The 72089-nt window shown below is 36.7% G+C and overlaps 1 pseudogene; it reads right to left on the minus strand.

Moving 5' to 3' along the window:
• Window positions 1-25780: 25780 nt before the first annotated feature.
• LOC101333786 (elongin-B pseudogene) lies at window positions 25781-26114 on the minus strand (annotated as a pseudogene).
• Between the last annotated feature and the right edge of the window lie 45975 nt (window positions 26115-72089).

Raw genomic sequence — 72089 nt, forward strand, 5'->3', positions numbered from 1 at the left:
ACTATAGCTCAACTTAAAAAAAACCCCACCAGCATTCATTCTAAAAAAAAAAAAAATTACCAATGACTAACAATGAATGTTACTATTGGTACAGAGACATTATGATTCTTCCTTTCTCTAAAAAGTGCTTTATAATTTTCTTTTCAAACTTCGGAACTTCACTGGTGGCACAGTGGTTAAGAGTCCGCCTGCCAATTCAGGGGACACAGGTTCGAGCCCTGGTCTGGGAAGATCCCACATGTCGCAGAGCAGCTAAGCCCATGCACCACAACTACTGAACCTGCGCTCTAGAGCCCACGAGCCACAACTGCTGAGCCTGCGTGCCACAACTACAGAAGCCCGTGTGCCTAGAGCCCATGCTCCACAATAAGAGAAGCCACCACAATGAGAAGCCTGAGCACCGCAACGAAGAGTAACCCCTGCTCACTGCAACTAGAGAAAGCCCACGCGTAGCAACAGATAGAAAATAGACAAAAATAAATAAATTTTAAGAATAAATAAAAATATTTTAAAAAAACTTCTGATACCTAATAAGGTGATATATCACACATTCCTCCTGTCTCTTTTCCCATATCATAAATGATATAACAACATATCTAAGTGACAAACAAAGGAAGAATTGACATCTAAGCCCTCATTCTGACCAAACTGAAAATGTTCCCTTCTCTCATCCACGTACCACACTTGCTTTAGTTCAAACGATACAGACTCCCATAACTCCCATTCTCTCCCCTTCATCCATCTCCCCTCACACATCTTTCAGGAACAATGCTTCGGCTTTGGCTCCAGGGTTTCTTGATGGGCTACAGGACACCCATAGACACACAGTGATGCTCTAGCTAATTGTTCTGGATGTCACTGTATGATTATATTCTTTTTCAACTACTTTCCCTGAGAAGATTGTTCCTTGGTCTTTTTCTTCCTCATGCTTTGTGACTTTGGGCTCTGGTCAACATAACCATTGATCCTTTGCAATGAATTCATCATATGAAAGGAATAATTGATACAGAGCCTGGATACCAGAGTTTCATCATGGAGTGGACGTTGATTGTTTACGTATCAGCATCTATTCCATTGATCTCTGGCAGCCATGCTCATCTGGATGGGGCTGCATCCCTAGGTCCAGTGGATAACATATAATCGAATTCCTTCATGTTACAAGTCACCAAGTCTCAATTCCTGGACTTTTATTTTGAGGAAATGGAAGGGAGTGCTCTCTTTTCTGCAAGCCATAAATCTGAAAGCATATTGAGCTGAAAGAGCTACAGTCATTTTTTTTAACGATGAGGGAAGAATCTGAGAAAATAAGAAGCCAACATAGCATAACGTGGATCCAAGAGATGGAGGGAGAGAAACAGGGTCCTCTGATATAGTCTGATCAAGTGGTACTAGGAACTAGTTACCTTCAAATTTTCAATTACAGGAGCCAATAATTTTTTTTTCCCTTTAGGATGTTTGGGTGAGTTTTGTACAATTTGCAACTGAAAGTTTTCTTTGAAACATACCACTTACTCTACTGTCACATATCTTTATGTCTGTATGGTCTTCAGCTGCTCTTAGGTTGCATCATCTTCAAAATAAAGGGGATAGCCTACTGCCTAGATGATTTCTAGTTACCTTACAGCTGTAATTTTCCATTACCCCTCAGTGGCTAGAAGCAGAATTAATGGCTTTTGACTTTCAAATCTGGGCTCAGACATTGTAGCCAATGATCCCAAGTTGGGTCCCAACAAGAGTCCTCCTGCCCGTGTCATTAGAGCTGAAATGCTTTATTCTTTGATCAAGGATGGGAGCTCATGCTTTAGATCAAGCCAGTACTGGTCCATGGCCTGTTAGGAACCAGGCTGCACGGCAGGAGACAAGCGACAGGCGAGCGAGCGAAGCTTCATCTGTATTTATAGCCACTCCCTATCACTCGCGTTACTGCCTGAGATCCACCTCCTGTCAGATCAGCGGTGGCCTTAGATTCTCATAGGAGCGCGGACCCTACTATGAACTGCGCATGTGTGATCTAGGCTGTGCGCCCCTTATGAGAATCTAATGCCTGATGATCTGAGGTGGAGCTGAGGCAGCAGCTGCAAATACAGATTATCATTAGCAGAGAGGTTTGACTGCACACAGACCATAATAAATTAATTGCTTGTAGACATATCAAAACCCTATCGGTGAGTGGCAAGTGACAAGCTGTATCTGGTGGCAGGCTTTATAGTGGCAAGTGAGTTGATGTACATCAGTTGCACAGCTGCATCTGGTGGCAGGCTTTAAGTCAGAATCCGACGCTTGTTTTAGTCCGCGTGTGGCCCGCCCATTATTTTATTTACCACTTCCATCCACGCCGCTTTCCCGCACTGCACACTTGTCTCAGTCACAGTTTTGTTAAGCCCACAAGCTAACCCTAGCCAAAATGAGTAAAAAACACACGTTGCCGAAGAGCTTCTTTGAAAAGGCGGAAAGACCCAATGATGAGACAGCAGAAGACTCTAAGACTGCCAACAAAAAGAAAGCTGCATTTAAAAGAAAATACCAAGAGTCCTACTTAAATTACAGGTTCATTGCCACAGGTGACTGACATTCTCCAAGCCCGCTTTGTATAATATGTGGTAACCGGCTATCCGGAGAAGCCATGAAACCTTCAAAACTGCTCCGCCACATGGAGACCAAGCACCCTGCATTAAAAAGACAAGACTTTGGAGTTTTTCAAAAGAAGAAAGCGTGAACATGAAGAACAGAAGCAGTTACTGAAGGCCACCACTTCATCAAATATGTCTGTACTGAGAGCCACATTCTTAGTGGCTAACCGCATTGCTAAAGCTAAGAAGCCCTTTACTGTTGATGAAGAGTTGATCTTGCCTGCTGCTAAGAACATTTGTCATGAACTTTCAGGAGAGGTTGCAGTCCAAAAGGTGGCACGTGTTCTTCTTTCAGCTAGCACCATAACTAGACGAATTGATTGTTAGGATTAATGAGTCACCGTGGTACACGATCCAGGCTGACCAGTCTACCGATGTTGACAACAAGGCAACAATGCTTGTTTTTGTGCAATATATTTTTCAGGAGGATGTGCGTGAGGATATGTTATGTGTACTTTTTTTGCCAACCAACACCACAGCTGCAGAACTATTCAAGTCTTTGAATGATTACATATCAGGAAAACTGAATTGATCATTTTGTGTAGGTATATGCATGGACGGAGTGGCTGCCATGACGGGACAACTTTCTGGTTCCACTACTCGGGTCAAAGAGGTCGCTTCTGAATGGGAGTCTACACACGGTGTCATCCATAGAGAAATGCTGGCTAGCCGAAAAGTGTCACCTGAACTTAACAACATTTTGCAGGATGTGATTAAAATTATCAACCACAGGGCTTCCCTGGTGGTGCAGTGGTTGAGAATCCGCCTGCCGATGCAGGGGACACGGGTTCATGCCCTGGTCCGGGAAGATCCCACATGCCGCGGAGCGACTAGGCCTGTAAGCCATGGGCACTGAGCCTGCGCGTCTGGAGCCTGTGCTCCGTAACGGGAGAGGCCACAACAGTGAGAGGCCCGCGTACCGAAAAAAAAAAAAAAAAAAAAAAAGTTATCAACCACATAAAAGTATATGCCCTTAACTCACGTCTGTTCGTGCAGCTCTGTGAGGAGAAGGACGCAGAGCACACAGGTCTTCTCTTACACACAGAAGTGAGATGGCTTTCTAGAGGTAGATCACTGGCCAGAGTTTCTGAGTTACGAGAGCGGCTCCAGAGATTTCTTTTAGAAAAACACTCACCACTGGCAGCACATTTCAATGACATAGAATGGGTCACAAAACTTGCTTACTTGTGTGGCACATTCAACCTGCTCAACAAACTCAATCTGTCACTTCAGGGGAGAACGACAACTGTGTTCAAGTCGGCAGATAAAGTGGCAGCATTCAAAGCCAAACTGGAATTATGGGGGTGACGAGTGAACATTGAGATTTTTGACATGTTTCATACATTAGCAGAGATTTTGAGAGACTGAGCCAGGGCCTTCTTTCTCCCAGCTGGTGCACGATCATCTATCCCAGCTTTCAAAAGAGTTTGTGCATTACTTCCCAACCACAAAAGACCCCCGAACTGGGAAGGAATGGATCCGCGACCCATTTGTGAATAAGCCAGGTGAATCGACTTTGTCCGTGCTAGAAGAGGATCAACTGCTTGAGATCGCAAATGACAGTGGCCTTAAAAGTATGTTTGAGACAACTTCATATCTCCATACGCTCTGGATTAAAGTCAAGGTGGAATATCCTGAGATTGCCACAAAAGCACTGAAAAGCCTGCTTGCATTTCCAGCATCCTATCTTTGTGAAGCAGGGTTTTCTGCAGTGACAGCAACCAAAGCGAGATCATGGAGTAGACTGGACATAAGCAACACACTTCGGGTGTCACTGTCTCCCATCACCCCAGGTGGGACCACCTAGTTGCAGGAGAACAAGCTCAGGGCTCCCACTGATTCTGCACTATGGTGAGTTGTGTAAGTATTTCATTATATATTACAATGTAATAATAATAGAATTAAAGTGCACAATAAATGTAATGTGCTTGAAGCATCCCGAAGCCACCACCCTCCCCTGCCCCGGTCCATGGAAGCATTGTCTTCCACGAAACCGGCCCCTGGTGCCAAAACGGTTGGGAACTGCTGCTGTACAGCACACACTCTCTCCGCGACAGACTGGGGGTGGGGCTGCTTTGTAGGGCTCTGAACAGCAGAAGGGGGCGAGGTTCTCCCCTGGCTAGCACAGCTGTGCCTCTTTCGCTCCAGGTTGCAGTAGGGGTGCAGCCTCTCTAAACATGGCCCGCCGCTGCCATCTTGAATTGCAGAGTCGTGCGTGGCGCTTCTGCACTTGGTCACCGTCCCTGAGCTGAAGGGTCCAGTGCAGCCGTTTCACGCTAGGAACTCCACTCTGGTCTGAGGTGCCGGCACTCTGGCCGCAGTACCCTGTGAACAAGAGAACCCAAAGTAAGCACAAAAGTTAAAAAAAAAAAAAAAAGGTTAGAGGGGCTTCCCTGGTGGCGCAGTGGTTGAGAGTCCGCCTGCCGACGCAGGTGACACGGGTTCGTGCCCCGGTCCGGGAAGATCCCACATGCCACGGAGCGGCTGGGCCCGTGAGCCATGGCCGCTGGGCCTGCACGTCCGGAGCCTGTGCTCCGCAAACGGGAGAGGCCACAACAGCGAGAGGTCCGCGTAACGCAAAAAAAAAAAAAAAAAAAAAAAAAGGTTAGACTTTATTCTATTTTTATTTCCTGGGAATTGTTAATGGGCTTGACCGGTAACTAAATGTATTCCGTAAAAATCCTTTTTGTTGTCCTAAGAGGTATGGAGGACTTTTACTTGACAATGTTTCCACAGTTCTATTCATTGACACTCAGGTCAAAGAACTAGGATTAATAAACTTTAATTTTTGTATCAGAAAACAATTTAGTTTTTTATGAACACACGATTTTAGGGTTGCTTAGCCAGATCTCAGTCCTGTACGAAACTTGAGAAAATAAGAAGCCAAGAAAATTAGTTCTTTTTAATAATGTTTGGTATATATTCTGATTTTCAGACACCATTTGATTCACTTAAAGTAAACATATCCATGTTTTAACATCCACCCTGACAGCAGAAACAAAACACAATAAAGCAAAACAATAAATTCTTGGCAAGTAAGATGATTCCCTCCCTCTCTCCCTCCATTCTTTCCTTCCTTCCATTTCATTTAGGGTTGTAAGCACTTTGCAAGTTATCAAAGAAACAACAGTGCAAAACAATTAAAGATACTTCAATGGAAACTTGCAGTCTAGTGAGGGAAACAGACATAAATAACCTAATGAACGATTATTATGCATAACATGTTCTTTGAAGGAAATGTGCAGGGTGCTATGTAAGTGTGAAACAGGGGCAATGCATATGGTGGAGAAAAAAGACTGCCCTAAAGGAGTGCTGTTTGAGCTAAGATCCAGAGCAAAATTTGCAAGTAAATGGTGAAGGGGATACAGGTGCTAATGTAGTAGGCAGAGACAGGTAGGAGCATAGGACGCTTAAAGGATTAACACAGAACAGTCCAATGTGGTTGGAGTATAGACAGGAAGAGAAAGAGGCCAAAGCTGACGCTAGAGAGAGTCAGGGGCCATGGGTCATGCAGGACTGTGCAGGCTACGTTCGAGCTTTAGGTCTTTATCCTAAGGGCAATGAGAAGACATTAAAGTTGGAGACCAGCAGGGCCACAATCAAACTGGCATTATAAATGACCACTTTGTGGTGTAAGAATGACTTCAGAGAATGTACTGAGAGTGGAATGTATTGAGATCAATGAGAACCTTCCAGCAGTAGTTCAGGATGGAGGTAATGGGGGTTTGTACCTGGGGACTGTAGGGTGGGTGGGAAGGGAATTAATTAAGCTATGCTGAGGAGGTAAATGAAGAGATTTTCTTGAGGTTTTATACCTGATTTACCTTTGAACCCTAAAAATCTAATCTAATGCCTAATTTCAAACAATGACAATAAATAATTATTGAATTAAATTTAGCAATGACGCATGCACTATTTAAGGGCAGCTGACTCAAGAGATAATTATTTAAATGAATATCGACATATTCAACCCAATCATTCTCCTTCCTTTAGGAAATTTTAGTATAGGCCCAGTAAAACATAGAACTGAGTCATTATCATTTGAAAACAGCCAATGTGGCTCATTTAGACCCAAATCCCTACAGTCAGACTATGTGGACAGTCACTGGCTGTGGTTTTCAGTTTAAGTACTCAGAGTTCCTTGCTTAGATGATGACTCTTCTGGAAGCTATTCTAAATTCATTTACTTTAAACATAAGGAAACATTTCCAGGAAATAACAGTCTTTTTGGCAGGAATTTTTATCACCAGAAGCTCTGACATTTTACAGAATGCAACAAATAAGTAGTGTAAATATTGCATACTCAAAGGGAATTTCAATTTTAATTAAAGCCCACCCTCCATTTTAAAACAAACCTTGTTAAAAAATATCTCCTCCCCTTAAGATGGTTGTAATTTTAGGGTAATGTCCTCTAACAAAAGGCAGTTATCTGTGATCCAGTGTAAATGTAACATCTTAAGTGCAAAAGTACAGCAAGATTCAATGAGCTGAAAATTATCTGAAACATTTTAGTGAATAGATTTATTATATTTTTTTCTCTGCTATTTATTGAAAAGGAGTCTCTTTTCTGATATTCATGGGGTTTATTTTTAACAATGGACAATATTTAACAGAAAGTTATATTAAGGTGTTAAATTTACTCTAAAGGTGAAATACCAAGCCATACATGCATATATCAGGAAAACTAAGAATTTCAGGTCACCATTAGTTTATAAACCCTTTCCTCTCACTACAATCATCGGGTGCATCCTTTCTTTTCCAGGATGTTATGTAAAACTTAGTCATAAAATATACTGATTTTCATTGATTCCCAAATACATACTGAATGTGCCCTTATTGGGTTAAAAAGCTTCCCCAAGGCTACGTATTTGCACACTGGATATCCAAGAAAACCCCCCTGATCCATCCTCAAAGACCTATTATTTCTGCTCTTGTAGGCTCTGTTTTCTAGATGGAAGTCATGTCACCTCTTCCCATGTCACTTCCCAAGGATCTACATTTCACAATGCACGCTGGGATTGTTAATTTTTGAATCAACTTGGCTGCTGTAAGAGATGCCCAGATAGCTGGTAAAACAAATCTGAGTATGTCTGTGAGGGCGTTTCTGGAAGAGATTAGCATGTGACTGAGTTGACCGAGTAAGGAGACTAGAATCATCCAATCCATTGAGGGACCTAAAGAAGCCAAAAGGGGGAGGAAGGGGGAATTCTCTCTCTTTTCTTGAGCTGGGCTGTCCATTTTCTCCTGCCCTCAGACATAGGAGCTCCTGCTTTCTCAGGCCTTCAGTCTCACACTGGGCTTGCATGGTTTTGGGGCATTTGGGCGCAGATGAAATTATACCATCAACTTTCCTGGGTCTCCAGTTTGCAGGGACAGCTGTGGGACTTCTCAGCCTCCATAATCATGTGAGCCAATTCTCATAATAAATCTTCTCATATATCTATATACATCCTATTCGTTCGATTTCTCTGGAGAACCTGACTAATACCCCTTAGCCTCAACTGTGAGTGACTGAAGGTAATGTCATCAAGGCAGCCCATTTGGATGTCATTTCATGCAGCTTAAGATCTAATGCCAGTTCCTGCCAAGCCCCACCTTGTTTCCTCTTATCCTCTCTTTTTTTTTCCTCTTATCCTCTTTGATAACTATCCTCATAGTTCTCCAACTTTGCCAGCTGGCAAGGTTGTTTGCATTCTCTTCTCTCAACATTTTCCCCCAATGTATCTATAGGATTTATAAATGTCAGTAACTCCCAAAATGCATGGCACTTTTTTCTTTTGATATAGTTTATTCCTAAAACTTGATACATATTCTAATTGAATCTCCTCATTTCTTTTATTTTAACAAGGAAATTTAGACACAAAAATGTAGATGACTCACTCAAGGTCACAAAATAAATTAGTCGCAGGACCAGGACTGCAACACATATTTCTATGTTCTGTAAAAGTTTACTCTCTGCGTAGATAAATGAGGAAAGATTTTAAAGGCATAGTGTTAAGGAAAAAAGTAAAGAAACAGATTGATACACATAATATAACACTTACATAAAGTAAAAGTTCAGGCATTAATGTGGCAATACACATTAAATGTTAGGATATTTTCCTTCAGGGTGAAGGAAAGGAAATGGGAATAGAACATGGGGAAAAAGTATAATAAATAACTAAAAACATGAGAGATTTTGCATGGATCAAATATGATAATGAGCCATGAAGTGAGTATAATTTTTTATTGATTCCTTCCTTGGGTTGGTTTTTTATTGCCAAGAATAGAGCTGTCTTTCTGTCACTTGTAACCCATGCAATCTGACAAAACATAACTTGTTTCTAAAACTTTTACACAAGTAAGAAAATCAGTTGGCCATCTGAACCAAATGAAGCATGCAGACCTCAACTTGGCAGCATAGGAAAAGGAAAGAAGGGTGCCAAGGAGTATGGAGAGAAGGGGAAATACTACCATCATTTATAGCAGAAAATCATAATATTTTTGCCAGTTGGTGTAGTCATGACAAATGAACACAAAATCTAATTGTGGCTTAGAATTGTATCTCCCTTAAAATATCATACCACGGACCAATGTAGTCAAAAATAAGTTGTGTGTGTTTTGCCAAAAGAAAAAAATATTATTAATTTAATCAAAGGCAAAAAGATTAATTATATTTGAAGATATACTTCTGAAGAGCCTTTAAACTGTTTTATATTTTGTTCAGCATATGACAAATTGCTTTACTTCTTCTTATTTGGAAAACAAAGAAATAAATATGAGAAATATATGTTTAAACAACTGACAAAAATAAATAGATAAATAGATTAAAAGACTTTAAGTAGCATTGATTTTTTTTTTTTTACCAAAAGGACTTACATTCATTTCCCACACTCAGTGTTTAAAAGTATGCATTTAAAAGATACTTTATTAATAATGTACCTCAATAATACTATTTCTACTATACAGTTGATGAAATCAACAGAGAAGACGATTGACATATCTGAGGTTACACAGAGAATATAGCTGCAAGTCTCAAAAGTAGTTCCAAAATATCACCTAGATGTCTATGATATGATAGGAAATTAGTTCCCTATTGAAAAGAAAAGAAGTTTCTAGCTCCTCTCAGATATTTCATGGCCAGTTAATCCTTTCTGTGTGCTTTAAGATAATTTATAAATCATATGATTGAAATTATAGATGCCATATCAAAAGACTCACTATTACAGAGTTTTCAAAATAGTTTCTCTCTCTCTCTCTCTCTCTGTCTCTCTCTCGCCTTTCAAACACATTTCCACCACTGAGCCCATTATCTCTACTCAAAGGAACACTTTTCCCTGGAAAATGCTGCCTCTAAATTTTAAACTATTCTTGTTTACTTTTAAATTAACCAGATAAGCTAGCATTTAAAATCTGCTTCCAGAAAGATAAAACACTCCAGTCTTCCAAGACATCTCCTTAAATATGTGTATTTTATGACGTTTAGTAAATTTCTGGCACCAGCAAATGTCCTTTGGAAAAAGAAACATCTGAGACAAAAATTTTATTTATCACTGTTGGTTGAAATACAGTAAGAAAAAAAAAACCCCACAAGTTTCAATGGCAACAAAGACAAAAATGCTGGAGGTTCCATTTTGCCATAGAAACCAGCCCTATACTGTAAGTTATATTTAATTAAGAGCCCTTTATGTCATCATGCGTGCATGTTGTTTCTTTTACTTATGGTAGTTCCCTTGAGGCCCCTGAGAACTTTTAGGTTCCCTTCAGGCCTAACGTGCTTTATTTTTTTTTGAAGTAGGATTGTACCAAATCCTCTAGCAGACTCACATATTCCCTAATCACCCTGTTACGTATTATTAAAATTTTCATATATTATATGATATGGTAATATGAAACAGGAAAGCGGCCAAAGGATATTTTTGTTAGAGAATGTGGAGACTTAGGCATGTTTTTATATTCCCAAATGCTATTTATTTGTTTAGAGATTATTATCTTTAAAGGTTTGTAGGGCAAGTCTGTGGAATTCCATTGGATTTTCTATTTAAATCCACTAGTTTCAATTTGAAAAATGGTACATGAGAACATTCTCCTTAGTCTATTTTTTATATTCAGTAACCTAGGGCAAATCACTTAGCACCTCTAAACCTCAGTTAAGTTACCTCATTTGCCAACTGAGGCAAATCTCCCTAATGGGCATATGAGAAAATTGTGATGCTGATATGCTAATAATGAAAGTATTTTACACACACACACACACACACACACAAAACCAGATGATTTCAAGAATATATGATTCAATAAGAACCTTTCTTGTTAAGCTATGAGGGGCTGATTACCTCACCTTTATGTGGAATTATTCTATAGTATTTTATGAAAGCGTGTTTTCAATTGTGTCTGACACAATAAATCAAAACTGCTCACTAAAACGTGAAGTAAATAAATGTCACCTTGAGCTTTGTACAACTCTGATCCGAAACCCATAAACGAGTTAGAATTTATGAATACTATAATTTTGTCTTATACTGGATTTCCATTCCTAAATAAAATGTAATCTCCATAGAATTATTAAAAGTCATATGGATTTGTGCTGTTTCTGCCTTTACGGTGGAGAAACAAAGATATGTTTGGCAACAAGTCTTAGTTCACATAATTTATTTTTTTTTTTTTAGTATGCGGGCCTCTCGCTGCTGTGGCCTCCCCCATTGCGGAGCACAGGCTCCGGACGCGCAGGCTCAGCGGCCATGGCTCACGGGCCCAGCCGCACATAATTTATTACAAATTAAACTCAGGTTTCTTTTATTACCTGGGCAAATTCCAAATAGTTTACTCTTCACTTTTGTTCAGTCATCAAAATGATTAACTTGAGAAACAGAGTGGGCTGTTCTGGAAGAATTCTGGAACTATCTCTTTACATTAAGCAGACCCAGCAAAAGGTCCAGGAAAACCTAGTTGAGATGCCACAGGTAATGCTCATAAGTAAACCTGATTGTAGGAATTCTTAGTGACAACCAAGTTGGAGGGGAGCAAAAAACGAATCATAAAGAAGTGACCACTGTGTTCTTTTTGTTATATGTTATGCTCTTCTCTTGCTTAGACATTTTTTTGTGGTAGGCTATTTAAGCACACACAGTTTTTTGTTATTTTGTTTTTTTGTTTGTTTTTTTTTTTTAGCACACACAGTTTTTACTGAAGCTATTCTGTCACCCTACATATGGAGAGAAAAGGGGAAGGGGTACAGCTGGCACCATGTCTGCTTTTCAGATTGTGGAAGAGGTCCTCTCCTTGCTGCAGGGCCTTTGCACCCCCTCATTGGTCTGTTTGCAATAACCCTGTGCCCACACTTTTCACTTTGCTAAGTAGTCAACATAATAAAAAGTTCAGGTTTCAGTTTGAATGTCATGTCTTCAGGTAAGCTTTCCCTAACTCTACAGTAAAAACTACATCCTTCCGGTCAGACAGTCTCAGTGTGCCCATCTCTATTGTTTCAGAGCAACTGCATGTTTATTTGTTTAATATCTAGTTCCTCGACTATACTTTGAAATGTGCAAGGACACATCTTCTCCTATTGTCATTGTTTTATATCCAGCATGTCAAGCAGCACCTGGATTATAGGGTTTAATCAATATTTGTTGAATAAATAAATAAACTGAAAATAATAATATAGTGTGATATAATACAATAAATATAATATAATATATTTAATGATCAAAGAGGTTAAAACTGCCATGAGAGGATCAAGGAGGGAGAGTTTTAAAGAGTAATATTAAGAAGTCAGGATTGTTTTTTCATCATTTGAGATTAGAGTAGCTATTGATTCTATATTTCACTTATAGTGATTTCAGGTCCATGAACTGAATTTCTGTTTTCCTCTCATTTGTTTTTATCTCATTTTTAATATCTTGAAAACTTCCATAGCAATGTACTTTCCTTTGCCCCAAATATGTGTAACAGAGCACTAAGACCAAATTATTTTTTTTCTTTAGGCTTGTTAACAGTAGCTACTATTGGATAGGCTTTAGCCACAGTCCAGATAGTACTGAATCCGTTTTTCTTAGGATTTCTTCAGTCTGTCTGGAAGATAGCTCACCCGGTTCCAAATGTAAGGCTATTCTTAACCTTTAAAAATCTTAAATCCTAAAACCTAAAATCTAAACATAAAAATCTAAATCTTAAAATCTTCAATCCTTAAACTTAAAATCTAAACCTAAAACCTTAAAAATCAGGGCTGACTATAAGAGGTGACATGGTGAAAGCATGTAAAGGTCGTAAAATGAAACTAGGACCTACAGGAGTGTGGAGGTTCACATCTCAGGGAGCTCAGCCCAGATGGGCCTGCTTGGACTATGTGCCCACCAGGCCTATTAGTCTGACTGCGATTAGAGATAAAGGCAGATTTCTGAAAAGGAAGGACAGTCATTTGACTTCCAGGTGTGCAGAAGTGGAAGATGTCATTAGATTCAATGTAAAAACATGGTACAGGGCTTCCCTGGTGGCGCAGTGGTTGAGAGTCCGCCTGCCGATGCAGGGGACACGGGTTTGTGCCCTGGTCTGGGAAGATCCCACACGCTGCGGAGCGGCTGGGCCCGTGAGCCATGGACGCTGAGCCTGTGCGTCCGGAGCCTGTGCTCCGCAACGGGAGAGGCCACAACAGTGAGAGGCCCGCGTACAAAAAAAAAAAAAAAAAAAGGTACAGTCAGGGCTCTCTGGCCAATCACAATAATAGTGATAATAATAATTTTAGTGTGTCTTATTTGTTAAGCTCTTACTATATGCCATGTACCATGCTACATGCTTTACATATATCATTATTTTTCATCTTTGCAACAACACAATTTCTTTAGTGAGGAGCTGAGAGTAGAGGCTTGGGTGACATGCTTGGGTCACACCACTGTGTTAGCAGAGCTGGTCACTGAAACCAGGCATTCTGACTCTAGAGCCATGCTCTTAGCTTGCTTAACCACTGTATGATACATGTTGATTTTTCCTGTTTCTAAAGACACTTGGGATTTCCACATCACATCTCTAATTTGTATCCTGTTAATGCCAAATGCTGTCCATTTAGATCCATGGACTGTTTATTGGCAGCTATAGCTTCCTACAGCTGTGATACACATGAGTGGCCCTGAGCATGATAAATACACTGTTTTGTGTTGTGAAGTTGGACGGAGGCAGAAGGGATACAGGGTTACTTGTGCCAGAGGTTGTCAGGTAGTGATGAAAAGAACACTTTGGTCAAGGGAGTCTGGTACTCCATACAGCAGGACTAAGATAAAGGATGATGCTTGTTACTCTGAAGCTAGTCTGTAATATGTTCTCCCAAACAATTAAATTACGCTCAATCTCTAATATCTTCCAATGATAGTTAGAATTTTAGTGTGGAAGCCCTTTAGTTTCAAAGATAAATTGATTTAAAGTTGAAGCCAGCAAAATTATTAATCACTTACAACTACGGTTTCCTTGGTTGAGTAAAATTTTGTTCCTTGGGAAATTTGACTTATGTTCACCTCTAATATGAAGAACAGGATGTATAGGTTATTAAAATAAATTTTCATAATGAATAGCAGTCAGTCTTCAAAAGTCATCAGAAGTAAGGCACAAACACATCACAAACACATCACAAGGTTGGGATTTATGATGTCACTTTTTATATTGATCCAAGTCAGCCTCACTGGCTCCACAGCTCCTTTTCAGAACTTCAGAGAATGCCTTCTCTTTCTTCTCCATGATGGCAACATTCTTAGTTCTCATCCCTAAGTCTTTCCTTGTGTTACTTAGTCAAGCAGAACATTTCAGGTTATTCTCTCTTACCCCACCCTCAGACCACATTTTATTCTCTCTCTCATATTTTTTGAACCGATCCTTTCTTTTTCATCCCTGTCATCACTATATAATTTCATCTTTTTCTTTTTTGCCTGAATTATTGGAAGTGTTTCCTAATTCATTTTCCTGTCTCTCTTATATCCCTCAAATCAACCCTTAAACTTCCTGTCAGAATGATTTTTCTAAAGGGCAAATTATTTCATATCACTTCCTTTTTCAAAACCCAGCAATGACAATTGCCTTTAGGAAAGCACAACCTCCTCCGCATTGCATGTAAGATCCCCGATGATCTGGCCTCTGCCTACCATCTCTCTTCTCCTCTCTGAGAAGTTTATGTTCTGGGGAATTTTGAGGTACTTGAAAGTGCAGTGCCCTCTCTCACTTCAATGCCTTTTTCATTGTTCTTCCCTTTGCTTGGAATGTGCTTCCTCACTTTTTCCTAAAAAATTCCTCTTCCTGGGCTTCCCTGGTGGCGCAGTGGGTGGGAGTCCGCCTGCCGATGCAGGGGACACGGGTTTGTGCCCCGGTCCGGGAGGATCCCACGTGCCACGGAGCGGCTGGGCCCGTGAGCCATGGCTGCTGAGCCTGCGCGTCCGGAGCCTGTGCTCCGCAGCGGGAGAGGCCACAACAGTGAGAGGTCCGCGTACCATAAAAAAAAAAAAAAAAAAAAGAAAAAGAAAATTCCTCTTCCTTCTTCAGAGGCTCAGAGGTCTCTCTACATCCATAAAGCCAAGCCATCTCATTTTTGTTCCCCTTGGAGACAGTTATTCTCTCCTTTTTCTTTGTTTGCAAATATTGAACGCATGACATGGTATTTAAATGGTGTCATAAAGATCTTTCTCTATGTACGGTACTTGACATGACATGGCATGAAATTCTCATTTTCGTTGGATGTTCTTTAAGAGTGCATGCTCCAGAAAGAGACTGTGTCAGCTCAAATCCTGCTCTGCCATTTACTACCCCTTTGATCCTAGATGATGTGCTTTATCTCTCCATACCTCCATTTCCTGACCTAAAAATGGGGATATTAATAATAATGTATTATACTTCAGGCTCCAGATTATTAAATGAGATAATGCATATAAAGAGCATAAAACAGTACTTGGCACTTACTGAGTGCTCAGTAATTTATTACTTATTAACTACTTTATTATTGTTATAATTTTCATTTTAAAATGTGATCCTAATAACTGGCCAGAGCTATTAATAATAATAAATACTATGATTATTGTTGTTAGCACTATTATATATTCTGCCAGAATCTGAAAGAGAAGTAGGCTAAAAGGACCCTTCACGGTACATGAAAATCTGAAAAAGACATTTATGAATAATAAATAATTAATAATAATAATTAGCATTAATATTATATAAGATTAATATACTGTATAATAATATAATAAACCATAGATCATAAAGTTAAATATTTTTCATTCATTATCACATGGCACTAATTGTCATATTCATATTAAACTTACATGTATTCTCACTCCGCATATCAAGAAACAGCTATTCACCTATATATAAACAGCAGGAGGAAGAATGAGAGACTTAAAGGGTCAAAATAGGTCAAAGATGGTAAAAATAAAGTCTTGGATAATTGAGTATTATTACTTTTTTCAATAGACTGCTGTCTCTTCAATGTCTATCTCTGGAAAGCCAGAACATTTGTTATAATGTATGTATAGTCATTTAAAAATGATTTTCTCTGTTTCCAGAGAAGAGTTTGAAGCAATCATTTTCTTATGGCTCATGACTGACCAAGAATGGTGACTCATATGCAGAGTGCTGGCCATTTTCTTCTTTATTTTGATACAACAGGGAGATTGCAACTCTGTAAAACAGTTAACTCTTGTAATCATTTAAAAATACATTTTTATCTCATCTGCTCTGATTGCTAAAGTACCCATGTAAATTTTGTTAAAACTCATATAAAGTCAAAAAACATAGTTACTGCCAAACCGACAAAACACCAAGAAACTGATCAGTTTTGTGAAAGTTTTTCAAAATTATTAAGCTATAAAAGCAAGTGGCAATTTACAGGTCTTGGATAGTCTGTTGCTATGCAAGCTAGAGTCTAACATGTCAGTGGGACCAATGTGCTAAGATATGGTATATGGACAGACTCTACTGCTGTTGATTTGTTGTTGTATTGATGATACTTCAATGTGTGGGACTGTTGTCTGTCTCTAGAAGCAATTTTGTCCCTGGTATATATGCATGCTGTGGTTTTGCACTGTATAGGTAATAGTGTCCCTTAAAACTTTAGTTTAAAATAACTGGGGAAGTCTTCATGTTAGAAAGAAATGGAGAGCTGCATTTTCCCCAAACTAATAGTGATCAGCTAAATTATAATCATAAAATTTTATAATTTGACATTTTTCAAAAGTAAAATTAATGAATTAGAATTAAAGATTCACATAGATTAAAAAAAAAACTTCCATTGGGGTTAACCATTGGTGACATTAATAAGAGTAATTTTAGTGGCACGGTAGAGGTGGAATTCAATTACAAGTGAGTTGAAGAAGAAAGAATGGGCAATAACTAAATGAAGGTGAATGTCAAGACTTTTGTTACAACCTTGACTGTGAATAGAAGAATGATTTAAGGAGATGCCTTAAGAGGGAGGGAGGCTGTATGAAGTGAGACAAACTCAGGAGAGGAGGAAGAGAAGTATAATGATAGCCTTAGACAGCAGGGTCACATCTCTCTCAGATCAGAGGAAAAAAGGTAAAACTTGTAAGGTTAAATGTGTATGTTGTGGTGAAACTATGAGGAGGGGAAATTGAGTGCATTAATGCCTGAAGACCACTCTTTTTCTAAGCAGAAAATGCTAAAAGTGAAGGTGATCTGAGTAGGACAGGTACTTAGGGGAGGCTCTGCGTTTCTGCCCCTTCAGTTCCCTGATCTATCAACTCCATATATCTCTTAGTATTTCTACTTACTTGTTGTACCTGCATATTTACATATGTGATAGCTGCTGGTATGGTGTACTTTATTCTGTTTCACTTTCCCCAAATTGTTTTATTAATTTTTTATTTTTAATTTTATTACGGGATCTATAAAGAAATAAAAAAGAAGTAAAATGAAAACATAATCTCAGTTATATCTAGTTTATCTGAGATAGTTAAAGAATACCTTTCCCTATGAATATATTTTCCATATAACTGAAACATAACCCAAACTAGAAAATTAGAACTAGAAAAATAGAAAATAATCATTCTTGATGGGAAACTTTTTAAAGTGTTTGATAACATTAGCCTCATGTGTCAGTAATTTGGGGAATATACTTTCCTATCTGAGTTCTTTCACTTTTACCCTAGTTTCCCAATAAAAGGTGCTGTCAAATGCTAGGTGTGTAGCCATGTTAGGACTTGTACGAAGCTGACATATGAAAGTAACAAGATAGAAACACCATATCTGATTTATAAATACAATTAAACCATCTATTTATAGTAAATGTCAATATATAGCTAGTAAATGGCTCTAGTATGAAATATACATATGGCAAAATGTATGTTCCCCAAACCTTACAAATCACTGTTATTTGCATTAGAGTATCTTTATATAGCATAAGAGAGTATCGCTCTTAGATATCTGCTCACTGACTACCTGCCAAAACTCTCCCTGTCATCTTTCCAAAAAGATTCCTGATAGAACTTAGAAGAGTGGTTTTTAAAAGTTAATGTGCTTAAGAATCATTTGAAAATCTTGTTAACAATTAGGATGGATGGGTCTTGCTCCAGAAGTTCCACTATCAGAAAACTGCTCTTGTTAGCAAATTCTCCTGGTAATTAGGCTACATGTAGTTCTTGGAACACACATCTAGATGGCTAATATTTTCTATTTATCTCTATCAACTTAGCTGGAAGCAGGCTATATTCCTTGTAGTTTTCATCAGTAGCCAAAGATTTTTTAAGATAATTGATAATCTTCCTCACAGACAACTTTGAAATTACCTTCTGTTAAGACCTAGTCCCTGCCCCAGGGCTGTTCTGTTATACAACATTAAGCATTCTACACTTATTTGTATTATTTATTCATACACACACTATAATATCTTATGCATAGCATTTGTGCAATCGTCTCTATATGATACAAAATTCACATTAAATTCAAGTTGATTAAAACTATGTTCTACACGTCCTTATCCTTTCAAACAAAATAAACTCACCATAAATTAAATGATTCCTAATAGCACCCATTGTTACACTGTTAGGCAATACAATTTTTGTCTTCTTTTACATTTTTCTGTGCCATTCCCTATGGGTGTCTTGCCCATAGTAGGTACTCAGTAAATATTTGTGGAATAATCAAGTTAATTGTATAGTAAATAAGAATCCAAAAGCTATGAATTGGGGCCTAGAATTAAAGTATAGGTCTTCAGTGCAGATTGATGACATTCCTTTAGCATGATAAAACTATGTTTTAGTTTCCCAGTTTCAGAAATTTAGGGCTGATGGAAAACTAATTATTTAAAGTGTTGTAGTTCTATTTTTTGTTATTAAAAATAAATTCTCCATGTTCACACATTTTTATATAAATACTTTATGAATCAATTACCTTCCAGTTCTTTGTTTAAAAATAAAAATTACTTATTTGTAATCTATTATTTGAGTAGGTAAACAAACAGAGCATGTTTTTAAAATATAGCCTTTTTGTATAAAGATATGTAAAAACAGACCTTTATATCTTCTTAGTAATTTCTTATCATGTTGCGGAAAATAGCCTATCATTACTGCATAATATAATAATTTTTCTTTTTGTGAAAAGCACTTTTTAATCCTGCAACTTGTATGATAAAATATCACTTGTATTTACTAATTTAGGGTTCTAGAATATATCTTACATTTATATATTACTTGTTACAAAAACTCACATTTAGATTACACTTTAGATGTTATCTTTAACACGCTACCTTAATTGAGGACATCAGCATTCCTACATGATGAACTTGATATTAAAATATGAATATTTTATGCTGTAATTTGAAATTCTCTGAGCCATCAATTCATAGGAATTTGTTTATATGCATTAATGTGGGTCAGTGATCTGTGTCTCTCCCTGGCTATTTGTTTATTGGAAGAGAAGAAGGACGATGGAAGATAAATAACTTTTTTTTTTCCACATATGTTTCCTCACAAATATTTAGTCATAAATTCAACTGTAAAGCAATTCAGTCAGTTCCCTAAATCAGAAATGAATGGTTGCTTTTGGTATAAAGTTATACTCAGATAATTTAATGACTTGCTCATATATGCTGCTCATTTCTTGTGTAGGAATAAAATCAAGTTGGAAAAAGGAAATAAAATGTCACAATATTGACTATAGTACATGTTGCTTCTTTTTGAAGTCCATAGTCTTCTTTAGCACATTTTTATTAATTTTAGAGGTAGAAATAATTGATAAATTTTTTATTCAATTCAAATGAATAGTCATTGGGATTAATACTGAAGTCTCTGCATCTCTTGATATGCTTTAGGTAAGCATAAACCTTATAATTTCTCTTTTTTCTTGAGTGGGTACACAGAAGCTGCTATAATTATGTAGAACCACACCCTTCATATAAAACACACATTCTACAGTCCTTAAACAGAGGTTGTTTAAAGCACATAGCACAAATTTGATTTAGACAAGGTAAGGCATTCTCGAGTTATCCAGTAGTTTGGGACGACCATGATAAAAACCTGAACTAGATTTATGCACCTAAAATCTGCCTCTGCCTGTCCTTTGCTATTATCACAGGGGATTAGGGATGGGTGAACCCAGCCGTGTTTTGGGTTCATCAAACATCTTGAACTACTTTTCCAATGTTCTGGGTTAGGCAAAACCCAAAATGTGTTTGCCAAGCACATTTTCTCTTAATTCTTAAACCCAGGAGTATTTTAAGGTAAATTTAATCCATATGCTTCTGATTCATGTACACTAAAATCATCAAAATGTTCTATCTTAAGAGCTATCTAATGTGCAAGAAGCTTTTTGAATATTTTATAAGCCTTTTAAAGTCAAATTCATTGGACTTTTACATTCAGATGGACCAAGAGCAAGTGAACTCAGACCCCAAAACAATCAAGTTTGGTTGCAAAGTCTAAAACATCAAGGTTTGTGATGGTCCTAAACTTGGCTGTGCATAGCTCAATCCTTGGTAAAAATATATATTAACATTATTTTTGTACAATGTAGACTGTGTAACACAATGAATAGTGAATAAAATGCAAAATAAGGCATGGAAATATAAAGAAGCCAAGTGACAAATAATTCAAAGCAGACTGAATGTCTGTTCTTTAGCAAGAACCATGCACGAGCTAACATAATGGAGGATGACACTGCATCTGTTTTCATTTTTCTTTCTTTTGGGAAGACTTTCTTCTTTTTGTACTGTATTTGGACTTTTCTACAGTTCTCTTCCATTTCTATCTTTTGGACAGTCACAGAACTTACAGCTAGCATTGTAGCACTAACATTAAATAAAAGAAAATTATGTTTAATATCATAAAAAGGGGCTCGTTTTTGTCATGAAAAAGCTAAAATGGATTACTAACTTTATTTCTTAAGATATTATAAATTTTAGGTTTGCAAAATAACGAACAGGTTGAGATTCATTATGAATTTCACAAATCAAATTCACTATCAAAGCCCCAACTCTTGTAAATTTAGGCTGGATAATACTTACTAAAATTTGTAATAAATAAGAATCCCATTTGATTATATATTGGTAAATTCATTTTGCTCTCTTTTGATTATTTCTATATGATTTAGAAGACCAGACTATATTTAAGATTTGTACATATGGTAGTTAGGGGCTTAGCTACGTTCATGAGAAAACTAAGCAGTGAAGTAGAATAAGAGAAAGTAGAATAAAAAATTGGCATGGAGAAATAGTTTATTACATGCTAAAATCTTGTTCCTACTTTTCAGTTATGAACATTTCTAAAAACTAGACCCAGACATTGAATAAAGTTAGATAAAAATCAATAATAATTTTAGCATAAGCTTTGCACATAAGAAAAGTTTGTTTTTCCTACTGTTGTCATCTCAAAAAGCATTTTAGTGGCTTTCCAAATATCTGTTGTAATAAGACACAAATGATAATAAATATCTTTATAATCAGTATCTCAAGCATCCTATATTCCCTTTCAGCACTTTCTCAGAAATGTTGAGGAGTGACATAAATGAACACATCAATGGAGAGCAGAAGGTAGGAACAAGTATATTGCAGTGAGATTGAAATTCTTTACTAAAATGACACACTTGAACATTTTTTTCCCTTTCTCTATATGCCATATTTTTGTTTAATAACGCCATACTCAGATAATACTTTTTAAGAGTTAGGGCTTTGGCAGTAGTATATTTTAGTGTTCAACCCTCACCAGCTGGTTAACTTTGAAAATTTTTAAATCATTTTTTAACCTCAATTTTCTCCTCTGTAGAATGAGGACAAAAAGCGGGATTCTTAAAATTATGACAATATACATGAAAAGCTTAATATCAAATGAACTTAAGACCATGTGATAAGTGCCAAATAAATAGTACCTGTAAGATGGACAATCTACTTTTTTTTTTTTTTAACTCTCAGGGATGGATTATCTACTACCAAAAAAGGTAATGCCTATTCCAATTATGCAAGACTTCTTGCTGTGTCAGCTTGGCTAGGTTACAGTCCCCCTTTATTCAACCAAAAACTAACCTAGATGTTTCTAGGAAGGTATTTTCTAGATGTGATTAAGGTCCATAATCAGTTAGTTGCATTTAGGTAAGAGAAATTATCCTACATAACCTGAGTGGGTCTGATTCAATCAGTTGAAATGCCTGAAGAGCAGAGCTGACGCTTCCCTGATGAAAAAGAAATTCTGCCTATGGACAGTAGTATTTGACCCTGACCAAAAGTTCCAGCCTGCCTTTCCCGATAGCCTGCCCCGTGGATTTTGGAGGTGCCCAGCCAGTCCCCACAACTGCATAAGCCAATTCCTTGCAACAAATCTCTTAAAACAGATCTCCTGTTTCTGCTTCTCTGCTTGAAAGCTGGCTGTTGCATGAATTTATTCAGCAAACACTTACTAAGGGTTTTCTATGTCTCAAATCAAGTATTATTCTAGAAACCAAGGACTCTGTACAGAACAAATTAAATATTTCCCCTGTCATCACTGAACCAACAGAGGATATTTCCTGAGATAAATTATATATAAATAAATATTTAAATTAAAATAATAAAAAGTGCTTTGAAGTAGAAGAGATAGAACATTATTTTAATATTAGCCTTTTTAGTTTCCATATGGAACCATTTAAAATTTTTTCTAGTGAATTTAAATCATACTTATATCTTAATTCAGTGAGTGTTTTATTTCTGTGAATCTAGAGTTTCTATTATTTAAATGCAAATGTAGATTTTCTTCTAAGTGGAAAAAGTGTAAAATTTTAAACTTTCTGAGTTTAATGTATTCAGTGAACAAACATTGATACATTGATTGAGTGCTTCTAGGTATATGAAATTGAGGTGAACAAGGCAGGGAAGGGCCATTTTACCTGCATTAGGATCTAATGTGTTACCCAAGTGATTGTCATTGTCATTTTTTTTATTGTATTGTCGTGTAGCTAATATGATGTGCTCATTCATGTGACTACAACATAAAAAACTCATACTTTCAGTGGGAAATACTTAATCATTAAGTGTCTTTATCAGAATAATTAGAAGATCCTTTAACAAGTAAAAAGAATTTTCATCATTGAACATTGAAAATAAGGATTAAAATTTTGAGATTTGGTATGTGTTTCTTATTTAAATCTTGAAGGAATAAACAAACATATCATCAGTAAGCAAATTTGAAGGGGATCCAACCCTTCAAATAGAAAGTGGTACAAATAATTTTTCTATTAAAAACATTATTTTCAATTTCTTCTACATTATTCCAATATCACAGGCAAGTTAGCCTTTAAATCATGTGTGCTTAAATTCACAAAAGTTTATTACAGTTTCTCATTTATAATTTCACAAAATTTTCCAGAAATCAGCAATTTGATTGGAAAAAAATGAAATGTTTTCCCTTTTCTTTGATTGTCTGTGAACACACAGCTCCTGCCCCCGTGAGCAATCAAGAGGACCATTTTACATGCCTGCTTAAATTTCAAACTGCCAAGCCCTTTAGTGGCCGAGCCCTAGCCTAGAATTTGATCAGATATTAATCAGACTTAAAAATAAGAGCTGGGGACTTCCCTGGTGGCGCAGTGGTTGAGAGTCCACCTGCCGATGCAGGGGACACGTGTTCGTGCCCCGGTCCGGGAAGATCCCACATGCCGCGGAGCAGCTGGGCCCGTGAGCCATGGCCGCTGAGCCTGCGCGTCCGGAGCCTGTGCTCCGCAACGGGAGAGGCCACAACAGTGAGAGGCCCCTGTACCGCAAAAAAAAAAAAAAAATTGTAACTATTCGTAAACATGTTTTTTAACGTTTCGTAAACATGTTTTTCCTGAACAGAAAGGAAATGTAATATGGAAATCTCCAATTTCTCAGACTTTAGTAATTTCGAAGGTTAAAACAGTTGCTATATTGTGAATTTTTTTTTTTTTTTAAAGAAAAAGACATTTGCTATACAATCAGCAAATGTCAACAGCTTTCTAGGAAGAACATTAAAGGAACAAACTTTTCTACATTAAAGGAACAAATCTTTTCGAGGATTATTCACGTATAATGAAACAATTTAACTATCATAGAAATTGGAGCCAATACAATTGGTAATTGATGTCATTAAACTATTGCTTATTGCAGATTTTACCCATAATTGTCATGAATGGGCTGTTGGTGTACCAAGAAATCTTAAAGTTGTTTTTACTTTTACAACTAGTTTTATATTACAGCCATTCAAATATTTATAAAAATTCAAACATTTGTAATTATATATGATAAATTATGAATTAATCTTATCCCTCATATAGACATTCTTAGCTCTTCTTTACTCCACTCTACCCTACAATTAGCTCATTTTCTATTTAAGTCATGACGGAACCTATTGCTTTATTGTGTGAACCCTCTGAGCCAAAACACTCTTCTCTAATTAGCCTAGTTTTATAGTCTTTTGAAAATGCAAGTACCCACAAATTAATAATGCAGAACTCCTTAGTAATTCTCATGAAAAGGATTTTATGTAAAATTAAGGAAATATAAAAAAGACCAAAGCTCCCAAAGCACCTCACTTAAATGCTATGTAGTTTGCAAAGAGCAATGAAAGTGATTCTACACCTTACTTTCCTTCAGTTTTTCTTCTTTGTAAACATGTCCGAGTAAAACAAATGTTTACACACAACCAAGCAATAGATCAATATGGAGTGAAGTAAGGAAGAAAATATTGAAGGAAAATCTGTAAGCAGTTAGAAGACATGGAATTTTGAACCTTAAGCACCAAGGTCCATAATGAACAAATCATGCCAGACCATGATGATAGGCCTGTTTGATAGAGTTGCAAAACTAATTGGATGAAGAGAATGGAACTGATGTCATGTATTTGGGCTTCAGTGAAGCATTTGAAACAGTGGATCATTAACTTTTAGTTGCAAATAATTATAATTGTTTTGGATGAGAACAGAGTCACATGGATTGGGAACTGGCTGAAAGATCATAAACAAAAATAATAAATGGCAATGAATCCAGCTGACGATAACTGCAGCAGGTTTTCATAATGGTCAAAGTTCTGTAAATCTCTATTTATTTGTTGCTAAAGACTATTTTTCCTCAATAATTTCGAAGTAGAAGTGTTTTCAGAGGTACCCAATATAGTACCCAAAGTAAACAATCAGATCAAAATATGAGTTCATATGAATCAATATCTAATTTAGAATTTATGTTTGACTTAGGTTGACTTCTGAAAATGTTATATAAAAAAGTAGGAGTGCATAATATTCAGGCAATAACTAGTATCAATGGAACAGAATATTTTAAATATTTTACGTGTTATTAACTATGTCTTACCCCCTTAGTAAAGTAAGTTCAGTAGCATCTCTATTAGAAATGTATCAAAGAAAAAAACTAATCTTTTAATTTTTATAAATAATGCCTGTGATTTCTCTATACTTGTTTAAATTAAATGGATTTTTATAGTAATAGGAGAACAGCATAACATATTTAAAACATAATATACACAATTCAGATTAGTTTTTTTTAACAATTCACAATACAAATTTTTAAAACTGCTAGGAGACTATCAGAAAATAACACTGAAAGTTAGATTCTTTTATGAAAGAAGAAGGAAATTATATATATATATATATATATATATATATATATATATATTTTTTTTTTTTTAAACACCCAAATCGCTTTTATTGGAGGGAGATGGGGGGAACAGGAGTGGGGGAAGGGTCTCCAACTACACAGCTTGTTGATTGGCGCTGCTTCCTGAGTCCTGCGGCTTCATCACACAGAGCAGGCAGCTCAGGTGGGCTGGAGAAAGGCTCAATGCACAGGGCTTCAAATGCTTCATCTGCCTGGAAGGCTAGCTCCACAGTGGCTGCGGCCTGTGGCCTTGCTCTCCGGCTGGTGAAGCTACACTCACCCAATGTCCTCCCGTCGTCCAGAAGTTGGTCGTCCTTGTACAGCTGCTACTCTTCCAGCAGCCACTTGAGTTCGATCATGTTGCTCTGCTCCTTGACATCCGTGAAGATGGTGGTCTTGTGGCAACGGATCATGAGGAACACCTCCATGGCAGCGGAAGCCTCTCCCGAGATTTATAGTGAAATACGACAGAACAGCTTTTCCGAACTGTGGGCTACGAGATAATTTTAGAAGTTATGCAATAAAGTTTTAAATTGTATGCATTTACCAATATTAGGGGAAAAGGGGATTAAATGACATAAATATTACTTAAAATATATTTGAATTCAAACAAGTACGTTATCTCAAGAAAAATATTCGGGGCTTCCCTGGTGGCGCAGTGGTTGAGAGTCCGCCTGCCGATGCATGGGACACGGGTTCATGCCCTGGTCTGGGAAGATCCCACATGCCGTGGAGCGGCTGGGCCCGTGAGCCATAGCCACTGAGCCTGCTCGTCCGGAGCCTGTGCTCTGCAGCGGGAGAGGCCACAACAGTGAGAGGCCCGCGTACCGTGAAAAAAAAAAAAAAAAAAAAGAGGAAAAAAAGAAAAATATTCAGTGAAAGATTGTACAGTAGTATAAAATATGCCAAAATTCAGGCAATTGGTACACAGAAGACTAATGTTTGGGAAATGTTGCATTTAAAAAGCCAATATTGTCTTACCCATTGAACCAAAGATAGGTTTAATTACATGAAAGGGTAATGTATTGAGACCAATACTGGCAAGATTCTCAAGTAAAAATAAGATTAAAATGTTAAACAAATAAACAAAAATAAGTTTCATAACATTCTATATAATCTCCAAATTTCCCACCTCCAGCAGACAGCTCATTTAATTAAACAATATTCCATTAAATTTTTAGCATCACAGCAAATGAACCTGAAGATTTTCCTAAGATTTAACCTACTGAAGTGATAAATTCTGACTTTTTTACCCCTTCCAATTTTTAAACATCAATAGAATGAAATAAAAGTGCATTAAACTTAGAATAAAAAAAAATTATTGTCACCATTAGGTTTACTTTAAATGAAAAGAGTACATTTGCTGCTTGTAACTGAACCCTTAGTTGAATGAAAATTACTGCTCTAAGATTATATCACCACTTATTTTTATTTATAAAACCTAGAAAGATAGAGGAACAAGAGAGCTAGAGTAAAATACACACATTGAGGAAAAGGCAAATTTTAAAATATTTTACCCAAGCAGAAGCAATGGAAACTTTTGGTTTGCACAACAGCCTCCCAAGGTTAAAGGGGGGATTTACATCACTGGTTGTACTTAAAATTCACCCTGAAGAGCACTGAGGCCAACATTTAAGAGAATTCTCACAGGAGAGATTAGATGACCTGTCACAGCTTTCCATTTCATATTTACATGATTTTGTTGTCCTAATAATTATTCTTTTGGAAAACAATTTGCTGGCAACTTAAGGTTTTAGTTTTATCCTTGGGAGTTGTCTGGCTATGTTCAGCTAGAGTTGAGCTGTCATGTCTAAAATGGTGAAGTTAGGAAAAGGCACACCATGGATCCCAGCATTTCCTTGAGCATTTCTGCTTACAGAGGCAGTGTTAATAATGCTCAGCTTTTGGGAGGCTTCCGGGAAGATGGCGGAAGAGTAAGACGTGGAGGTCACCTTCCTCTCCACTGATACACCAGAAATACATTTACACGTGGAACAACTCCTACAGAACACCTACTGAATGCTGGCAGAAGACCTCAGACCTCCCAAAAGGCGAGAAACTCCCTGCGTACCTGGGTAGGGAAAAGAAAAAAGAATAAACAGAGACAAAAGGATAGGGACGGGACCTGCACCAGTGGGAGGGAGCTGTGAAGGAGGAAAGGTTTCCACATGCTAGAAGCCCCTTCGCGGGTGGAGACTGCGGGTGAGGAGGGGGAAGCTTCGGAGCCGTGGAGGAGAGCGCAGCAACAGGGTGTGGAGGGCAAAGCGGAGAGATTCCCACACAGAGGATCAGGGGCAACCGGCACTCACCAGCCCGAGAGGCTTGTCTGCTCACACGCCGGGGCGGGTGGGGCTGGGAGCTGAGGCTGGGGCTTCGGTTGGAGCGCCGGGAGAGGACTGGGGTTGGCGGAGTGAACACAGCCTGCAGGGGGTTAGTGCGCCACAGCTAGTCGGGAGGGAGTCCGGGGAAAAGTCTGGACCTGCCGAAGAGGCAAGAGACTTTTTCTTCCCTCTTTGTTTCCTGGTGCGCGAGGCGAGGGGATTAAGAGCGCTGCTTAAAGGAGCTCCAGAGACGGACATGAGCCACGACTAAAAGCGCGGACCCCAGAGACAGGCATGAGACGCTAAGGCTGCTGCTGACGCCACCAAGAAGCCTGTGTGCAAGCACAGGTCACTATCCACACCCCCTTTCCGGGGAGCCTGTACAGCCCGCCACTGCCAGGGTCCCGGGATCCAGGGACAACTCCCTCGGGAGAATGCACGGTGCGCCTCAGGCTGGTGCAATGTCCCGCCGTCCTTTGCCGCTGCAGGCTTGCCCCGCACTCCGTGCCCCTCCGTCCCCCAGGCCTGAGTGAGCCAGAGCCCCTGAATCAGCGGCTCCTTTAACCCCGTCCTGTCTGAGCGAAGAACAGACGCCCTCCGGTGACCTAACGCAGAGGTGGGGCCAAATCCAAAGCTGAGCCCCTGGGAGCTGTGAGAACAAAGAAGAGAAAGGGAAATCTCTCCCAGCAGCCTCAGAAGCAGCGGATTAAAGCTCCACAATCAACTTGATGTACACTGCATCTGTGGAATACATGAATAGACAACAAATCATCCCAAATTAAGGAGATGGACTTTGAGAGCAGCATGTATGATTTTTTCCCCTTTTCCTCTTTTTGTTAGTGTGTATGGGTATGCTTCTGTGTGAGATTTTGTCTGTACAGCTTTGCTTCCACCATTTCTCCTAGGGTTCTATCCGTCCGATTTTCTTTGTTGTTTTTAAAATTGTTTTTTCTTTTTTTCTCTTAATAATTATTTTTTTATTTTAATAACTTTATTATATTTTACTTTATTTTCTTTCTTTCTTTTTTTGCTTCCTTCCCTCCTTCCTTCCTTCCTCCCTCCCTCCCTCCCTCCCTCCCTCCCTCCCTCCCTTCTTTCTTTCTTTCTTTCTACTTTGACTAATTCTTTCTTTTACTTTTTCTCCCTTTTATTCTGAGCTGTGTGGATGAAAGGCTCTTGTTGCTGCAGCCAGGAGTCAGTGCTGTGCCTGAGGGGGGAGAGCCAACTTCAGGACACTGGTCCACAAGAGACCTCCCAGCTCCATGTAATATCAAACAGTGAATATCTCCCAGATATCTCCATCTCAACACCAGCACCCAGCTTCACTCAACGACCAGCAAGCTACAGTGCTGGACATCCTATGCCAAACAACTAGCAAGACAGGAACACAACATCACCCATTAGCAGAGAGGCTGCCTAAAATCATAATAAGTCCACAGACACCCCAAAACACACCATCAGATGTGGACCTACCCACCAGAAATACAAGATCCAGCCTCATCCACCAGAACACAGGCACTAGTCCCTTCCACCAGGAAGCCTACACAACCCACTGAACAAACCTTAGCCACTGGGGACAGACACCAAAAACAACGGGAACTACAAACCTGCAGCCTGCAAAAAGGAGACCCCAAACACAGTAAGATAAACAAAATGAGAAGACAAAAAAACACACAGGAGATGAAGGAGCAAGATAAAAACCCACCAGACCTAACAAATGAAGAGGAAATAGGCAGTCTACCTGAAAAAGAATTCAGAATAATGATAGTAAAGATGATCCAAAATCTTGGAAATAGAATAGACAAAATACAAGAAACATTTAACAAGGACCTAGAAGAACTAAAGATGAAACAAACAACGATGAACAATGCAATAAATGAAATTAAAAATACTCTAGATGGGATCAATAGCAGAATAACTGAGGCAGAAGAACAGATAAGTGATGTGGAAGATAAAATAGTAGAAATAAGTACTTCAGAGCAGAATAAAGAAAAAAGAATGAAAAGAACTGAGGACAGTCTCAGAGACTTCTGGGACAACATTAAACACACCAACATTCGAATTATAGGGGTCCCAGAAGAAGAAGAGAAAAAGAAAGGGACTGAGAAAATATTTGAAGAGATTATAGTTGAAAACTTCCCTAATATGGGAAAGGAAATAGTTAAGTCCAAGAAACACAGAGAGTCCCATACAGGATAAGTCCAAAGAGAAATACACCAAGACACATATTAATCAAATTGTCAAAAATTAAATACAAAGAAAACATATTAAAAACAGCAAGGGAAAAACAACAAATAACACACAAGGGAATCCCCATAAGGTTAACAGCTGATCTTGCAGCACAAACTCTGCAAGCCAGAAGGGACTGACAGGACATATTTAAAGTGGTGAAGGAGAAAAAGCTGCAACCAAGATTACTCTATGCAGCAAGGATCTCATTCAGATTTGATGGAGAAATTAAAAACTTTACAGACAAGCAAAAGCTAGGAGAGTTCAGCGCCACCAAACCAGCTTTACAACAAATGCTAAAGGAACTTCTCTAGGCAAGAAACACAAGAGAAGGAAAAGACCTACAATAACGAACCCAAAACAATTAGGAAAATGGGAATAGGAACGTACATATCGATAATTACCTTAAATGTAAATGGACTAAATGCTCCCACCAAAAGACACAGATTGGCTGAATGGATACAAAAACAAGACCCATATATTTGCTGTCTACAACAGACCCACTTCAGACCTAGAGACACATACAGACTGAAAGGGAGGGGATGGAAAAAGATATTTCATGCAAATGGAAACCAAAAGAAAGCTGGAGTAGCAAATCTCATATCAGACAAAATAGGCTTTAAAATAAAAACTACTAGAAGAGACAAAGAAGGACACTACATAATGATCAAGGGATCGATCCAATAAGAAGATATAACAATTGTAAATATTTATGCACCCAACATAGGAGCACCTCAATACATAAGGCAAATACTAACAGCCATAAAAGGGGAAATCGACAGTAACCATTCATCGTAGGGGACTTTAACACCCCACTTTCACCAATGGACAGATCATCCAAAATGAAAATAAATAAGAAAACACAAGCTTTAAATGATACATTAAACAAGAAGGACTTAATTGATATTTATAGGACATTCCATCCAAAAACAACAGAATACACATTTTTCTCAAGTGCTCATGGAACATTCTCCAGGATAGATCATATCTTGGGTCACAAATCAAGCCTTGGTCAATTTAAGAAAATTGAAATTGTATCAAGTATCTTTCCGACAACAATGCTATGAGACTAGATATCAATTACAGGAAAAGATCTGTAAAAAATACAAACAAATGGAGGCTAAACTATACACTACTTAATAACGAAGTGATCACTGAAGAAATCAAAGAGGAAATCAAAAAATACCTAGAAACAAATGACAATGGAGACACGATGACCCAAAATCTATGGGGTGCATCAAAAGCAGTTCTAAGAGGGAAGTTTATAGCAATACAATCCTATCTTAAGAAACAGGAAACATCTCGAATAAATAACCTAACCTTGCACCTAAAACAATTAGAGAAAGAAGAACAAAAAGACCTCAAAGTTAGCAGAAAGAAAGAAATTATAAAAATTAGATCAGAAATAAATGAAAAAGAAATGAAGGAAACAATAACAAAGATCAATAAAACTAAAAGCAGGTTCTTTGAGAAGATAAACAAAATTGATAAACCATTATCCAGCCTCATCAAGAAAGAAAGGGAGAAGACTCAAATCAATAGAATTAGAAATGAAAAAGGAGAAGTAACAACCGACACTGCAGAAATACAAAAGATCATGAGAGATTACTACAAGCTACTCTATGCCAATAAAATGGACAACCTGGAAGAAATGGACAAATTCTTAGAAATGCACAACCTGCCAAGACTGAATCAGGAAGAAATAGAAAATATGAACAGAGCAATCACAAGCACTGAAATTGAAACTGTGATTAAAAATCTTCCAACAAACAAAAGCCCAGGATCAGATGGCTTCACAGACGAATTCTATCAAACATTTAGAGAAGAGCTAACACCTATCCTTCTCAAACTCTTCCAAAATATAGCAGAGGGAGGAACACTCCCAAACTCATTCTACGAGGCCACCATCACCCTGATACCAAAACCAGACAAGGATGTCACAAAGAACGAAAACTACAGGCCAATATCACTGACGAATATAGATGCAAAAATCCTCAAGAAAATACTAGCAAACAGAATCCAACAGCACATTAAAAGGATCATACACCATGATCAAGTGGGGTTTATTCCAGGAATGCAAGGATTCTTCAATATACGCAAATCAATCAATGTGATACACCATATTAACAAATTGAAGGAGAAAAACCATATGATCATCTCAATAGATGCAGAGATAGCTTTCGACAAAATTCAACACCCATTTATGATAAAAACCCTGTAGAAAGTAGGCATAGAGGGAACTTTCCTCAACATAATAAAGGCCATATATGACAAACCCACAGCCAGCATCATCCTCAATGGTGAAAAACTGAAACCATTTCCACTAAGATCAGGAACAAGAAAAGGTTGCCCACTCTCACCACTCTTATTCAACATAGTTTTGGAAGTTTTAGCCACAGCAATCAGAGAAGAACAGGAAATAAAAGGAATCCAAATTGGAAAAGGGGAAGTAAAGCTGTCGCTGTTTGCAGATGACATGATACTATACATAGAGAATCCTAAAGATGCTACCAGAAAACTACTAGAGCTAATCAATGAATTTGGTAAAGTAGCAGGATGCAAAATTAATGCACAGAAATCTCTGGCATTCCTATACACTAATGATGAAAAATATGAAAGTGAAATCAAGAAAACACTCCCATTTACCATTGCAACAAAAAGAATAAAATATCTAGGAATAAACCTACCTAAGGAGAAAAAAGACCTGTATGCAGAAAATTATAAGACACTGATGAAAGAAATTAAAGATGATACAAATAGATGGAGAGATATACCATGTTCTTGGATTGGAAGAATCAACATTGTGAAAATGACTCTACTACCCAAAGCAATCTACAGATTCAATGCAATCCCTATCAAACTACCAATGGCATTTTTCACAGAACTAGAACAAAAAATTTCACAATTTGTATGGAAACGCAAAAGACCCCAAATAGCAAAAGCAATCTTGAGAACGAAAAACAGAGCTTGAGGAATCAGGCTCCCTGACTTCAGACTATACTACAAAGCTACAGTAATCAAGGCAGTATGGTAGTGGCACAAAAACAGAAAGATAGATCAATGGAACAGGATAGAAAGCCCAGAGATAAACCCACGCACATATGGTCACCTTATCTTTGATAAAGGAGGCAGGAATGTACTGTGGAGAAAGGACAGCCTCTTCAATAAGTGGTGCTGCGAAAACTGGACAGCTACATGTAAAAGTATGAGATTAGAACACTCCTTAACACCATACACAAAAATAAGCTCAAAGTGGGTCAAAGACCTAAATGTAAGGCCAGAAACTATCAAACTCTTAGAGGAAAACATTGGCAGAACACTCTATGACATAAATCACAGCAAGATCCGTTTTCACCCACCTCCTAGAGAAATGGAAATAAAAACAAAAATCAACAAATGGGACCTAATGAAACTTCAAACTTTTGCACAGCAAAGGAACCCATAAACAAGACCAAAAGACAACCCTCAGAATGGGAGAAAAATTTGCAAATGAAGCAACTGACAAAGGATTAATCTCCTAAATTTATAAGCAGCTCATGCAGCTCGATAACAAAAAGCAAACAACCCAATCCAAAAATGGGCAGAAGACCTAAATAGACATTTCTCCAAAGAAGGTATACAGACTGCCAACAAATACATGAAAGAATGTTCAACATCTTTAATCATTAGAGAAATGCAAATCAAAACTACAATGAGATATCATCTCACACCAGTCAGAATGGCCATCATCAAAAAATCTAGAGACAATAAATGCTGGAGAGGGTGTGGAGAAAAGGGAACCCTACTGCACTGTTGGTGGGAATGTAAATTGATACAGCCACTGTGGAGAACAGTATGGAGGTTCCTTAGAAAACTACAAATAGTACTACCATATGACCCAGCAATCCCACTACTGGGCATATACCCTGAGAAAACCATAATTCAAAAAGAGTCATGTACCAAAATGTTCATTGCAGCTCTATTTACAATAGCCCGGAGATGGAAACAACCTAAGTGCCCATCATCGGATGAATGGATAAAGATGTGGCACATATATACAATGGAATATTACTCAGGCATAAAAGGAAACGAAATTGAGCTATTTGTAATGAGGTGGATGGACCTAGAGTCTGTCATACAGAGTGAAGTAAGTCAGAAAGAGAAAGACAAATACCGTATGCTAACACATATATATGGAATTTAAGAAAAAAAAATGTCATGAAGAACCTAGGGGTAAGACAGGAATAAACACGCAGATCTACTAGAGAATGGACTTGAGGATACGGGGAGGGGGAAGGGTAAGCTGTGACAAAGTGAGAGAGAGGCATGGACATATATACACTACCAAACGTAAGGTAGATAGCTAGTGGGAAGCAGCCGCATAGCACAGGGAGATCAGCTCGGTGCTTTGTGACTGCCTGGAGGGGTGGGATAGCAAGGGTGGGAGGCAGGGAGACGCAAGAGGGAAGAGATATGGGAACATATGTATATGTATAACTGATTCACTTTGTTATAAAGCAGAAACTAACACACCATTGTAAAGCAATTATACTCCAATAAAGATGTAAATAATAATAATTCTCAGCTTTTGGAAATGAAGAATAAGCACTACATTTTACCTTACAGATGGAGTAATAATAATGACATTAACTCTATCTACAAATATCTCCTACTTCACCATAATTCTTAGTTTGAATAAGGTCATGACCCTTGTGTTATCATATTTTTGCTTGAAACATTAGCATTTACTTATTGATTCATTAATTCTTCCATTTAGGAAATATTTCCAGTGTCTGCTCTGGTAGTTGTGCTGGATATTGAAAACACAGTCATAAAAAATACACATCCTTGATGCCACCAGAGGGCATAATCAGGCAAATGAGTAATTATAATAAAAGTAGTAAGTGCTCTGATTAGAAAGTAACAGATATTTTGGGACTATATTGGTGGGACACCCAGCTCAGCCATCATGTTGATCGCAGAGGTGATGATAAAAAGTATCTCAGAGCAAATAATATACATGTGTGATGTGTGTGTATATATATATATACACATATAGCATATATGAACATATACATAATACACATATATGCTATTATATTATATAACTATGCTATATACACTAGGCAAAGAGTACAGCTTGTCTGGAGGCTCCAAGGTAAGAGAGTATGAAATGTTTAAGGAGGCAAAAGATGTTTAATATGCTACAGAGTAGAGTTTGAGAGGAAGATGATAAAAGGTGAGGCTAGAAGGACTCCAAATGTTGCCTACTCTACAACTCCAGGGGCCCCATTCACGTGGACTGCATCACCCAGGTGAAAGAAGTAGTGATTTTAGTTAGGCTAGAAACAGTGAGGATGGCAAGAAGTAAAATGAGCCAAGAAATATTTAGGAGGCAAATTAAACAAGACTTAATGATTGGATACGGAGAACTAAAGAAAAGGAGAGAAGATATTTTGCTTTATCAGTTGAGGTGTAGATGGTACTGCCTTTAACTAAGATGAGAAACATTGAAGGAAAAATCGATGTCAGGTAAAAAAGATTTCTTAAGGTGGTTTGAACTTGTTGACCTTGAGGTATGCCTGGGAACTCTAAATGGGTATTTCTTGCAGGCAGTTGGATATGCAGATTTGCAATTCAGAAGAGGAATCTAGATTAGATATATATTTTGAATAGATGATAATTGAAACCATAGGAATTAGAAAAAATTGAGAGGAAGATTAGTCTCCTTTGTGATTTTGGATAGGATTATAGCTATATAATTCTAGATTTATAATAATTATTGAAGGATATTTACAGGAGTAGATTTTATAATTTACTTTGATAATCCACATTTTAGCTTAACATCCATGCGATTTATTGACTCAATTTTCCAAAATAGTATAGAAATACAGACACTACAAATAAGCAGAGGAAACCAGCCAGTTTTTGTTGTATATATTTATAGTTTCTGCAATGGATATGTAATTATTTTTATAATCAGAGACAAGTAGATGCTATTGAATGTCTTTCTAAATTATTTAGGGGAATAGATAATAATTGGCTCATTTCTGATAGCTGAAACACTCTTTGTTTTTAAGAAATTAAATGAAAGCATGAGTAAAAATATGGAAATCCTTAATTTATTTAATAAAAATATTGGTATGGCCCTTAAACTGTTGGACAGCTGAAAATATTGATATGGGTTTCTATTCTTCTTTATCAGCTTACCCTGTTGTGGAGATAAGAATGAATAATGAAGTACCACACTACTGAGAGAAGGAAGAAAAGCAAAGAAGCCATAATTATGAAGGAGGCTATTTGTAGTCCGGGTAAGTGACAATTATTTGCCTATAATTAATGTTCTTTTTGGTACCTTACAAAAATGTGAAGTAAGAATGACTGTAGTAGATATATTTTTCTTTATAACATAGATTGCTATGAACAATATAACACAGTCCTGTGTATTGTTCTGAATTTGAAGATGATGATTTATTTTTGATCACTGGCATGTGGTTGTGTATATAGAAATCCAAAACAAGTGAAGCAATCAGCCCATCAATTGGTTATTTTGTTTACATGAAATCAAAAGAGTTAGCTTGACTGTTTCCCCCCTCCTTGGATGTTTGGGCATTAAATATGTAACCCAGATGTCAGTTGGGGCCACCTTGTCTTCCTTGAGACCTAGATAAGATTGCCTTGAATCTTGATACCCACCTTGTGGAAGGAGGAAACACTTTTTAAATGTCAGTGAAATCCAGGTAGCTTGAGTTCTTAATGGTTACTCTTCCTCCAGCCTGTGTCTAGGTTTCTGTGTTTCCTGTCTCTTTTATCCACCATATCATTCCAGATTTACACTCTGAACTGTTTTTTTTTCCCACAAAACAAAAATGTAACCCATGCAAATGAAACATTCGTGAGTGTAGAGAACTTTTTGGAAGATTGGGACAAGGGGATTAAGAGGGCAAAGCATTTACACTGCTGTAAGAAGAATGACTCTACATTTAATAGTATAAGGCTACCCTGATTCCCTCAGTTGTCTTTCTTGATGGAAACTTCCATCAGTCCTTCAGCCCCTCTGGAAGTGTGCTCTGGAATAAATTTGTGAATTTATCTATACATCCCAAGATTTAAGTAATAGTATTGTTTATAATAGCAAACATTGGAAACAAAGTTTCTTATATAAGAGCCTAATTAAATGGATTAGGATAATCCATACAGTGTGACATTGAGCAGTCATTTAAAAATGATGAAAATATGTACACCCTTGAATGGAAGAGTTTCCAAGTGATATTATGAAGTAAAAAAAATCAGGGTGCAAAATGATGTCTGTGGCATGTTTCTATTTTTGGCAGTAAATAAATATATTTTGAACTGGAAGAATACACCAAAATTATAATAGCATTTCCTTTTAGGGGGAGGTACTGGGTTAGTGGGAACGACTATTCCTTTCATTTTTATACTTCAGTACTGTTTAATTAAATTCAATTTAAAGAAGGTATGTTAAATTAATTAATAGTGGATTGATTTAAATAAATCCTTTTATTATCTCATTTAGAATAGCTGAGCCACTCCTATATGGTTATGAGAAAAAGAGCTGCTATTAAAATAAAATCCAAAGCTCTTTACACCCTAAGTCTGGACACCCTGGCCTTCCTGGTGCCTCGCCAACTTGCCGCATCTGTTCCCAAACCAGATCCCTTGCACTTGTTCTTCCCTGTGCTTCCAATTCTCTTTATCTGTGGCATCACCTCATTTGGGTCTTGATTCAAATGTCACCTCTTCAAAGATGCCTTCTGTGACCAACCTATCCATCCTAAGTCCCCTAACCTACCTAGTTATTCTCTGCCTTGTCCTATTTGCTTCATGGCACTTATCACTCCCTGAAATTAAGCATATATGTGTGTCTCCCGCAGTAGAACATTAACTTTATGAGATCAATGGCTTTATCTGTTTTGTTTGTTGCTATAACTTCAATGCCTGATAGTAAGCACTTAATGAATGCATGAGTGAATGAATGAAGGAATGAATAAGTTAAGGGGTCCACATGTGCCCCCTGGGTCTTATCTTCTATAATCCAGGAGTTTATCAAGAATAGTTTCTTTCCTAAGAGGGACTCATGTGTCAACTCTTAAATATTACACTTAGTTTTGAGTATTTATCCATTTATACCATGTAATTTAACAGGATTCAAGAACTGGAGCAAGTTTTGATAAACTTGCTAGAATAAATATAAGCATAATTTAAAAAAATTGAACCATCGCTAGGTGCCCTACATATGCATTATTTTAGTTAATCCTCCCAATAATCAGATGAGATGGGCCCTATTATGATATTTATCATATTATAGCTGATTTCAGATTCTCAGAGGACTCATATTCTCACAAATCACTACAGATTTCCTTGATTGAACAGGGCATGTTTTATGAATTTTTCCCATTGCAGGAAAGAAAATGACAAGATCTACTAAATTTTTGAGCAGAATAGTAAGATATGGTCAATTGAATTATAGATGCATACTCAGCGGTAATGGTTCTGTTTTTCTTGACACATCTACATACATTTCATAGAATTATCAAAATAAACCAATTTCAATGTGTTGAAATTCCGTTGATGGTGATTATCAGTGTTTGAGAATAGTTTATAGCCGCAGAACAGATGGAAAAAACATTTTTAAGGAACACTTATGGAGCTGAATGCTCCAGGTAAGACTACTAGCCTCTCCGTCTTTCCCCAGCCAACGACACTGCTAGTCTCACCACTTTAACTGCAGCCAGGAACAAAATTCAATAAATAATGCATAATTAGAATCAAATAGCCACCTTGCCCTCAGAATAAACTGCATTATGTCTTTCATCCCTTTTCTCCCTCAGTTACCCCCAGAAATCCAAGCCTCCAAAGCCGCCTACCATCATGCAGAGTCTTAGCTTTCTGTATTCTCTAACCTACCAAATTAGATCATCCCAGGCATTGGTGTCTCTATTTGTATTGACGTAGATCTTCCTTCTTAGAGCATGAATGTCTTTTGCCTCAGTCATGCTAGAAACCAATACTATTCTCTTAAACGTGAGTTCCACCCTATTCTCATCCAACCATTGCTGAGAGTAATCAAGATAGAATGTACTAAGCAAAGAATGGGGAAGGTGAGTCCATTATGAGAGGTCTGCTAAGGGGAGAAGAGAGTTTATTGCAGAGAATAGTAGAAATATAGAATTAGGTACAGTAGGCCTGTATTAAAAACCAATTTCCTTTAAGTAGTTTGGACTGTATTTTCAAGCTAACTTTTTAAGCAGGGGTGTCTGGTTTATGGTCACCCTTGTAACAGTGTGGAGGATGGGACAGAGCCTAGGTTTTACAACTGTTCAGTGGAACCAGAGAGTTCATTGGAGGTACTAATCACAATCTTCAAGCATTTAATCCACATGCAATTAAAAAAATAATTTAACATTTAAAAACTGTAATTAATATGCCAACCAGTGCTATAAATAGTTACCTTCACCACTCCAAGCTAGAAACAAGGTTAAGAGCAGAACGGTTAAAAGCATCTTGCTGTAATAAAACCAGGTTGGTTTTATTCATACCTCTGTTATGAATTTTCAGCACATGGGGTTGACTGTAGGTTACCTGAAATGAGCCATCATTGAGTGGGGAATCACCAAACTGTCTTATCACCTAGACTACTGCACCTGTTAGAGTCTTGCCCGGCTTGTGGGGAGGCCTGTGTTGGTCACACTAAGCCACTTCCTTCCTGTGACAGTGGCAGTCACTAAGCACCTTGATGGGTCCCAGGGAAAGACATGAGCACATGCATGCTTCACGGAGTACACCCAGTGCTCCTGGACCTGTGTGCTACCACTCTGATAGTAAAATGGGAAATGTTTTTCTTACCAAAAAATGCATGTAATAAGAAATTTTGAATATTGGAGACTTCAAGGTATTAAGAGGTGCTTTTGGGTTAACTCATTTGTTGTGTGTGGAGCTGAGAACAAAGCTCCTCTGACTGCTTTTGAGCATTTATTTAAAGTACTTATAAAAAATATATTTGATCAGGGATTTCTTGCTCTATACTGATTTTGAACTCTGTTTTTGTTGTGGGTGTTTATTCATGTGTTTGACCCATACAGCCCTGTGAGAATATTCGAGTCAGACTATTATTTCTAGACCCAGGCTTTGCAATAACACACCTGAGAGGGTGCAGGCACAGCAGCTGGGTGTAGGCCCTCAGCATCCTTAATCACAGTTGCACTGTAACAAGTGAATACATAATGCCTAAAGTGGAGATAAAATAATACTGTAGTTCCTTTTGCATTTAGCTTAAGTTTAGACTTTTTTTTACATTTGACTATTTTATATTTAACTATTTTATATTTGACAATGTTACTGTACATTTTCAGTGGTTTCTTTTTTTGGTCTAACTGTTGTCAACAGTTCTTTTATAGGAGAGGTAAAATAATTACCTTTGAAACCAGAAGTAGACTTTTGGTTATAAATAGAAAATTTTAAATAGCATTTGATGATGGCTGTGATGAGAATGATTAGGCTGAATAAAATATGATAAAGTATAGCATAAACTAATTTCACAACTAGTGGTAAATACCTTGAAAACAGAATAGCACAAGATGGTGAGAGGTCCTTTTTTTTTTAATGCCCTAGTGTGACGTGAATCACACTTCACACTACTTTAGATCTGGGCAACAGGGACCTCTGCTGTGGGTCCCATGCTTTAGAGGATCCTATTTTTTTCCTCCTATGGCTGCATCCCTCTCCACGGAGCAAATGAGTCTGTGGAATCAAAGAGATAAGTCCAACTGAAGCCCACAACTCTCTTTCAGACTGTCCTTTAGGTATCCTGCTTCCCAGAATTCCCTGCCCTCAAGCACACTCCCGGGTAACATAAGAACAACTGGCCCCCCGTCTGCAGTCTGCCTCCTTCTCCTCCCATCACTGCCTCATTCCACACCCTGGGGGGCTTTGCATGGATGTGTGTGGTCACCTTGGCTACATGCCAAAGCTCCACAGACACCCAATAGTGACCCCTGGGCCACCCCTCAGTCCTAGGGATGTACACACCAGCAGTATAGAACTACTTCAGGAAGGATGGATCCAGGTAAGATCCTCATGGAAGCAGAGTTGTGGGGCGGGGTTGGAAAGAAAAGGAAGCTGAAGCATAGAAGCCTAATGAGGTCCCTCCCATAATTCTTTCTGTCTAGGAAATATGCCCCATGTAACTCTCTGCCAGCAGCTACCTGCTAATTTGTCATGATTTTCCCAGAGAAGACCAGACAATCACCTGATTATGGTAGCACTATCATACCTTTTCTCTTTATTCTTAACTAAACACACATTGTCTTGTTAGCAAGTGTCTCAGAAAGCTAATAGCCTGTAACACCCCATGTAAAGGGAACTTTTTAGTGCCTCACTCCACTGAGTAATTACAAACATCAATTCCAAACTTTACAAATGAATGTAATAAGCAAAAAAAAAAAAAAACAAAAAACCCCAAATAAACAAACAAAACCACTAATAAAATAATTTTGTATCTATTTCCCTATTTTTCTCACTTGTTTCCTCAAAAGCAAGGTCTTGATATTCAAAAACTGGAGTATGCATAAAACCCACAAGGTGTGATTTTAGCTATATAAAACAAGACAACTGCAGATGACAAGAGACTTTCTGGAGAAAAATATATTCAAGTTTAAATATTTCATACCATCTGTAAATGGAAGTCACACTAGTGGTTATCTTGAGGCCAGGAGTATAGATTGGGAGGGGGCATAAGGAAAACTTCTGGAATTCTGGGATGTCCCATATCTCCTCCTGGGCAGTAGTTAGACACGTGATTACTTATGCTGAAATTATCAAACTGTACACTATGATTGGTATACTTGACATACTTTACTATGTTATACCTTAATTAACTTTATAGTACTTAAATTTTGTTCTGTTACACCTTAATTGAATTAAACATGCTTTACTATGTTAAAAAAAACAAAACAAAACAAAACTGGGACATGGAAGAAAATCAAACTTGCCGTCTCCTGGAAGATCTCTGGTGCACACCAAAGTCATTAAGTAGTAGCTCTCTCCTCCCTCCAGATGCACTGAATGAGGGGTGAGCCCTCCTGCCGACCTTAGTATGGCTACTGGCTTTATTCACTAATGAAATATTACTGCCAGAATTCTATTTATTGGAACATTACTGGTTTTTAAAAAACTTTTAGAGTAGTATACATAGCATTTGCACATCAAATTGTTTTTCTCTTTTCCCTTTAAATCAGAAAAGAGTTTGTGACATATTGAACAAAGGGACTGCTCTGAAGTTCTTTTAAAAAGAAACAAACATTGTTACTATGTCCTCACACCTCCCAATTAGATGGCCATTGACTATGTGCAACTATTTCCCATTTTGGCAGGCCCTAGTGCTGAATCAAATGGCAAATCCTGAGTATTCCACCTTCTCTTTGATAAGAAGTAAAACCATTTGTAGTTTAACTGAGGGGACTGCCTTTTATCTTGCACTTTGGCTATGTCTATGTACAGGATGTGAAGTGGACAATTGAAATAGTGTCTTGATAATATGACTTTAAAACCCACTTTGTCGGACTGTATCACATAATTGACCAGAGGTGGCTAAAGAGAAAGTTGAGCAAGCCAAATAATCGATTTTCTCAATTTTTAGATAGCCTCTGTGAGTTAAAATATAAATCACATATATTTTTATTCTTATAAATGGGATTATTAAGTTCCTTCCTAAATGAGTGTATTTTTCCTGATTTAGTAAGCGAGGTTTTATCTGAGGCAAAACAGCATGGAGAGTGTTTACTTACCAGATGGGGAGAATAAGGCAGCTGGGATTCCATCCCTGACTTGACGTGAATGGTGTGCGCTGTGCCCTTTCCTTTGGTACCTCAGCAGCTACTAAATCCTGCTGTGCTTCCTATTGCTGGCTGACAAGAAACAGAAGCCTCTTCCCACAAGTGACTGGTGGCAGATGGATCAAGCCAGTGAAACACTACGCCCCAGACTTTCATCTGTCCAGCTGAACTGGGTCATTACAAAGTGTGCTTTCACGCATATGTTCCTCTTATGGCTGAAATTTATGTGTAGTGTGGGCAATAGTTAGTTTAATTTAGCAAGTTTATTTTAAACATTGACTACCTGCCTGGCAGTGGGCTGCTTACTTTCCAAAGGTTAAAAAAGACATGGACGCAACATATTAGCTTGGTGTGTTTCATTTTTAAAGGGAGTAATAAATGTAAATTTAGGCAGAAATGTCATTGAAATAAATCCAGATCACTTGGTTCTCAATTTTCCTGTAGATTAACAAACTCTTTTAGGGGTAATTAGTGAGCAGAACAGTTGGAAAGAGAAAGAAACAGGATAAACATAAATAGCTATTTGGGGAAAGGGAGTAATACATTTTAAAGTCTTAAAAATTTTGAGTATACATATTGAAATTTAAGTAATGTATATTATTATTTACTTTTTGGTTTTAGATGTAGAATTACAGAGGGGGGGGTCTCTTATTTAGTTCTGAGCTTATATCTGTGTACCTCTTTCTCTATCCATCCAGTATTCATCCATCCATCTGGTTCCTTATTTTGTATTCAGAGTTTTCTTTGATGAAAACTGAGTTTCTGAACCATTTATCATATAATCCATAATTAAATTTTTTTCATCTAAACCTGTGACTGAGGAAAACAACTTTGAATCAAGTGTATCGTTTAGGATTTCCAATCTAAGAAAGCCAGCTAGTGGGCCGTACTTCCTCAAAGGGTGGCTGGCAAAAATATCTGAAAATCCAAAGGAAGATCTTATTCTGAGCTTTTATGAGCCCACAAAGTCCTTCCTCTATTAAAAAGCTTGCTGACTTTTGTGTGTGTGTGTCATTTTTTTTTCTTCTTAAGTACTTTGGGAGACATAAACTGGAAAACATTATCTGGTTTCAGACATGCACCATAGCTCAAGGCAGGAGGAAAAAGTGAGAGCAGGTTTGCAGAGTTGTTCTCTAGAGGCAAGTGTCCGGGAATGTCTTGCTGCACCTAACCCAGAATCAGCTAAGAGTATTTATTTGAGAAAATCCAACAGGTAGACACACTTGGTGGAGAAATTGAATAAAACCCAACTTATGTTTGCTGTTTTACAGACCATTAGCTATTCAAGTTCCCAGCAATAAAACAGTTTGTCCTCAGTTTTGACGATTCCATGAGTCCAAAGACTCATAAGACTACCTTATCTGAAATTTAATACAAAATATATGTCAATTACATTTATTTGAAGATAGGCATTCACTTTAATTAACTTGTAAAATATGCCTCTTTAAAAACCCAACACAGCAACACATTTTTTTTCAAACCAGAATGAACACAGGTAGGCACATTTTGGTGTAATTGTACACATTCTTTCCAAGTTAGCGCTTTGAAAAAGTGATGAAATGCTTCCTTATTGAAAGAAGAGTCAAGCAGGAATGCCATACCGATCTGAATATGACATATGAAAGGTGACCTAAGCAAGAGTTACTCTTTTATTAAATAATTCACTGCTTTAAAACATCTTAACAGTCATAGACTGATTCTTAAGGTTTTTGTGGCAAGTGACATGGACCTGATGAATTTTATTGCAATTTGAGACACCTGACTCCAATTCCTTGGGAATATTATTTGAGTTTTTTGAATCTACAGATTTTACCTAGCAATTTGGACTCAGTTGGTGTGGCAGAGGCTGGGAATCTATATTTTTATAAGGGCCACAGGCATGTCTGGGAATCCTGCCAGTCAAACCTTTGCCAGGATGTATATGTGATTTGTGACTAGTTTGTGAACTGAAACATGATTGATTTATCGTACAGTCCCAGTTTCCTAATGGTTTTGACTCCATTGCATTCAAGTGTTAGTGTCTGTTTAAAAAATACTGTCTAAAAATAATTCCCATCTTCCCTATACTTACTACCTCTAGAAACATTTTTATCTTTTTGAGTCGTTGCAAATGTCGCCACCTCCAGGTGGCCTTCCATGATCGTCATAGCTGAAAATAACACTTTCCTACACTGACAAGAATTGGTCTTCAACAGAAGTGATTTCTCTAATAAGCTTTTTGGTGTGGTATGTGCGCCTATTTGGGGAACATGTCTTTCAAATTATTGTGGACTCTACTATAAGGATTTTGTTAAAGACATTACCGCATAGTGTCGTAATGAGGATCAGAACACATTTTTTTTCCATAAGAATACTTGTATTTTTCTGCAGGCAGTGTGGCAGAACAATTAGGATCAGGGATTTTGAAACCAGACTGCATATATTAATATCCCAACATAATTACTTACACGCCCTGTGACCTGGGGCAAGTTGCTTAATCTCTTTTGCCTCAGTTTCTTCATCTGTAAATTGAGGATAAGTGTAATGCCTACCTAATAAGGTTATTATGAGGATTAAATGAGTTGATATATGCATAATGCTTAGAATAACACCTGGCATTTAAAATTACTATATTAGATATTTGCTATTAATATTATTTGCCATAAGTGGTTTGTTTTTATATTATGAATTCTGAGACTCTGTTCATCACTTTTCTCTCTTCATATGGACTGAATGTAGATTTAGAGCCAGGTTTGTAACCTGATCATAACAAGGAAGGAAACATTTTTAGCCTTGTCCTTTTGTCTCTTCTAGTTCATTTCTTATCTCCCATTTAGTTTATGCAATCTTGTATAAGTTTATGAATTCATGGATGTTACTTGGTATTCTTTCTGGAAAAGGGTAGGGTATATAAAAATAAATAAGTACACATTTTTTCTTTATCCTGTTAATTGAGCTGCACAAAAATATGAAGAAATTAAGGAATAACCTCATTCCAGGACAAAGCAAAATATAGAAAGTTAGCATTAAAACACAAGAGTTTGAGGGGGGGAAATATGTGTTAAAAAAACAAGGAGGGTCACTGGTGGTAGTAGACAATTTTCTTCCCAGTTTGCTTTGCTCTCAATATATAGTTTAGTGTAGCTATCCAGTGTGAACTTCCATATCATTTTCAGTGGGCAGATGCTCCTTTTGTGGCAGGAGATGAAATTTTGGAGTCACTGAATGAAATTACAGTAAAACTAACCTGACAATTTGTAAACCCAATGCCATAATATTCAAAAAGCCTCCAGACATGGGCAACACAGGTATTCATAAGAGTTTGTTTTTTTTTTTTAATTCCTTAAGTGGCTTTTTAAAACTGCTGTCTTATGTTGAACATTTTAACCATAAGAATAACAAAAACAATCCTCTCTACCCCCTTTATAAATAACACTGGATGACTAGGGATGGATTTCTATCCTTGAAATCTCTCAGAGGCTCAGAATGTTTTTTGCAAACCACAAGAGCATTACTTCTCCAAAAGAGCATTATGTCTGTGGCTGTAACGTCCGTCATCTGGACTTCTTGATTTATTTATAGCATAATTAACCAGCCATCTCAGTTCATTAACTCACGTATTTTTCTCAGCTTTGGTCATGTGTCCTGTCAAATCAAGACTTCTCTTTAATTCTCAGTAATGTCCTGATGCTGGAATACTGTAAATTCCAGATTAGGAAAAGGTCTTTCGACTCCATGACTCATGTCTTCAACTTTCATTGGACACAGCTATTCACCCGAAGACTTACACTAGGTGAGACTTGGTCACAGCATGTTTTGGGTTGAGAGAGTAAAGCTATCAGATATGGCAAAGATCTACTGATTGAGCACTAGAACTCCTTCCAAATTATAGCAAGTCCCACTTGAAGGGGAATTCTGTGCCTGGAACCCAGGCAACGAAATGTGAGCATCACATATGAATCTAATTGTTTAGGATTGTGCCAATCCTAAATGTTCTGACCGTTAGCAAGTAAAGAAACCAAATAAATCTGTCATTTTAAAATGTGTTGCTATTATACAGTGATTATAGCTAATAGAAGTAATTCCAGAATTTTCATTCTGGTACACAAATATGTGGGATTAGAAAATTGTACATAATAAGCTACATATTAAAACAAAAGCATAACTACTCAGTAAAATTATTATGCTAAGGTAAAAATGACCATTGGAAAAAATCCTAACAATATTCTTGGATATTCATGGTAGGCATTCAGATAATTACTGTGTGGAACAAAAAAGAATCTGGAAATATTTTAAGAAATTCACTAAATATCAAAATCTTGGTTACATTTATTTCCTCTCTTATTTTTCATAAGCATTTTACAAATGCTTTGATTTTAGGTCAGAACTTATAAATGTTCCATTTAGAGTTTGGGAGAGAATTCTTGATCTACAAATGTTTGTGGTCTCATGAAATATCTTGCTTTGCATGTAGACTTCTATCCTCAGCCCTGTCTTTTGCTGAGTAAGACTAACATATGTTTGTATGTAGAATCTTGCTTTTGGAGTTTACCCCCCAAGAACAATTTTATCAAAGAGTAAAATTTGGAAAAGAATATTGGAAATACTTTTGATCATTCTTAATTTCAGAAATTTCATTTAACTTCCACCACCTTTTTCCCAACCAGCTGACTGAAATGAAGACAAACTTTATTTCTGATGATAGCAATTGTCTGTACTTTTAATGACTTCTCCTTTATGACCTTTAAGTAAATAAAATATTTTATATTTTTTAAGAAGGAGAGTGAGGAGGGTGACACAGTGCATAAAATATGTATTTCAAATGACACATATGTATCTTTTAAAAAGTAATTTATATCTTCAAATGCAAATCATCTTTCTGATCTAAAATCTTAAGTTAATTGTAAAAATAGTCCAATCTCTTTGTTTATGAAATATGAAACATTAATATCTCACTGAAACATAGTTTTTAATGAAATAAATATATGAGTATCAATGTTGATTGACATTTTATATACTTACTGATATTTATGGAAATATATTTAAACAAAGGAATTAAACATACTCTGCAATTTCAAAAGGCAAAATTATTTGTAGCCCAAAGTCACTTATATAAATTACATTGACAAGTAGGCATCAACTTTATAGATAGACTATCATTCTTAGAGGAATGCCATGTGAAAAATTATGATTATGGTAATAGAAAAAAAAAAAGAGTACATTCTGGTCAGAAACCCAATGCCTGTCCTTAGAGTTAAAGGATTCTACTTTTGATTACAACTTCTGAGCATTCTCCAACCTGAGCAGTTTATACTCATGGGATAAATTCATGGTATTTATGGCACTGGATCTGTTTCATAGTCCACTTGTTGACTGTTAAACGTTTATCTTATGATGAGAATAAGATCTTATTATTCTTCCTATGACTTTTCCATCTTAATGGTATCTTGCATCTTTTCTTAAATTTGGGGACATAAGAAGGATCCCATTAATATACAACTCTGTAAGTCTCTCTGGCTAATTATATCTGTCATTTAGCATTTCTATCCTAAAATGGTGAGAAAATCCACAAGGAAGCAGAATCAGCCTTTTATTTGGCTAAATGTATTCACAGCATCAGCACCAATAAATATCCATTGAAATCTAGAACTGGATTGAATCTACCATTGTAAATTCTAGACATGCCTTGGGTAAGCATCTTAATCTTTCTAAGCTTCAGTTTCCCCATCTTGTTAGTGGGCATAATACTGACTTCATATATTGCTGGTAGTATTAAATAAGATAAAAATCCCTAACAAGGGCTTCCCTGGTGGCGCAGTGGTTGGGAGTCCGCCTGCCGATGCGGGGGACACGGGTTCGTGCCCCGGTCCAGGAAGATCCCACATGCCGCGGAGCGGCTGGTCCCGTGAGCCGTGGCCGCTGAGCCTGCGCGTCCGGAGCCTGTGCTCCGCGACGGAACAGGCCGCGGCGGTGAGATGCCCGCGTACCGAAAAAAAAAAAAAAAAAAAAAAAAAAAAAATCCCTAACAATAAGACCTGGTGAGTAGAAATAGTCAGATTTTCTCTTCTGATTCTATTTATACTTTCTGTCTTCCTCCCTCCACAGCCAGACAGATACATGACCTTTACAGCTATTATTACTTTTTGTGCTTGATATTATGCTATAGTTTACTATTCTCTGCTTTATGTGTATATATTTTCTTTATTTCTGAGAAACAAAATTTGAAGGCAGAGGCTATATTTCCTTGTGTTCTACCATGTAGTAGTAACAGACAGTTGGATACATGGTAAATGTTGAACATACCTGCTTACCAATTTGTTGACATAGGCCAAGAATTATTCAAAATTAGTACTTTTGACATATAAATGTTCTTAGATGTATTCTCATTTCCATGGGTAATTAAGAGTTACCCATGAGAATCATATCTCTAATAACTATTTATGGTATAGAGGATGAAAGTTGTGGGTAGAAAGGAAGAAAGAAATAATTATTTGCTAAAATGAAACATATGCCTAGCTGTACAAGTAAATATCTTCTAAGCACAAGTTAAAAATACTGCCATTTCCCGTAACATGTCCTCATCTGAGTAGCTAAATCTATTATACAGAGTTTGAGAAGCTGCCGGGGATGGTGGAATGAAATTTTCACTAGAGAGTTATCTAACAGGGAATATCTAGAGAAGATTTAAATTTTTATAATTAACTGAAACAATTACATTCGTTGTACAAAATTTCTCTTGGTTTTACAGTACAGGGCTTCAAAGAATGATACTTCTAATCCATATACTAAAGCATGCAGTTTATAGCTTGAAGATTGTACACGAGTGGAAAATTATGATTTCCAATTGCATTAGGAGGAATCATCCATTTCATAGTAGTATTTACCACATTCTTGGCAAGCTATCTGCCTAACAACTGAAAGGCCTATTGTAAATAGCCTATAAGTTATTTTCAAATAGGAAATCATTTAAACATCATTTCATTTACTTACCAAAAATCTTTATTTTCTTCTCTCCACAGCCTAGAAATATAGTTTATATGTGAAAGTAGTTTCCATTAACAAAGACAGAAAAGGCAAATTTATAATACAATTCAGATACTAGCAATATAAAAATTCACAGAAGACCACCTTCTTTGTAAATTGACTTTATGTCTGCCAATAATACTATTAAAAGTTAATGTAAACTCTAGGATGGGATGTTAGACTTGCCTATGACAGATTGGCAAGAGGATTCTGGAACATTTCAAGGGTAAAAGAAAATAGGACTTGACAGATTAAAGAGTCCTGAGCTGTGCTCACCTTCCTCAAATTGCCCTTTATCAGATGGATTAATGCAGTCTTACCATTGGAAAAGACAGGCTGCTACCTATGACAGTAACCAAAGAGCTTACTGAATGTGGCCTGGCATTAATAGGGGAAGAACTGGAAATGTTTATTTCCCCTGTCACTATACTGAAAGAAATAGACAGCTGTTGACCAGTGGCTTATCTTAAAATAGCTTCATTAACACAAAGAAGCAAGTTAGAAAATAACAACATAGGGACTGGAAAGTCTAAATGCCGAAAACTGAGACATCTGGCCAAAGAGCATATTTACTGGGTAAATGTGAGTTAATTTGGAATTTTGTCTTGTTTTTAAGAAGGGGCATATTAGGGCAGATTCACCTCTGATTAAGTAAAACTTAAAAAATGCTTCTGGATTTTTATTTTTTAAATGTATTGATTAGAACATTTTAAACAGTTTTTTTAACCTTAACTTTATTAAAGTGTAAAGTTCATAAAACAAAATGCATCTATATTAAGTGTACAGCTCCATGAGTTTTGAAAATTAAATGCCTATATAAACACCACCCCATATATACACATGTCCATCATCCCAAAAAGTTCCCTTATTCCTCTTTGCCCTCAATCCTACTCCCTTATCCCTGACCCCAGGTAAACACTGATCTGCTTTGTTATGGCATAGATTAAATTTGTCTCTTCTAGATTTCATATAAATGAAATCATCCAGTATGTTCTCTTTTGTGTCTGGTGTCTTTTACTCAGTATAATGTTTTTGAGTTTTGTACACGTTGTGTTCCACTTGTATCAATTAAAGATTAATGTAAGTTAACTATCAATTAAAGTATTAATTTCATTGTATGGCAGTTGCACAACTTGCTTACAGATTTACTTGTTGCTGTACATTTGTGTTTCTTCCAGTTACACACTATTATGAGTAAAGCTGCTAGGGGTATCCACATCTTCTTATGAGCATATGTTTTCATTTGTTAGGGTAAATGCCTAGGAGAAGAATTGCTGGATCACATGATAAATAAATTTTTGACTACACAATAACTACTAGGTTGTTTTCCAGAGTGCTTATACCACTTTACATTCCCAACAGTCATGCATAGAAGTTTAAATTTCTCCACATCCTCACTAACACTTTGGTATTTCTAGTCTTTATAATTTTAGTCATTCCAGTAGCTGTACAAAGGTAACTCATTGTGGTTTAATTCACATATCCCTTGTGAATAATAATATTGGGTATGTTTTTCATTTTCTTTATTTGTATATCTTCTTTGGTCCAGTGTCTATTCAAATATTTTGCCCTTTTTACTGGGTTATTTGTATTAATATGTAGTTGGAAATTCTTTACACATTGCAAAATACATGTATTGTGAAGAATTTATTTCAACCCATGGCTTATCTTTCCATTTTGTAATGGTGTTTTCAATGAGCAGATTTTTAAATTGTAATACAGTTTAATTTATCCATTTTTTTACTAATCGTGCATTTAGTGTCCTATTAAAAAATATTTGCCTACTCCAAAGTCACAAAGATTTTTCTGCTATTTTTGCTTTTAGAAGTTCTACAGTTTTAGCTCCTACATTTAAATATATGCTAGATATCAAGTTAACTTTAGTATGTGCTGTGATGTAGGGTTGAGTTTCATTATTTGAGGGCTATGGATATCCAATTGCTTTAGTATCATTTGTTGAAAAGACTACATTTTAAACTTAGAATTACTATAGAACCATTGCCAAAAATCTATTGAATATGTACATGTATGCTTATGCTGCTTCTACACTGTCTTGATTATTGTAACATTATGGTATATCTTTAAATAAAATAGTAAAATGTCTCTAAATTTGTCCATTTAAAAAAATTGTTTTGGCTATTCTGGGCCTTTTGCATTTCCATATAAATCTTAAAATTGTCTTTCAGTTTCTACAAAACAACCTGATGCTATTTTGATGGTTATGTATTGAATTTAGGGAGAACTGAAGGTTTAAAAATATTGAGTCATCCAATACATGACTATGGTATTCCATTTATTCCTTAATTTAAAATATCAACTGTAATAGGATATTTATACATAGGATGTTCTACATATATAATTATAATGTCTATGAATAAAGGCCATTTTATTTAATTCCAATCTATTTCTCTATTTTCTATTTATTTCTATTTATCTATCGATCTATATATTATCTATCCTTCCATCTATATTTTAACATCTTTTTTCTCACCTTATTGCACTGGTCAGGACTTCTACTATAGTGTTGAATAGTGATGGTGAAGATAGACAAGCCTTGCCTTGTTCCTAATCTTGAGAGAATTGTTAATTCTTTCATCAGTTGCATATTAGATGCATGTTGAGAAAATTTGCTGTTATTCCTAGTTTGCTGAGAGTTTTTATTATGAATGAATGTTGAATTTTGTCAAATGATTTTATATTAAATCCTTTGACAAAATGATTATATTAAAATGCATATATTAAAATGACCACATTCTCTTTGGTTATTTTGCTAATGTAGTACATTATTTTGATTGATTTTTGATAACAAACCATCCTTGCATTTCTGGGATAAACTCCATTTTGCTCTTTTTATATGATGTTGGAGTCAGTTTGCTAATATTTTGTTAGGAACTTTCATGATTATGTTCATAAGGGGTCTCTGTAATTTTCTTCCTTTGTTATGTCTCTGTTGGATTTGATTTTAGTACAATGCTGGCTTCATAAAATGAATATGGAAACATTTCAGCTTGCTTTACATTCTCAAAGGCATTGTGTAAAATTGGTATTTTTTATATTAAAATTTTGGTAGAATCGTCTATAAAGCCATCAGAGTCTGGAATTTTCTTTGAGGGGAGATTTTTACCTACAAATTTTATTCTTTTAATAGATCTAAGTCTATTTTTTTTTATATGTTATATTCTTTTGTCAGTTTATAAATTAGTGTCTTAGGGAATTTGTTCATGTCAACTTGAATTTATTGGCACCAAGTTGTTTATTACATTACCTTATTATCTTTTAAATATATCTAGGATATGTGGTGAAAATCTTCTTTTATACCTAATATTGGTAATTTGAGTTTATTTCTTATTTTCTTTATCATTCTAGCCAAAGATTTAAAACTCTTATTGATTTTTCAAAGACTCAGCTTCTGGTTTTATTGATTTTCTTTTTCATGTGTTCATTTGTAAATTTCCACTCTGATATTTTCTTTATTTTTACTCACTTTGGATTTAATTTTTTTCTTCAGCTTTTTAAGTTTAAAGCTCAGATAACTGATTTTACTTATTTTTCTTTTTTAATATATGTATTTAAATCTATAAAATTTACTGTAAATACCACTTTAGCTACACCCCCTGAATTTGGATAACTATCTTTTCCCCATTACAATTTTTTTAATTTTTTTTTTTTGGTTTTATTTATTTACTTATTTATTTTGGGCTGTGTTGGGTCTTCGTGGCTGTGTTGGGTCTTCGTTGCTGCATGTGGGCTTTCTCTAGTTGCGGTGAGCGGGGGTTACTCTTCGTTGCGGTGTGTGGGCTTCTCATTGAGGTGCCTTCTCTTGTAGTGGAGCACGAGCTCTAGGCGTGCAGGCTTCAGTAGTTGTGGCACATGGGCTCAGTAGCTGTGGCTTGCAGGCTCCAGAGTGCAGGTTCAGTAATTGTGGCATGGGGGCTTAGTTACTCTGCGGCATGTGGGATCTTCCCAGACCAGGGCTCGAACCCATGTCCCCTGCACTGGCAGGCAGATTCTTAACCACTGCACCACTAGGGAAGTCCTCCCCATTACAATTTAATTAAAAATATTTTCTAATTCTTTTGTGATTTTTTTTGATCGATAGATTATTCTGCAGTGCATTGCTTAATTTCAAAATATTATAGGGTTTTCTGATTTTTTAATTGATTTCTGAACAGATTCATATAGTCAGAAAATATATTCTATATTATTTCAATTATTAAATTCATTGCTACTTGTTTTATATTTTACTGTTTAGTCTATATTGGTGAATATGCCACGTGCTCTTGAAAAGAGTGTATTTTTCAACATCAGTGTGTAAATCTCAGTTTGGCCAATTTATTAGTAGTGTTCAACTTTCTTACTAATTTTTGTGTTTCCTTATTTTCTTACTTCCCGAGAGAGGACTGTTGAAATATTCCACCATAATTGTGGATATGTCTATTTCTCCTTTCAATTATTTTATCTTTAGAAATTCCATTGTGTTTTTAAGAAATAGCTTCCATTTATCTCTTCATTATGTTCAAGTTTTCCTTCAAATGCTTAGACACATGTAAAATAGGTTTTTGAAAGTTCTTGTCTGTTAATTTCATTATTTCTAATATTTATGAATCAGTTTCTATTGACTGAGATTTCTACTGCCTATAGGAAACATTTTCCTATTTTTACACATGTGTAGTCATATTTTATGAGATTCTAACATTATGACTGCTATATTGTTGAGTCTCTGGATTTTATTGTTTTCCTTTAAAGAGCATTGAAGTTTGTTCTGATGGGCAATTAAGTTAATTATAGTTCAGCTTGAACTTTTTGAAGCTTGCTTTTAAACTTTGTTAGGGGCAGGGGCATCTAGATAGCCTTTACTCTAAAGCTAGTTTAGCTCTACCACTAAAGCAAGACCCTTCCAGCGTTACTATTATGTACCCTGCATGTTTAACAAGTTTGTTTCATTTTGGCTAGTCAGAACTCAACCTGTCTCCTAACCCAGTGTTAAGTTACTGAAATTGTTTAGCCTACAGCTTGCAGGTAGTTATTCTTTGTCTAGCAGTTATATTTTGCCTGGCCTTATGGAGTTTCACCCTACACAAACACAGCTTAATACTCAGCCAAAAACTCAAAGGAGCTATGCAGATTTCTAGAACTCTCTCTGCAGAGCACTTTCCTATCTGGTCTTCTGCACTACAAACCTTTACTGCCTTAGTATTGCTTAACTCTGATTTCTGTCTCTTTAATCAGGGAGACTAGCTTGCTTGGGGACTCCCTACTTTTCACAGTCCAGAAAGCCTCCACGGGCAGAAATCTGAGCCAGTTACTGGGCTCACTGGGTTTGTACCCCTTCTCTCAAGGATTACAGCCCTGTATGGCCTGTTGTAGAATGCCTGAAAGCAGTTGTTTCATATACGTTGTGTAGTTTTCTAGTTGTTTGCTATTGGAGAGCAAGTCCAATACCAGTTACTCCATTATATCCCAAAATAGAAATCTACAGGTAAACATTTAGCAGTAAGTTTCAAAGAAGAATGGAAAAATATATACTGTGATTTTATTTTTTAAAAGTTCAAAACCTAAGTCAAAACTAAATTATATTATTAAAAGATTCATGTGTAGATGGTAAAATTTAAAGAAATCAGTAAGATGAAAATAATGATCACTTGAAGGGAAAGAATGGAATTGTGGTCAGAAAAGGGCACACAGTGGAGCTGGGGGCTAGAAATGTTCTATATCTTAATGTGGGTGGAGATTACATGAGTGTTCACTTTATATGTATTCTTTGAACTGTACATACAGGCTTTATGCAGCACTCTATATGTATGGCATGTCTCACAATTTAAAAATATTTTATGTGCATATACATATATGCCTATAATGTTGAAACCACTAGAAGAGGATCCTGTCTTTAACTTTGTTTCCTGCTCTTGAGTGGTGACATCAGGAAGGGAATAGCTGGTCTTTACTGTCCCTGAAGCATCATGTGATGCCAATTTTGATGCAGAGGTAACACAGAACTTAATAAACTCCCTGGAGTTCAGAGGCATTTGCTTTTTTCCCCCAGTATTGCAATCAGTATTATCCATGAAATGGTCTCCCTTGGAAAAAAGACATGCTCTGTAAGGGAAGTAATAGAAAAGTTTGGGTAAACATTGTAACACCCTTAATTTTCAGCATTTCATAATTTCCCAGCAGAATATCAGACCATGTGTCTTCTCTTAGCCCTGAGGAGCCTACAGCTTTTGTGTCTGTACTCACTAATGGATATCACTTTGTCTTATATGTATCATTTTGTTTGGTATCCAACCTCTCCTGTTATGAGGCAAATCTGAGAGCCCAAAGAGGGGTTGCTTGAGAGCCCAAGTCACTGTCAATTGAACTGGATTACAAAAAATGTGAAATATCATAATTGCCTAAGAAAGAGCCTCTTATAATGTAGAAAATGTCCTTTATTTAGTATTCAAAGCTTTTATGGTTAATTAACATCCATGTATAAAAAGACCCTTTTGGCTTTCTGGGAAATGTTTATATTTTGTTTTATTTTCCCCAGAATATTTAGTCCATTTCAGTTATCAGGTAAAGAATTCTGATTCTCAACCATGAAAAAAGATAATATTCTGTTTTTTACTCCGGTAATGGTGATGTAGAGTTTTTGAAGTTATTCGTGCCAATATGCAGTCCCAAGTGCTCAATGGAACAACTGCTCAGTTTGGGGCTCTGGATATGCTGAGGCCAGATGCTTTAACTGACCCATAGAGTAGCTGCAGAACAACAACAACATGAGTTCCAATACGTTAATTAGAAAGAAGCATTAGGCATGAGAGATTGTTTTGGATTTATTTGTTTTGAAGGTTTACATGAATCAATCCAACATAACGTGGCCTCTCCAGTATTAAGTTCATAGTCAAGGGATAGGAATATAAGGGAAAATGCTGCAATTAACCCATGATATTTGCCTCATTGATTCTCCACCCATTTTGTGTCTCATAATAATGGAAAGGAAAGAACACAGCCCCTTCTAATGTGAGAATGGCGTGTCTTGTCCCCATTGCACAATGCTTACTGCTTAAGGATACTACTGAGTTATTGGATTGTCCAAATTTTTATTAAGAAAATAGTCAACAAATGTAGGAGGTCTAGATATTTCAGATGAATGCTTGAACACCGAAACCCTGACATATTTCTTGTTAAATTGCTCAGTGTGAAGTTGTACGGCTTTGTTTTAGACATCTCTGAATGAAATCCCATTAATAAGTTCAAGGAGTCAAATCACATACTTCATCTCCATTCTTAACGTGGACCCTACACTTGTTATGTAACAGTTGAAATATATTTAACTCTGACTTTAAGAAGCCTAGGGCTGAATATATTCATTTAGTATTAACTATCTTTGTGATTTTGAGCAGTTTCATTTTTCTAGCTCTTTGGGGCCTGAATTTTACACAAGTGAATAGTATTTGCCTGAAGGCAAGTCTAGGATCTTTTGTGATATCAATTACTGAGAACTGCTTTTAATAATAACTGTCATTTGTTGAGGGATTAAGTCATGCTTATGTTCTAAGAACTGTGCTAAACACTGTGCAACTCTGTGGAGTTGAATGCTATCCAAAGGAAAATGGTTGAGGTTAAACTATAACCAAAAGGTACAAAAAGTAAATGCCTAAGATAAAGAAAGGTTATATCTAGACTGAAAACAAAATACTAGAAATAAGATTCACATTAGAAAATACAAGAACTATAAGAGGCACTATGAAAATTTGAATCATATGGGTCTGAATGCAGAGGAAAAGAAGAATAGGATGAAAACCATGAAAATGAAGATAATAGGTATGGCAAACAGAATTATAAATGATCTTAAAGAGGAACTACAAAAATTGGAAGAGAATTAGTGATCAAAGTGCTCATTAGTATTAACACCTTCCTAACTTTAAAAAGTACTTTAAGTATGAAGACTGAAAGGAGTTGCTTCTTTCAGAAAAGAGATGGTGAATATAGAACCCATGTAAACAGATATTTGAGACTTTTTTCATTTCAAGAACAGGTAAACATTCTATAAGTACCCAGAAAAAATACAAACAAGCAAAATTCAGGTTAAGATTGAGATTACTTTGTAATATTAAAAGCCAGAAGCTAATGAAACAAAAATCTATGAAGTTTTGAAACAAAATTTGTAACCCAAGAGTTTTACCCTTCAGCTAATTATCATTTGTGATGAAAAATTTTCTTGATTGTGTAAAGATTCCAAAACTACACTATCCAGAGTATGGGTATGTTCAATAGAAAGTTATTTTTACTTAGGGTAATACTACTTGGATTTTAAAACTCAATAGACCAAAACTGACAAAGCTATTAAAATTTACCAGTGTTTATCTGTGTAGAGTATAATGTTTGCTGCATCGAACAAAATGAACGCTTGATTAAATGTTAAATATTGTTCTATAAACTCTTAGCTACAATTTTAACTGTCTGAAAAATGACCCTTCAACAGAGCTATTCACTCAACAAATATTTATCCACCTCTCATTACAGAGGTTTACAGTGAAGGAGGAGAAACAAACCAGTAAACAGACAATTACATTCCAGTGACTGGTGTTATGATAGAGGAAACAAGTGAGTGTTACGAAAACACAGTGAGGTACCTCCTCACTACCTCCAGAGGTAGAAGGCGTCACAAAAGAAATAACACCCAAGCTTAAACTTCAAGTTTATGGAGGAGTAAGTGAACCAAAGTAATCCCGATCAAGGGTAGTCATTACAAAAGCCAACAGGAGGGAGTTGTGTTGCTAGAACATAGAGTGTGAATGGAGGAGTGGTAACAGTTATTGAAGGCCAGTGCTCTCTGGCCTCATGCTCTGTGGTCACCATCTTAAAATACTTAATAATTTTGTCTCTGAGTTTGTGTCTTATAATTGAATTCTGATAGGACAGTAGAATATGTGCCAATGACTTAGAGTAACATACTGTTTTGATTATAGCTTTATAGTATAGTTTAAAATCAGGGAGCATGCTACCTCCAGCTTTGTTCTTATTTCTTAAGGTTATTTTTGTTATTTGGGGTCTTTTGTGTTTCCATACAAATTTTAGAGTTATTTATTCTAGTTCTGTGAAAAATGCCATTGGTATTTTGATAAGGATTGCGTTGAATCTGTAGATTGCCTTGGATAATATGATCATTTCAACAATATTAATTCTACCAATCCATGAGCACAGTATATCTTTCCATTTGTTAGTGTCACCTTCAATCTCTTCCATCAGTGTCTTATAGTTTTCCAAGTACAGGCCTTTTACCTCCTTAGCTAAATTTATTCCTAAGTATTTTATTCTTTTTGATGCAATTGTAAATGGGATTGTTTTCTGAATTTCTCTTTCTGGTAGTTCATTGTAAGTGTGTAAAAACACAACAGAGCCTTTCAGCCATAGTGCATGACTCAGCTCAGTCCAGTTCAAGATGCTGACAAACTTCAGGGCTGGTGCTTGAAAGAATCTTTTCAAGGAGATAAGGTTTATTTGAACATGTGATGATTGAGAGGTTTTTGCTTTCTTTGTCCCTTTCATGGTGGTAGCAGGGGTGAACTTTCAAAAAGGTACCAAATATCTCTAAGAACATATATCTTCCCCACAGAGAATTTCTACAGAATTGAATTCCCTTATTTAAAATAGTTTTTCTTCCAACCAGCCCCAGCCTGAAGCTTGACACAGTAACTAGACTAGCTATTCTACAGCTATCTTAAGACAACTTTGTCTGCTGCTTTAATATACAAAGATTATTTTTAAATCCCATTCTTTTGACAATTCTAAGCATTGTGTGTTTCAAAGTATCCTTTTAAAAACTTGGATTTTTGTGTTTACAATTTTTTCTATAATAGATCATTTTGATGATTAAATTTGACCCCTTTGACAGAAAACAGATCAGTGGATTCCTAAGAATTGAGAGGAGTTCATTGCATAGGTGTTTAGGGGTGGGGTGGTTTGAGGAACTGTTCTACACTTTGATTATGGTGGTGATTGCATTTGTCAAATTTCGAAGTGAATTTTATTGAATGTAAATTCAACTTCAATAAACATGACTTTAAAAATTAAAAAAAAAGAGACAAAAAACCACAACAGATTTCTGTAAAGTAGTTTTTTATCCTGCAACTTTACTGAATTCGTTGGTAAGTTTTCATAGGTTTTTTGTTGTATCTTTAGGATTTTATATATAGTACTATATTATATATATAGTACTATATCATCTGCAAATAGTGATATTTTACTTCTTCTTTTCCAATTTGGATTGTTTTATTTATTTTTCTTGTCTGATTGCTGTAGCTAGGACTTCCAAACCATGTTGAATAAAAGTGGTGAGATTGGGTATCCTTGTTTTGTTCCTGATCTTAGAGCAAATGCTTCCAGTTTTTCACCATTGGGCACAATGTTAGCTATGGGCTTGTCATATATGACCTTTATTATGTTGAGGTATGTTTCCTCTATACCCACTTTGTGGCTATTTTAAATCGTAAATAGATGTTGAATTTTGTCAAAAACCACAATGAGATATCATCTCATACCTGTCAGGATGGCTATTATCAAAAAGACAACAAATAAGTGTTGGCAAGGATGTGGAAAAAGGGAAACCTCCTGCACCATTGGTGGGAACATAAATTTGGGCAGCCACTATGGAATATAGCATGGAGATTCCTCAAAAATAAAAAACAGAACTACCATACAATTCTGCAATTTCACTCCTGGGTGGTTATCTGAAGAAAATGAAAAGACCAATTCAAAAATATATATACACCTTTATGTTCATTGTAGCATTATTTTTTTTTCCTTTGGACAATCTTTATTTATTTATTTTTTGAGGTAAAGAAACCTTATTTTATTTTATTGGAGTGTAGTTGATTTACAGTGTTGTGTTAGTTTCAGGTGTGCAGCAAAGTGATTCAGTTATACATATACAGATATTCATTCCTTTTTTATATTCTTTTCTCATATAGATTATCACAGAATATTAATTTTTAAAATTAATTAATTTATTTTTAGCTGCATTGGGTCTTTGTTGCAGCATGCGGGCTTTCTCTAGTAGAGGTGAGCGGTGGCTACTCTTCACTGTGGTGCACGGGCTTCTCATTGCGGTAGTTTCTCTTCTTGTGGAGCACGGGCTCTAGGCCTGTGGGCTTCAGTAGTTATGGTACACAGGCTCAGTAGTTGTGACTCGTGGGATCCAGAGCACAGGTTCAGTAGTTGTGGCGCACAGGCTTAGCTGCTCCACAGCACATGGGATCCTCCTGGACCAGGGATGGAACCCATATCCCCTGCATTGGCAAGTGGATTCCTAACCACTGCACCACTAGGGAAGTCCCTATCACAGAATATTGAGTAGAGTTCCCTGTGCAATACAGTAGGTCCTTGTTCGTTATCTATCTTATATATAGTAGTGTATGTACGTTCATCCCAAGCTCCTGATTTATTCCTCCCTCCCTCCCCACATTTCCCTTTTGGTAACCATAAGTTTGTTTTCAATATCTGTTACTCTGTTTCTGTTTTGTGAATAAGTTCATTTGTATCATTTTTTAGTTAGATTCTACACATGAGTGATATCATATGATATTTGTCTTTCTCTGTCTGACTTCACTTAGTGTGATAACCTCTAGGTCCATCCATATTGCTGCAAATGGCATTATTTCATTCTTTTTTATGGCTGAATAATATTCCATTGTATATATGTACAACACCTTGTTTATCCATTCATCTGTCAATGGACATTTAGCTTGCTTCCATGTCTTGGCTATTGTAAATAGTGCTGCAGTGAACATTGGGGTGCATGCATTTTATCATTTTCTCTGGATATATGCCCAGGAGTGGGATTGCTGGATCACATGGTAGTTTTATTTTTAGTTTTTTAAGGAACCTTCATTGTGTTCTCCATGGTGGTTGTACCAATTTACATTCCCACCAACAGTGCAAGAGGGTTCCCTTTTCTGCACATCCTCTCCAGCATTTACTGTTTGTAGGTTTTGTGATAATGGCCATTCTGATGGGTGTGTGGTGATACCTCATTGAAGCTTTGATTTGCATTTCCCTAATAATTGGTGATGTTGAGCATCTTTTCATTTGCTTTTTGTCCATCTGTAGTCTTCTTTGCAGAAATGTCTATTTATATCTGCCCATTTTTTCTGGAATTTTATTTTAATTATTTTATATAGAGCAGGTTCTTATTAGTTATCTATTTTATACACATTAGTGTATATATGTCAATCCCAAACACCCAATTCTTCCCACCACCACCATCCACCCCCCCGCTTTCCAACCTTGGTGTCCATACATTTGTTCTCTACATCCGTGTCTTTATTTCTGCCTTGCAAACCAGTTCATTTGTACCATTTTTCTAGATTCCACATATATGCCTTAGTATACAATATTTGTTTTTCTCTTTCTGACTCACTTCATTCTGTATGAGTGTCTCTAGGTCCATCCACATCTCTACAAATGACCCAATTTCGTTCCTTTTTATGGCTGAGTAATATTCTATTGTATATATGTACAACCTCTTCTTTATCCATTCATCTATCCATGGGCATTTAGGTTGCTTCCATGACCTACCTATTATAAATAGTGCTGCAATGAACTTTGGGGTGCATGTGTCTTTTTGGATTATGGTTTTCTCTGGGTATATGCCCAGTAGTGGGATTACTGGGTCATATGGTAATTCTATTTTTAGTCTTTTAGGGAACCTCCATACTGTTCTCCATAGTGGCTGTATCAATTTACATTCCCACCAAGAGAGCAAGAGGGTTCCCTTTTCTCCACACCCTCTCCAGAATTTGCTGTTTGTAGATTTTCTGATGATGCCCATTCTAACTGGTGTGAGGTGATACCTCATTGTAGTTTTGATTTGCATTTCTCTAATAATTAGTGATGTTGAGCAACTTTTCATGTGCATCTTGGCCATCTGTATGTCTTCTTTGGAGAAATGTCTATTTAGGTCTTCTGCCCATTTTTGGATTGGGTTGTTTGTTTTTTTAATATTGAGCTGCATGAGCTGTTTGTATATTTTGGAGATTAATCCCTTGTCAGTTGATTCGTTTGCAAATATTTTCTCCCATTCAGAGGGTTGTCTTTTCATCTTATTCATAGTTTCCTTTGTTCTGCAAAAGCTTTTAAGTTTCATTGGGTCCCATTTGTTTATTTTTGTTTTTATTTCCATTACTCTAGGAGGTGGATCAAAAAAAATCTTGCTGTGATTTATTTCAAAGAGTGTTTTTCCTATGTTTTCCTCTAAGTGTTTTATAGTGTCTGGTCTTACATTTAGGTGTTTAATCCATTTTTAGTTTATTTTTGTGAATGGTGTTAGGAAGTGTTCTAATTTCATCCTTTTACATGTAGCTGTCCAGTTTTCCCAGAACCACTTATTGAAGTGACTGTCTTTTCTCCATTGTATATCCTTGCCTCCTTTGTCATAGATTAGTTGACCATAGGTGTGTGGGTTTATCTCTGGGCTTTCTATCCTGTTCCATTGATCTATATTTCTGTTTTTGTTCCAGTACCATATTGTCTTGATTACTGTAGCTTTACAGTATAGACTGAAGTCAGGGAGTCTGATTCCTCCAGCTCCGTTTTCCCTCAAGATTGCTTTGGCTATTCAGGGTCCTTTGTGTCTTCATACAAATTTTAAGAATTTTTGTTCTACTTCTGTGAAAAATGCCATTGGTAATTTGATAAGGATTGCATTGAATCTGTAGATAGCTTTGGGTAGTATAGTCATTTTCACAATATTGATTCTTCCAATCCAAGAAAATGGTATATCTCTCCATCTGTTTGTGTCATCTTTGATTTCTTTCATCAGTGTCCTATAATTTTCTGAGTACAGGTCTTTTACCTCCTGAGATAGGCTTATTCCTAAGTATTTTATTCTTTTTTTTGCAATGGTGAATGGGATTGTTTCCTTAATTTCTATTTCTGATCTTTCATTGTTAATGTATAGGAATGCATTTATTTTGTATCCTGCAACTTTACCAAATTCATTGATTCGTTCTAGTCGTTTTCTGGTGGCATCTTTAGGATTCTCTATGTATAGTATCATGTCATCTACAAACAGTGACAGTTTAACTTCTGTTCCAATTTGTATTCCTTTTATTTCTTTTTCTTCTCTGATTGCCATGGCTAGGTCTTCCAAAATTATGTTGAATAATAGTAGTGAGAGTGGACATCCTTGTCTTGTTCCTATCTTAGAGGAAATGCTTTCAGTTTCTCACCATTGAGAATGATGTTTGCTGTGGGTTTGTTGTATATGGCCTTTATTATCTTGAAGTAGTTTCCCGCTATGCCCACTTTCTAGAGAGTTTTTACCATAAATGGGTGTTGAATTTTGTCAAAAGCTTTTTCTGCATCTATTGAGATGATCGTATGGTTTTTATTTTTCAATTTGTTAATATGGTGTATCACATTGATTGATTTGCATGTATTGAAGAATCCTTGCATCCCTGGGGTAAATCCCACTTGCTCATGGGGTCTGATCCTTTTAAGTAATGTGTTGCTGGATTCTGTTGCTAGTATTTTGTTGAGGATTTTTACATCTATAGTCATCAGTGTTATTGGTCTGTAATTTTCTTTTTTTATAGTATCTTTGTCTGGTTTTGGTTTCAGGGTGATGGTGGCCTCATAGGATGAGTTTGGGAGTGTTGCTTCCTCTGCAAGTTTTTGAAGACTTTGAGAAGGATGGGTGTTAGCTCTTCTCTAAATGTTTGATAGAATTCACCTGTGAAGCCATCTGGTCCTGGACTTTTGCTTGTTGGAAGATTTTTAATCCCAGTTTCAATTTCATTACTTCTGATTTGTCTCTTCATATATTCTAGTCCTTCCTGGTTCAGTCTTGGAAGCTTATACCTTTCCAAGAATTTGTCCATTTCTTCCAGGTTGTCCATTTTATTTGCATAGAGTTGCTTGTAGTAGTCTCATAGGATGCTTTGTATTTCTGTGGTGTCTGTTGTAACTTCTCCTTTTTCATTTCTAATTTTATTGATCTGAGTCCTCTCCCTCTTTTTCTTGATGAGTCTGGCTAAAGGTTTATCAATTTTGTTTATCTTCTCAAAGAACCAGCTTTTAGTTTTATTGATCTTTGCTATTGTTTTCTTTGTTTCTATTTCATTTATTTCTGCTCTGATCTTTATGATTTCTTTCCTTCCACTAACTTTGGGTTTTGTTTGTTCTTCTTTCTCTAGTTCCTTTAGGTGTAAGGTTACATTGTTTATTTGAGATTTTTCTTGTTTTTTGAGGTAGGATTTTATTGCTGTAATCTTCCCTCTTAGAACTGCTTTTGTTGCATCCCATAGGTTTTGGATTGTCGTGTTTTCATTGTCATTTGTCTCTAGGTATTTTTTGATTTCCTCAGGGATCTCTTGGTTATTTAGTAACGTATTTTTTAGCCTCCATGTGGTTATGTTTTTTACATTTTTTCCCTTGTGATTGATTTCTAATCTCATAGCATTGTGGTGAGAAAAGATGTTTGATATGATTTCAATTTTCTTAAATTTACTGAGGCTTGATTTGTGACCCAGGATGTGATGTATCCTGGAGAATGTTCCGTGTGCACTTGAGAAGATAGTGTAATCTGCTGTTTTCGGATGGAATGTCCTATAAATATCAATTAAATCTATCTGGTCTATTGTGTCATTTAAAGCTTGTGTTTACTTATTAATTTTCTGTCTGGATGATCTGTCCATTGGTGTAAGTGAGGTGTTAAAATCCCCCACAATCATTGTGTTACTGTTGATTTCCTTTCTATAGCTGTTAGCATTTGCCTTATGTATTGAGGTACTCCTATATTGGGTGCATATGTAATTGTTATATCTTCTTCTTTGATTGATCCCTTGATCATTATGCAGTGTCTTTCCTTGTCTCTTGTAACGTTCTTTATTTTAAAGTCTATTTTATGTGATGTGAGTATTGCTACTTCAGCTTTCTTTTGATTTCCATTTGCATGGAATATCTTTTTACATCCCCTCACTTTCAGTCTATATGTGTCCCTAGGTCTGAAGTGGGTCCCTTGTAGACAGCATATAGATGCATCTTGTTTTTGTATCCATTCAGCAAGCCTGTGTCTTTTGGTTGGAGCATTTAATCCATTAACATTTAAGGTAATTATCAATATGTACATTCCTATTACCATTTTCTTAATTGTTTTTGGTTTGTTTTTGTAGGTCCTTTTCTTCTCTTGTGTTTCGCACCTAGAGAAGTTCTTTTAGTATTTGTTGTAGAGCTGGTTTGGTGGTGCTGAATTCTCTTAACTTTTGCTTGTCTGTAAAGCTTTTGATTTCTCCATCGAATCTGAATGAGATCCTTGCCGGGTAGAGTAATCTTGGTTGTAGGTCCTTCCCTTTAAATATATTGTGCCACTCCCTTCTGGATTGTAGAGTTTCTGCTGAGAAATCAGCTGTTAACCTTATTGGAGTTCCCTTGTATTTTGTCATTTTTCCATTGTTGCTTTAATAATTTTTCTTTGTCTTTAATTTTTGTCAATTTGATTACTATGTGTCTTGGTGTGTTTCTCCTTGGGTTTATCCTGCCTGGACTCTCTGCACTTTCTGGACTTGGATTGCTATTTCCTTTCACATGTTAGGGAAGTTTTCGACTCTAATCTTTTCAAATGTTTTCTCGGGTCCCTTCTCTCTCTCTTCTCCTTCTGGGACCCCTATAATGCAAATGTTGGTGTGTTTAATGTTGTCCCAGAGGTCTCTTGGGCTGTCTTCATTTCTTTTCATTCTTTTTTCTTAATTCTATTCCATGGCAGTGAATTCCACCATTCTGTATTCCAGGTCACTTATCCATTCTTCTGCCTCAGTTATTCTGCTATTGATTCCTTCTAGTGTATTTTTCATTTTGGTTATTGTATTATTCATCTCTGTTTGTTCTTTAATTCTTCTAGGTCTTTGTTAAACATTTCTTGTATCTTCTCGATCTTTGCCTCCATTCTTTTTCCAAGGTCCTGGATCATCTTCACTATCATAATTCTGAATTCTTTTTTCTGGAAGGTTGCCTATCTTCACTTCATTTAATTGTTTTTATAGGGTTTTATCTTGTTCCTTCATGTGGTACATAGTCCTCTGCCTTTTCATTTTGTCTGTCTTTCTGTGAATGTGGTTTAGTTCCACAGGCTGCATGATTGTAGTTCTCTTTGCTTCTGCTGTCTGCCCTCTGGTGGATGAGGCTATCTAAGAGGCTTGTGCAAGTCTCCTAATGGGAGGGACTGATGGTGGGTATAGCTGGGTGTTGCTCTGGTGGGCAGAGCTCAGTAAAACTTTAATCTGCTTGTCTCTGATGAGTGGGGCTGAGTTCCCTCCCTGTTGATTGTTTGGCCTTAGGCAACCCAACACTGAAGCCTACCTGGGCTCTTTGGTGGGGCTAATGGCAGACTCTGGGAGGGCTCACACCAAGGAGTACTTCCCAGAACTTCTGCTGCCAAGGTCCTTGTCCCTGTGGTGAGCCACAACCACCTGCTGCCTTTGCAGGAGACCCTCCAACACTAGCAGGTAGGTCTGGGTCAGTCTCCTATGGGGTCACTGCTTCTTCCCCCTTTGTCCTTATATGCACACTACTTTGTGTGTGCCCTCCAAGAGTGGAGTCTCTGCTTCCCTCAGTCCTGTCAAAGTCCTGCAGTCAAATCCCACTAGCCTTCAAAGTCTGATTCTCTGGGAATTCCTCCTCCTGTTGCCAGACCCCCAGGTTGGGAAGCCTGACGTGGGGCTCAGAACCTTCACTCCAGTGGGTGGACTTCTGTGGTATAAGTGTTCTCCAGTTTGTGAGGTGCCCACCCAGCAGTTATGGAATTTGATTTTATTGTGATTGCACCCCTGCTACCATCTCATTGCGGTTTCTCCTTCATCTTTGGATGTGGGTTATCTTTTTTGGTGAGTTCCAGCGTCTTCCTGTCAATGATTGTTCAGCAGTTAGTTGTGATTCTGGTGCTCTCGCAAGAGGAATTGAGAGCATGCCCTTCTACTCCACCATCTTGAACCAATCGCTCATTGTAGCATTATTTACAGTAGCCAAGAATTAAAAACAACCTAAGTGTCCATCAACAGATGAATGAGTAAAGAAGATGTGGTGTTTATATATACAATGGAATATTACTCAGCCATTAAAAGAGTGAAATGTAGACAATTTTGGCAACATGAATGGACCTAGAGGGTATTCTGCTTAGTGAAATAAATCAGACAGAGAAAGAAAAATGCCATGTGATTTCACTTATATGTGGAATCTAAAACAAAACAAATGAGCAAACATGACAAAACAGAAACAGTCATAGAGAATAAAGAGTGGGTGCCAGAGGGGAGAGGAGTGGGGGATGGGAGAAATAGGTGAATGGGGATTAAGAGATACAAACTTACAGTTATAAAAGAAATGTCACAGGGATGCAATGTACATCATAGGGAATATAGTCAATAATATTGTAATAACTTTATATGATGACAGACGGTAACTAGACTCACAGTGGTGATCATTTTGTAATGTATAAAACCATCAAATCACTATGTTTTACACCTGAAACTAATTTCATATTGTAAATCAGCAATACTTCAAATAAATAAATAGGAACATTGGACACATATACACCCCTTCACACCCTGCCCCAATCCACAGTAGTTCCATAAACCACTTCCCAGCCTTGCGCAGACTGTACAGTTGTCTCTTTGCTGTTATATCACCTTTTTATCCAAGTATTACAGTATTATCACAGACATAAATATTCAGATTCCTTCCAGCTGCCCCCACCACTCCCACTAAAGGAAAAATCTTTGGGTAATGTTTATTTTGGTTACATGCATATTTTTCTGTCTCACCCACTAAATGTGGATGGCTTGAGGACAAAGAACTACAAACACACACAGAAGCAAATATTTTCTGGACACTCACAGAGTGCCATATACTCCTTCTTCTTTGAAGATAAAACAAACAAACAAACATACAAGTGCATATTTTCTGGATACCCTCAATCTAGCAATGACTGATTTTCTTATTTACCTATTTATGTACCACTGTTCTTGACAGCTTTTACCAAATGTTTATGTAAATTGACTTGAGGGCAAGGATCAACCTTCTATGTAGACAATTTATTCTCAAATGGAGTGAGTTTGCCCCAAGGAGATATTTGGAAATGTCTGGAGGTAGTTTTGATTGTCACAACTCAGGGGTTGCTACTGGCATCTGGTGGGTAGAGCCTAGGGATGTTTTTAAGATCCTACAATGCACAGGACAGCCTCTCACAACAAAGAATTATCTGTACAAAACTTTAATTGTATTGAGATTGAGAAACCCTAGAATAGACCAAAGATCCTTACTCCAGGGTTAGTGGACCCCTAGGAGGGCTAAAAAAAAAAGGCTATAAGAAGTAATCTAGTAATTTTCAGAGATTGTACACAAAATGGTGTGTGTTTTCATGTTCACTTGTATTCTAGGGAAAGGAGGTTCTTAGCTTTCCGTAAACTCTAAAAGAGGTTAAGAACCAATGATATGGATAATGTTGATACTCTCTATTTCCTAGCCTTTGCATGGAGCCTCAATACCTTTTGGTGATAGTTAGCAGTTTTCCATTTACTTGTTTGAGAAAACAGTGTGTGTACACACACACACACACACACACACACACACACACACACAAACACACACACACAATTTTTAACTTATTGGTATAACCTGTGATCCCAGGAGGATGGAGCCTTGGCCACTAGAAAAAGGAAAGAAGCTGTACAAAGAATAGACTGTAATAAGGACTATATGAGCTGATGGAACCATCAAGAAGGAGTGCTTTAAAGGTAGGTGTTATAGGTTGAATTGCATCTCCCCGAAATTAATGTGTTGATGTTTTAACAGCAGTCCCTCAGAATGTGATCTTATTTGGAAGTAGAGTCTTTGTAGATGTAATTAGTTAAGCTGAGGTAAATGGAGCAGGGTGGACCCCTATCTAATATCACAGGTGTCTTTACAAAAAGGAGAAATTTGAACTGAGACACACACACAAGGAGAACGCATGTGAAGATGAAAGCAGAGATCAGGGTGATACACAAGACAAGACAAGGAACCACAGATATTGCCAGCAAACCACCAGAAGCTTGGGAGAAGCATGAAGCAGATTCTTCCTTACAGTCCTCAGAAGGAAATGACTATGCTGACACCTTGATCTCGTTCTTCTAGTCTTCAGAATTACGAGAAAATAAGTTTCTGTTGTTTAAGCCACCCAGTTTGAAGAACTTTGTTAAGACAGCTCTAATGAACACTGGAAGGGTTATTTTTTCTCATTTGCATAGGAATAGACATACTGTCCCCTATTCTCACTTTGATGTTGCCCTCCTACATTATGTGATAAAAATAACAACAATATTATAATATAGCTGTCATATGTACTGAGAATTTATGTGACATTTATCATGTGTCCCCTTTACTGCATTATATTATTTACTCTTCACATTTTACTAAAATGTTAGGTTTTGCTATTTTCTCACTTATGCACATAAGAACAGAGGGGCTTGTTGGGTAAGTAACCTTCCCCCCGCAAAGCCAGCCAATAGTAGTGTGAGGATTGGAAACCAGGCAGCTGGTACAGAGCTCTGCTCTCTTGTGGCCTGTTGGTGATCAGGTTGCTGGGACGAAATGAGCACAGCACTACACTACATTCCATCTTTGCCTCATGTCCTAAGCTTGGGCCTATTTGGCTTGTTTTGCTGGCATGAAGCCCCAGCTTTTTACCTTCCCCTGCCGCAAACCTATTAACAACCACAGCCTTCAGATGCATCCTGCTCTTGTATCTCATTTACCTATCACTTCTCAGATCTCAGGCTTCTGCTTTCCCAGCTATGCCGAGGTTGTTTAGAAAACCAAAATATTCCAAAATTATTTTTTAGACCATGTTAGTGTGCCACTTATTCACAGAAAAAAGATAAAGTCTAAAATTCCGGATGTAATATTTTAGATAAATATTTTATTTACATTTTGAGAGAAAAAAACTACCATTTAAAAATATCTACCCAATTCTAAAGAAATCTTTACTGTCTTGTAATTAAATTTAGGGCTTAAATATTTTAAAATGTTAGAATCATTAATTTTTCATATACTACTAAAAACATCTTGTTAAGAAGAAAGCAAATATGAAGGTGTTTGATGGCTCTTCAGTGGCACCCTAAAATGCCACAAAAGAGTGGGGATTTTCACCTCTAGGGTAAAGAATCAATGCAGAAATTATCCAAACTTGTGAAAATCAAAAGTGCAAAGTATTTGAGATATGTTTTGTAAAATATGGTCTAATTTCATTACCCATTATCTCAAATAATTTTATATGTATATTCAATTAGAGGAATTTTACTAAAGTAAGAGGTTAAATAACTGACTTGGTTAATACTATATATGTAATTAATAATGTATGAGTGTGTGTGTGTACTAACTACTCAATCCAGTACAAAGTGCAAAAAGGTAAAAAGAGGCAGAATGTGCTGTTTTCTTTTTTATCTATATAAGAAAGAAACCTCTTTATTATAAAGAGGTTAATACTAAGAGAAGACATGAGTTAGTGCAACTATGTATATGTCTTCATTCTCAACTAGTTTTATAATTCGATTCACTCAACTTGTCAATATAATCAAATGATGAACTAGGCAAAAGTCAAACTAGTTGACTTGATAGAATTGACATATGAGAATTTACTTTATGGTGTGGTATCTCCTGTCTCCAGATATCTTTCCTCTTTCCCAACATACATACATGCACACACACACCCTTTGCTATGGCCACAATGAACTCTTCAGTACATTTTTAAATATGTCATCTTTTCTCCAGGCATCCGTAAGTTTGCAAGCACTGGGTCAGCCTTTCCTTGTATTTCCAGAGCTCCTTTTCATGTTTTAAGACCCAATTCCAATGCCACCACCTACATGGTTTGATGATGGTTTCTGTTTGCTGCTGATTCAAACGAAGAGACATTCTCACTCGATATTGAAATAGACAAAAGAGATATTTCTGACCAGAGAAATGTTATTTTCTTGAGACTTCACTTGAATCAACCATTTGTCAT

Source organism: Tursiops truncatus, chromosome 3 (genome assembly GCF_011762595.2).
Source record: "Tursiops truncatus isolate mTurTru1 chromosome 3, mTurTru1.mat.Y, whole genome shotgun sequence".
Lineage (NCBI taxonomy): Eukaryota > Metazoa > Chordata > Mammalia > Artiodactyla > Delphinidae > Tursiops > Tursiops truncatus.